Source organism: Gavia stellata, chromosome 30 (assembly GCF_030936135.1).
Source record: "Gavia stellata isolate bGavSte3 chromosome 30, bGavSte3.hap2, whole genome shotgun sequence".
NCBI classification, from domain to species: domain Eukaryota; kingdom Metazoa; phylum Chordata; class Aves; order Gaviiformes; family Gaviidae; genus Gavia; species Gavia stellata.
Window position 1 is genome coordinate 159,726 of NC_082623.1, and position 57,465 is coordinate 217,190.

The 57,465-nt window shown below is 55.1% G+C and overlaps 1 protein-coding gene across 2 annotated transcripts; it reads left to right on the forward strand.

The window, feature by feature from the left end:
• Nucleotides 1-3,978: 3,978 nt before the first annotated feature.
• Nucleotides 3,979-53,663, forward strand: CACNA1S (calcium voltage-gated channel subunit alpha1 S). Of its 2 annotated transcripts, none has more exons than XM_059831352.1 (44): nucleotides 3,979-4,139; nucleotides 10,065-10,170; nucleotides 19,310-19,449; nucleotides 20,027-20,160; nucleotides 20,757-20,909; nucleotides 21,198-21,403; nucleotides 22,008-22,111; nucleotides 23,867-24,015; nucleotides 25,039-25,120; nucleotides 25,654-25,814; nucleotides 26,536-26,761; nucleotides 27,331-27,538; nucleotides 27,845-27,965; nucleotides 28,456-28,570; nucleotides 28,696-28,789; nucleotides 29,570-29,639; nucleotides 29,884-30,016; nucleotides 30,303-30,432; nucleotides 31,202-31,261; nucleotides 31,869-31,975; nucleotides 32,390-32,477; nucleotides 32,742-32,849; nucleotides 33,703-33,755; nucleotides 34,027-34,173; nucleotides 34,454-34,655; nucleotides 36,093-36,251; nucleotides 36,579-36,689; nucleotides 37,186-37,269; nucleotides 40,930-40,986; nucleotides 42,990-43,118; nucleotides 43,775-43,840; nucleotides 44,364-44,455; nucleotides 44,961-45,120; nucleotides 45,668-45,795; nucleotides 46,224-46,320; nucleotides 47,356-47,458; nucleotides 48,570-48,671; nucleotides 48,797-48,921; nucleotides 49,976-50,104; nucleotides 50,847-51,046; nucleotides 51,824-51,888; nucleotides 52,342-52,451; nucleotides 53,029-53,145; nucleotides 53,394-53,663. In XM_059831352.1, exons 1-44 carry the CDS (start codon nucleotides 3,979-3,981, stop codon nucleotides 53,640-53,642), a joined length of 5,541 nt encoding a protein of 1,846 aa, XP_059687335.1. In that variant the 3' UTR covers nucleotides 53,643-53,663. The 2 variants fall into 2 exon arrangements, with proteins under 2 accessions (XP_059687335.1, XP_059687336.1); XM_059831353.1 differs by having other exon boundaries at nucleotides 53,041-53,145.
• Nucleotides 53,664-57,465: the final 3,802 nt, after the last annotated feature.

The following is a 57,465-nucleotide window of genomic DNA, read 5'->3' on the forward strand; positions in this document are numbered from 1 at the left end:
AAAAAAACCCCTGCGATAGTGGCGTATTGGACCTGTGAGTGAAGTTCAAATAAACTGTTCATTTGAACCTGACAGTGAAGTCTTTCTCTCCGTCACAAAAAGCTGAAACCTTGGTTTAGGGAAGGATTTTATGATTATTTTACACACAAGTCTGTATTTGTGCAGACCACTAACAACTCACTTCTCTCTGGCAGAGGAATAATACAGGTTTGAATGTGTGATTCCAAGAGACGCTCTTCCTCCATGGGAAACTGCCATGAAGTGCAAAGGCACCCAGAACAGCTTGTAAAACTTAAATGAGAACCTACTGAGAGCATGAGTGGTACAGTTGGATATGAGGGAACCTGCACAGGTGTGACAGGAAGCCGCTGTGGATGAACAGGGAAATCCTGAGAATGGTCAAACACACAAAAAAAAAAAAAAAAGAAAAGAAAAAAGGATGCAAAGGGTGTAGGCAGGGATGAGCTATGCAGGAGGAATACAGAGACACTGCCCAAATGGAGCTGGCATTTGGAAAGCCAGAGCTAAGTTGGAAGTGGAACTACTGAGGGATATGAAAGGCAACAAAAAGGGTTTCTAGCAGTATGTTGGCAGAAAAAGGAAGGCTAATGGGCATGTGGGTCCATTGCTGAATGAGGCAGGGGACCTAGTGACAAACGACTTGGAAAAAACTGACTTCTACTCACTGACTTCTTGGCTTCAGGCTTTACTGATGCGATCTGCCCTGAGGTCCTTGAGCCTCATGACAGAGTCTGTAGAAGAGAAATATTACCCACAGTAAGGAAGATATGGTTAGGGACTGTCCAAACCTCCACTTCTTTCTGTATTACACAACTCTGGCACAGGCTGGACCAGGTCCATAGTGGGAGAAAATGTGTATGATGGTCCCACAAAGGCCAGAGCTCCCATGATATGCTGGATATGCCACCCATTGTTTATCACTGTGGTCAGCTTCACTGATGCAGTGCATCACTGGGGTGTGTGTCAGGACAGTTCAGCCTCCATCAGCTCGTACTGTGGGAAGTATGAAAGATGATCTATGAAAAAAGCTCATTTGTGAAGATCTCGAGAAGCATTCACTGAGTTGCTAGAGTACAACTCACAGTTTTGGGGTGACATTTCTGTGTCCGCCCGGCACCGCAGCAGCTCTCCGGCTGGGCCGTGGGGCCGGCAGCGGGGCGGGAGAGGGGCGGGAGCGGGGCCGAGTTCTGGACGGCCGCCCCTTCCCGCTGCCGCCCGGCTGCCAGCAGCACCGCTCGCCTCGCCTCGCCGGGCTGGGCTGGGCTCGGCCGGGCTGGGCTTGCTGGGCTGGGCAGGGCTCGGCTCGGCTCCGCGGTGCCGCGGAGGGGAGACCCCAGGCCAGGGGCAGCTCCGGTCCGGCCGCCCGGGGCAGGTGCCTGCTCCGACCCCTGCCCATGCCCGCGGGCCCCGGTCTGCGGCCGCAGGCTGCCTCGCCCTGCCCCGGGGACCGACGGTACGGGAGGGACTCCAGCTCCGGCTGAAGGTTCCCGTGGGCAGTCGTGGCCTTTGGCTGGCACATGCGGGAGGGAGAGATCGTGGTGGGCCCGGAGTGAAACAAGCTGCCTGCTGCCGTCTGTCTGTCCAGCTCAGGCAGCCCCGAGGGACAGGCAGGGCCAGGTCCTGCGGGAGCCAGGCTGCGAAGCAGGGAGGTGCCTGGGCTGGGCAAGGGGAATGCTTTTGGGAGGTGCACGAACACATGTTTGTGCATGCCAGGAGGTGTGAGGTGTTCATCGGTGTGGTCACTGCTGGAGAACGGGCAGTGCTGGCAGCATTTGCATCCCTGCTCTTCACAGCAGCAGGGAAGCCCACCTGGTGTAGCAGGCCTCCACCGTGGGCTCGCTGCTCTTGGGGCCCTTCCTAAGGCCGTGTCTTTGTGCGGTGATGGAGCAGGAGATGAACATGAAAGCCCACGAAGTGTGTGAGGAAGACCATGAATGTGAAGAGGTTTCATGAGGAAGGAGTCTCTCCCTGCTGGGCATGTAGGAACATCTCCGTCGAGCAGAGTGCTGCAGCATGTTTTGTTCAAGCCGTGTCAGGTTGCTGGTTGCCAGCACAGCCCTGTGCAAAATACAGAGCACAGCAAGGTGGCGAGCGGTTGCCAGCACGTGCACACAGGGTGTGTGAGCGAAGGGGTGTAGAGGAGATCAGAGAGGCCTTGAGTGTCCTCCCCACAGGTCCCGCACCAGGCTGCGCAGCCCTAGTTCGCACACCCTGCCCTCTTCCCCTGAGACTTTTCCATGGTGAATCAAAGGGCAGATGTTTCTTCTCAGGCTCACCACTAGATGGGCCCCGCACCCTTGCTGTCCCTGGGACAGGTTCTCCTGCACAGGCAGCAGCAGAAATACGGTTCCTGGCTTTCACCAGGGTTTAGGGGGAAGAATGAGGACTGAATGAAAAATAGGAACATGCTTGGGCCTGCCTCACATGGAGACAGGGCTGGAGCCCTCAGCAGGAATGATTTGACTCTGATTTGCACAAAATGCGGCAGAGTGGTGTAGGAGGGGGCAGGTTACTATTCTAACCCCTTTACAATCAAGGGCCTCCTCCTCCAAAGTGCATCAAAACTGGCTGGAGCAGCTGCAGGAGTTGCTCTCCCATGCTACCTCCCTGCTGTGGGCAGGGAGTGATCTCTTCCCTCGGCACTGTGGCCCCCCTGGCCCTTGACACAGCCTGCTGCACAGCTGCAAAGTCATTTCCTTCCACATGGAATGACGCTGCAAAGCAAAGGAGAGGAAGCTTTGAGCAAGGCAGTGTGGTGCAGTGGGTAAAGCAGCTCCCTGGGATGCATGAGGTTGACTGGGGCACAGCAGGTCAGTCACATTAGACTGTAAGATCCCTGTAGAACAGGGATACCATTTGCCGTGGGACATAACCGTAAGTAGTAAGATTGCTGCATTTTTGCTGACCCAGTCCAGGAAACCCCCAAGAGCAACCCTTCCTGGTACCTCAGTTTCCCCTGCTGTGAAGAGGTGCTGATAACCTGCCTCTTCCTGCCTGCCTTCCAGCTCAGGAGTTACCATAACTGTTCATACCATTCATCCAGTTGGGCTTTCCCAAGTGCAGCTGGACTTGCCAGGACACAATCCAGCCTAGGCTTGTTGGGTTCCTGCATCCCCAGGCATCCTCCATACCCCACGAACAGGACTGAGGAGGTGAGGCTGAGCAAGGGGTTGTTTGAGTGACTGGTGCCAGCCATGCGTTTCCTCTGCCCCTCCAGAAAAGCAAGCCTGAGCACTTTTTGGACTCACCATGATTCCCTGGAGCTCTGAGGTTGGGGTCAAAGTCTCTATTGTGAGATGGACCCAGCCCCAGAAGCCCTACAGCCCCAGGACCACAGGGTCCAGGGCTCAGCTGAGCAGTTTGCACCAAATGAAGGTGAAATCCTGCAGAGAGAGGGGACTGATCAGTTTGTGGGGTAACCTTCTTTGGGAACCAGCCAGAGTTTCGTTCTCCATCTCACCCTGAATAATGCGATTTAGCAAATGGGCTGCACGCATTGCCCCAGGCAGCCCAGCTTCCTTGTTTGGGCAAGGGAGGCCGGGGGGAGCTGGGGAAAGAGCTGACCTGGGACAAAGGCACTTTTCTTCTGGAGACGGTGTGCCCAGCGCCAGGCAGCCTGTTCCCACCCCCAGCCAGGGTCAGTGGCATGCAAAGCACTCAGCCTGCCTCCCGATACGCTGGGTAAAGAAGCAACAGCTGCAGGGGCCCTTTTGCTGCCTCAGGAGCTGTGACAGCACCCAGGAGCCAGGCTGGGATCTAAATTTAAACTTGTGCTTTGTGTGTTTGTACATGCGAGTGCAGGCTCCAGCCCCCACTCGCCCACTGCCTCCCCCGGTGTGTGGAGGAGACAGGCTCCGCAAGAAGGGAGATCCAGAGGAGCTCCAGCTGGCTGGGACCTGAGGAAGGGGGGCTTGGTTGTGGGGCAGGACGGGGAGGAACAGCTAAGGGAGAAACACCATGGAGCCTGCTTCTCCCCAGGATGATGTGAAGAAGAGGCAACAGAAGGAGAAGTCCAAGAAGCCAGTGCCACCAGCAGCCCCCCGGCCAGCCAGGGCTCTGTTCTGCTTAACCCTGCAAAACCCACTGCGGAAGGCATGCATCAGCATCGTGGAGTGGAAGTATCCTTTGGGCTGTGTGGGCTTGGGAGCACCCTTGTGTGTGCCTGTGAGCAGGGCTGCTGGGGAGGGGTGCTGGGGAGCAGGACCCCGTGGGCTGCAGACACAAGAGCTGTCAGCCCGCTTCAAGCCTGTGCTGGCTGTCTCATTGGGTCTGTAAAAGGCAACGAGGCACTCAGGGAGCCCCAGTAGGATGCATTGGCAAAGGCAACAGCTGTGCAAACTGGGGGCATGAATAGGCTTGTGGGGGAAGCTGGGACTGAGAATCGGGTCAGGCCACGGGGACCTTTGGTAGGGTGGCGCAGGGACAGCCTGGGTGGCAGGACTTGTGGGGATGAACACATTTTGTGCTGGCAGGAGTTGTGCTGGGGAGAAACAGGGGACAGCCTGCTGGGAGGGAGAGGGTTTGGCATGTGAGGAGGGGGCACAGTGCCCATCCCGCCGTGGGGATGATGCCAGCCAGAGGAGGAGGGCCAGGCTGGGCAAGCAGGATCTGAGAACGGAGCTGGGGACAACAGGCTGCCCCAGGGGAGAGGTTTGGGGGTGGTTAGCGAGACCATGGTGAGCTGCTTGGGATGGCTCTTTGTGTGTGTCACCGCTTGCCTGATCCCGCAGCTGCCCTCTGCCCTGGTGGTGGGGGCTGGCCAGCATCCCCTGAATCCTTGCCGACACCGTTGTCCTCTAAGCCCCCCTTTCCCATCACTCCTCAGCCCTGCTGTCACAGGTGAAGGCTTTTGTCAGTGATACTGTTCAGAGGGACAGTATCTTTCTGTGCCTCTGGCTTAATTTAGGGATGGGGTTTGGGTGGTTGCTCTTTGATGCACCATCTTTTCACTGGAGCGTTATAGCTCGGAAATACCAAAATGTCATGTTTCTGCTATCCATCCAGGAACTATTTTAGGCCATTAGATATCGCCTTGTCCTTGTTCACCTGTATTTTATGGAAGGGAAAAGGATGGGAGATGAAACATTTCACTTTGGCTTCAGCAAAACATTTGGGCTCAAGCAAATGCGATGGAATCGGGGGATGTTTCCAGCAAATCCAGTTCTTCCACGCCAACTTTTCTCATTTCAGTTGCTGAACCTATCTGCGTGTTCCTGGCCTTGGCAGCATCATCCCAGCCCTGGCCAGGCTTTTGCCCTTAGGAAAGGCTGGCTGTGTTGCTGTGCACGCAGTGCCGTGGGGACACCAATACCATGTCCCTGCACTGCCAGAGGTGCCATCTTGTTCAAAGCCCACGGTGCCCATTTGCAGGCACTCAGGGCATGCTCACACCTCTGGTGGTGCTGTGCTGGCCATGGATTTTGAGCCCTTGTTCCTTCACTGCTCTCTGTCCTTTGAGGAGGGGGAGCAGAGCCAAAATTGGGGAAGTCTCTGTTTCTGCTTCTCTGGCACGAGGACCGGGTTGTTCTACAAGCAAATGGAAGGGAACTGTGTCGTGTCTTAAATAGGCACTTGGTATGGAAGAAACTTGTGCGTACACCCTAGTGTGGCAGGGGAAGAGCTGGAAATAGGACTTACGTCTTCAGACATGCTCAAATACATTCCTCCTCCTGGGCCAACGCATGCCAGAGAGAGTGCATAGCACAGTGGGGGTCTTTCCCACATTGGTGCCCTGGAAGGGGAGTGTGGAGGGGAGAGGTGGGTGTCTCACCAGGAAGGTTGCAGGTGCAGGTGGTTCTGCGCTGTGCAGGACAAATGATCCAGGGCATATGGTTTCTCCAGCGCCTCTCTTGTGCCTTGCTGTATTTATACCCAAATGCACCTGGCTGCCCTCATTCAGGGATCAGGGTTTGCAAGGCATGACAGGGTCGTTTCAGTTCCTGCAGGTTGTTACGGGCTTCAGGGCCAGGCAAGCTGCCCAGGGGAGATTAGCTGTGACCATTTTCTGTGGGGATACCTGGCATCTGGGTTCAGTAGACATTCCTGTTGCTTGGGCCCATCTCTGCTGTATAGCTTCTGCTGTCAGAGCACAAAGCTGAGCCACAGGAGTGGGACAGGGTCTTTTCCAGGCAGTTGGAGAGTGGGGACTATCACTGTATTCAGCCTAGGATGGGTGAAAGTCAGGCTGTCTTGAGGCAAAGGGGGTTTTATGCTGACATTTGCTCACATCTCAAAAAACATGTTTGTTAGCACAAGGACATCTGGGTACTCTGCAAATTGAGGGTATTATGTGCTCAACAGCTGGCCCAGCAAGTTGATGGTTGTTGGGACATGTCTAGCTTTGTGGTGTCACCCTGGTATTCCAGGTCGTTTTGCAGCTAGGAGGACTTCAATGCAGGTGGGTGAGGAGTCTGGGGACCCTGAAGGACCACAGAGCTGCAAGGCACTAAGGGCCTAATTTCTGCTGCAAGGCAGATGTTGGGACCCTTGGATGCTGTGTGGCAGGAGGCTGCTGGAGAGAAAGAAGTGAGACTGCAGGACAAGGAGATGAGGAGGATGTTGAGGCTCTGTCTCAGTGTCAAGAGGCAGAGACACTGTGCCCAGTGACACTACATGCCTCTTTTTTGGTTCAGTCTGTCCCACTGCTTTTCTACCTGATCACAGTGCCAGACTCACAGACTCACGAGCAGCAAGCTGATTCCAGCTCCAGTTACAAGATAGGTCACCCTTCAAGGAGGACTGCTCATCTCACCCAGTTGAAGCAGCAGGGGCTGGGCTCTGCCCTATTACCTGGAACACAGAGAGGAACAGCTTTTCCAGCTGACTTTAGTTTTTAAAGTGTCATCAAGTTGATGGATAGAAAGATCTAAAAAAGGCAAAATAACCTGTGATGAGCATAGGACACAACCGACAGCACTCAGCCAGCTCAACAGGCCAATATGGAGAGGTGCCCTTTGCCTCGTGATGCTGGATTGGACAGTGGTGTGGCCACCACAGCCCAAGGCAGGCCTCAGCATAATTACCTGGAAAGCTAACCTAATGAGTTGATTAACCATGGCATAGGGAAGCTTTGGTATGGCTGCAGAGCCTCTCTGCTGGGGTACTGAGTTTCGAGGGCTGCGCTGGGCTCTGTAACAGCATGTAACTGCATGGCTGAGCTGTAGGTGTTCCCACAGAGCGTGTTCCCGGGAGCTGTTCTCCTTTGGAAGGTCTACCCAAAGTGAGATGGGGATGCTGGGAAATCCTGTCTTGTACTGGAACCTCTGTACCCGCTGGATGAGATTTACCAGTTTGCTCGTGATGGCAGGCTGGTAGTTGCAGGTGGGGATGGGGATGAGGCATCTCAAAACAGTTTATGATGCTGGCTGTGGTTATAAGTGTGGATGTTGGACGGTGGAGAAAGAGAAGGGGCTGGAGGAGAGTGTGCTGATTTAGTCACTATTTGTTGCTTTACACTATAGGTGGGTCTGGCCCAGTGGGCAGCTGGACCAACATTTTCATTTCCTCCATCTGTTTTTAGTTTCAGTGGCTTCCAGGGGTACAGGCAAGGCAAGTGGATCAGGGGCAACTGAGATGTACTCATCAAGAAGCATTACTGGCCTGGAAACTTTGAGATTAGCATTGTGACCAAAAATGTTTCTTGGAGGTTTTTGCATCATGCTGTAGCCAGCTGTCTTCTGGCAGCATGAGGCCACTAGATGAGTGGAATAGATCCCTTTGCTTTTAGGTATGTGCATAGCAGCATGGTGTGGTGGCTAGGCTCAAGCACTTCAGAGCTGCAGCAGGGCCTGGATATGACCAGCATAGGGACAGCAAAAGTTGATGGCTTGCCAAGCTGGTGAAGAGGGCTTTAAACTAAAGTTGCCGGGGGAGGGGAATCTCAATCCATCCCACTCCTAGCAGTTTGATGCCAGTGCCAGCAGTAGATGCCCAGAGCCTGGAGAAGGATCCCAGGTCAGCAGGAAAGCACCTGAAGAGCAGCACAAAGGAATTCCAGCCACTCCAGACAGTAAGTCAGCTTCATCAAGCACCCAACTTAAATGACTCTATGCAAATGCATGTAGCATGGGGAATAAACAAGAGGAGTTAGAGATGTGCACACGCCTGCAGGGCTATGATCTTAAGTGGCATCATGGAGACGTGGTGGGATGGCTTCTATGACTGGAGTGTTGGAATGGAAGGATACAGGCTCTTTAGGAAGGACAGGCAGGGGAGATGAGGGGAGGGTGTTGCCCTCTATGTCAACGACTAGCTGGAGTGCATGGAGCTCTGCCTGGAGATGGATGAGGAGCCCACCGAGAGCTTATGGGTCAGGATTAAAGGGAGGGCAGCGACAGGTGACATTACAGTGGGGGTCTGCTACAGGCCACCCGACCAGCAAGGCCAGGCGGTTGAGCCCCTCTACAGACAGATAGGAGCAGCCTCACGTTCACAAGCCCTGGTCCTCATGGGGGACTTCAACCACCCCAATATCTGTTGGAGGGGCAACGCAGCAGGGCAGAAGCCGTCCAGGAGGTTCCTGGAATGCATTGATGATAACTTCCTTCTCTAAGTGATAGAGAAGCCAACGAGGAGAGGTGCTATGCTGGACCTTGTTCTCACCATTATGGAGGGACTGGTGAGGAGTGTGAAGCTCAAGGGCAGCCTTGGCTGCAGTGACCATGAAATGGTGGAGTTCAAGATCCTTAGGGCACCGAGGAGGGTGTACAGCAAGCTCACTACCCTGGGCTTCAGGAGAGCAGACTTTGGCCTCTTCAGGCATCTGCTTGGTAGAGTACCATGGGATAAAGCCCTGGAGGTAAGAGGGGCCCAAGAAAGCTGGAACAGGTTGCGCAGAGAAGTTCTGGATGCCCCATCCCTGGAAGTGTTCAAGGCCAGGTTGGATGGGCCTTTGAGCAACCTGGTCTACTGAAAGATGTCCCTGCCTATGGGAGGGGGGTTGGAACTAGATGATCCTTAAGGTCCCTTCCAACCCAAACCATTCTATGATTCTATGATTCTATGATTCTTCTTTTGACCAGATGTCTACTGCACTCCCAGGATACCACAGAGTGGCAGGTTTGGACCATGCTGGGAGGAACAGAGAGTGCGGTCCCTGGGGTGAGAGCCTATCTGTGGATGAGGTCCTGGAGCCAGAGTTTGAGCTCTTTGGGGGCTTCAGGAACATGTCCCAGCAGAGCAGTGACAGCAGTAGGAGCATGGGAGTGACCAAGTGCCTGTCCTAGGGCCTTCAGGGGGAAGTAGCAAGTCACTCCATTTGTTCAGAGATTGTCATAGCACCCAAACAGCACAATTCCACCTTCTAGAGAGTAGGACAGAGCTCAGGCTGAGCACTCTGGTTACTCCCAGCCTGTGGCACTCCTGGGGACAGTCACAGGAGCACTGCCTGCACTGGTGCACTGAGGCTGTAGGACACCCAGGGATGTTAGCACTGGATGTTCTGCTAGAGGAGACCCTGGCTGAGCTGTCTTTCCCCTAGATACCTTCTAGTCAGGGAGACACAGCCCACCTGACATCTGCTGCTCAGCAGCATCTCCCTCACAGATGCTGAGCACAGGGAGAGCCAGGGCCAGCACACTCCAGAATGATGCTTTGGTTAAGTGCCTACATTATGCAAGAGGGTCCTGACCCTTCAGGATGATTCAATGAAGAATGAGGAGGGGGAAACTACCAGCTCTCCCATCCCCTCACTATTCCTGCACTGCAGCCTTTTAATTTGTGCCCCCTCCCCATACGACCTGTGCCAAAGCTGCCCCTCTCCAGCAGCCATGTGCTGAGAGACCCTGCGAGCCATGTGCTGCCCCTCTCCAGCAGCCATGTGCTGAGAGACCCTGCGTCTCATCCTGGCCCATTCCCTCCCTCCCCGGGGACCCAAGAAATGGGCAGCAGCTGAGGATGGGCTCTCTCTGGTACTCTGCCCCAGTGGGAGGTTGTTTCCCCATAGCCAGTGGGGTTTCCCCACACATACCCAGACAGGACAGGGCAGGGACAGGGCTATACCTGCTTTTTCGTTCCTATCTCCATTCCTTAACACTTCCTCTTAGACCCTTCGAGATCATCATCCTCCTGACCATTTTTGCCAACTGTGTTGCACTGGCCATCTACCTGCCGATGCCTGAGGATGACACCAACGTTGCCAACTCCAGCCTGGTAAGGCACAGCCCTTCCCGCTGTCTGGCTGGACAGCCAGGTGCTTGGCTTCGAGGGCTCTGTGGAGCTAGTCCCTCAGTGTGGCATGGGTGCAAGACAGTAATACCTGTAGTGGGGGCATCTGCCGCTGCCCTGTGGGGTGCAGTCAGGCGTCGTTGGTCCAGCGAGAGATGCTGCGAAGTCACAGGGAGGCAGAGTGGTGGAGAAACCACTGCAAAATGGGTTTTCAGAGAGGCTGAAACCACCCCTAGGTTGAGATCAAAGTCAGCAGACTGCTGTGTGAAGTACACAGGAAGGAAGAACTGATGCCAAAAAAAGAACAAATTCCCTCAATTTTTTATCATGACCCTTCCAAAAGGAAACATCCTGTTCCAGAGAGGCTGAAATGTTTTGTTTCAGCATTTTTGGAATAAAATTTTCTGACCTTTCATTTCAAAACTGTATTTCAATGTTGGTACTTTTTATTTAAGAGGGGAAAAAACCCATCTCTGTTAAGCAGAGAGATTGCTCCTTTCTAATCAGTTAATCCTTTTTTTTTATTCTCAGTCACTCCATTTTGCCTGGAATAAGATGTTTTGATGTGATCCAAATCAATAGTTTGCACTATTTTTAGTTTGCCACCCTTTTCCCCATTTCAGATCCCTATTGTGGTTCAATCCACATTGATTTCCATTGAGAGTCTGAGTTTGGTGACTGAATCAAAGCATTTAAATATGCCCTTTTTTAATGAAATGTTCTCTTCTGCTAGTTTCATGACTCTTCAATGTTGGGATGGGGTGTGTTGCGTGTCGGTATTGCTGGCAACTTGTGACTTAAAAAAGTACCTCTCTGGTTTTTCTCTGTTCCTTAGAGACTCTGCAGGGAAAAATATTAAAGCAGTCAAAGAACCTGAGATACAAAACACAAAGTAAGGTTTTACTTGTGCAATTTTTAGTTCCTTGAACTGCTTTTGTCTCCTTCCCTCTCAATAGGCTCTTAGTGGCAGTGAAGATAGTGTTTACTGTTTGGAAAAAGAAGAAAAGGGGTCACTATTGGCAATGTGTTATTATGCCTTTTAAAAATAAAACCAAGATAGGTCCGCAGAGGAGGGGAATTAAAAATACCCATGGAGAGTTAATTCCCGGGGTGTTCATTCAGCTTCCCTGTGTGCTGTCTGACCAGCTTCTCTAACACCTGTGACCTCCGGGCAGAGTTAAGCTCAAGACACCAGTTTTGGTTTCTTCCCTGGTCAAGGGGGCATGACAGGATTTGAAAGAGGCCGTTATCTCAGCTGAGAGATTAAAGAGGCAAAGCAAAACTGGGGCAGCAGGTTGAGCATGGAAAGCAGGAGGTGGGGACAGCAGGGATGGGGGCTTCCTGCTGGGAGGAGCTTTGGGATTTGGCTGAGACCAGGATGCCTGCGAGCCCAGCAGCATGTGGCAGTGTGGCATGATGCCGGGGGATGGGGATGGGGATGGGGATGAGGACAATCTGGCAGCAACCCGCCTCGCAGTGCTCCCGCACGCGGACTGGTGCTGCCCAAGAAGGACCAACAGCCTTTCCCATTAATGGGAGGCAGGCAGGCATGTAGTGAGTAGCGTCATCTATATCTATAAAAGAAATTTAGTCTATTTATATTTATTGTATGTTAGATTGCTCTCTACAATTACCTGACGGGGTTGCAGAGACGTGGGTGTTGGCCTCTTCTCCCAAGTGACGAGTGACAGGACAAGAGGAAATGGCCTCAAGTTGCGCCAGGGGAGGTTGAGGCTGGATATTAGGAAAAATTTCTTTACTGAGAGAGTGGTGAGACACTGGAATAAGCTGCCCAGGGAGGTGGTGGAGTCACCATCCCTGGAGGTGTTCAAGGAACGTGTGGACCAGGCATTGTGGGACATGGTTTAATGGGCATGGTGGTGTTTGCTGGTTGATGGTTGGACTCCATGATCTTACAGGTCTTTTCCAACCTTAGTGATTCTGTGATTCTGTGATTTTTCTGTGATTACTTATGGTATATCCTATTGAGAGATTTTTCAGCCTGTTGCCATGCCAACAGCCCTCTGTATCAGGAGCCTGTCAGCCCCAGGCCTCTGTTCTTTCATCCCTGCTCTGCATGTCCCTTTGTCATCGTGTTCTGGTGGCTTTGTAGGAGCTATCCCAGCTAAGAGCTGAGGCAGACCCCCATCACCTCAGGTATCGGGCTGTGCTCTGCACAGGGCCTGCAGGTAGTCCAACAAAGGCTTGTTGGAGGCATTTCTTCCTGCAGCAGAGAGATGCTGCAATACATTTAGTCTCTCTGTCACTTTTTTAATTGCCTCTCTTCATTGCCCAGTCCTCTCTGGAGAGGACTGAGTTTATCTGAAGACCTTGAAATTGTTGAGGAGGCAAAATGTATGAGGGGAAACTTTCTTCCTGCAAGGTTGGAAAACCTGGAAAGGAGCCATGCTTGTGACTCTGTCTTTCCAGGACCACCCAGGGAAGATTTGCACACAGAGTTGACACGAGATTTAGAATTAGTCTTATGAAAGTGTTGTTAACTAAAACGCATTTTAGGGGATGAAAGAAGTATATTTAATAACCCATAAATCTTCTATGAACCCATTTTGCTTTATCCTGGAAGAAACACAGTTGTTTAATTTCAACATATTTCATTATTATTCTTTTTAGATTAGAGTTGTTCTAATCCAGAAGATTTTTTTGAAATGCTGTTTTTGTCTAATTTTGTGTAATTCTAATGAAATCAAAATATTTTCTTCAACTCTAATGAAATGATTTTGACTTTTCAACTCAATCAAAAGTTCACAGCATTTATTTTCACTTTGACTTGAGTTTCCAAAATTGTCAGTGAGCTCCAAATCACATTGTTTGTCTTTCACTAGAAGCCTTGCTCCAGGAACAAGCAAGTTCAGAAATATGTTTAACAAGGCAGGTTACTCAAGGGGATTCACCCAAGAAAATACAGATGTCTGCATGTGAACTGGCTGCCTGGACTCCGTTTATGGTCAACAGAGAAATAAAGGCAAGATTAGAGTAGGGTTTGTCTCCTAGGGCAGTTGGTCTCCTGCGGATCTGATGGGTGGTGTTTGACATGCTGCACACACTAAAGTACCTATTTTTCCCCACTAATGGCATCCAAGGGTGACTGCTCAGAGGGAGACATCCTTTCAGAGCATCCAAAAGCAGCTGGGCTGAGACCCATGTGCTTGGTAATCATATTGGGCAGAGCATGGGGCCTGGTGAGTGGGGAAGCTCAAGCTGTATGGAAGACACTCTTAATAACACAGCCTGAACACAGCCCCAGGCACAACTCCGTCACAGGAATATGGGTATCTGATGCTGTTGCAGGTGTCCCAGACCTCCATATGCTGCTCTGGAGGGGTGTGACTTGCTTGTGGGTCCTGTGTAACATCTGCCACCCCAGGACTGTCTCATGTAGCCCAGGGCATCTCCAGTAGCACTGAAAACAGCTATGTTTGGGCAGCTGACTTGCATCTAGCAGTCCTTGAGCGGAGATTGCTGGTCCAGTGCTGGTTTTGAAGAGTGAGTACCCGCTGTCAGGTGTCTGTCCCTTGAGGCTGGCATGGGTCACTCACTGCAGGAAAGTCCTGATTACATGTGGCTTTCCTAGAGCCTGGGGTCACCCTTGATCTCCTGGGGTCCTCTAATAGCTGCGAGAAAAGACCACATGCCCGCACATCTCCATGCACAGACTCGGTGCATGGGACTTCAGAAACTACTGTTGCTCTTTTACCCAGCGTCTTGAGGGATGCACATAAAGATGCAGCTGTATGAGCTTCCCCTGCCTCGATCCTCCCCTTCACTCTGGGCTGGGGCTGCTGTCAAGGGCCAGCACCCTGCCCAGCTTGTGGCTTGGCAAACCTGGCAGCCTCCGTGGCTCAACCTGGGGTTCTGGGTAGGCAGCTGAGCCAGGCCCCTCTGATCTACCTGTTGCTGTCCCTTCCTGGCCCTACTCATGGGCGCTTGGCCACCCCAGGAGCCTTTTCCTATACAGACCTACCCCTGCATGGTTGCTTTCTTTCAAGCTTCTTCCCCCATGGACAGAGCTGGCGAGAGGATTTCACCTCCCCTTTGCACAGATCCCAGCTGTGACTTTTGCTGCCCGTTGCTGGTGCACAGCTCTCACTCTCCAGTTTGGCCAGCAGAGCTGACCACTTGTCCTGAATTCCAGTAAAAACACAGCAGCTTCCAAAGCCTGCTCTATCAAACAGGATGCCCCATGGTCCCCAGCTCCACAGCAAGGCTTCCACTGAAAGGACCTTGCTGACCGTCTGCTCCCAGCCCTGGAGAAGGGCGGATTACCTGCAGCTCCCCTGGATTTCTCTTCCTCTAGTTGGGCTCTGCACACGCTGGGTCTGACAGGTGTCAGCTGAGCCCTTGTCCGTACTGTGTCCAAATCATTCTCCTGTCCATGGTTTTCCTGGCTGAGGTTTTAGCACCCAGCAAAGCCTTTTCCAACCAAGCAGACCTAGGGCATCTAGTCCAGGGACAACCCTCAGGAATGCCACCAAGGTGTCCCACAGACACCTGACCAGACGTGGAGCAGCTGCTGTGACAGGGAAGGGACATGGAGCAATGAGGAGCTCTGGACAGCGAGTGAGGGAGACACAATGGGGAACAACTCCTTGCAGGGCTTGGCCAGTCTGTGCTTGCATAGCTGCTGGAGAGGTTTATCATTTTTTTGGTTCCTGTCTCTGCAGCCCTGGGGTTTGTCAAGCCCAGGTGTGTCACTTGTTTATGGGAAAGGAGGAGCTGTGACTGAGGCATACGGCAGGAAAGTCACATCATCACAGAGCAGCTGAGGGTGGAGGGACCTCTGGAGATCATCTAGTCCAACACCCTGCTCTAAAAAATTTGTGCGAATGATTCAAAAGCTCTCCCAAATTCTTTCCTGCACATCTCCCCAGTGCTCCCGGTGCTCTGACAGAGGCCACTGTGAGAAGCAGAAATGTTTCTCTCAGTATGTCTTCCCAGACATGGTTTGCCTGCCTGCCCTCCACTGTGCCCTTTTCGTGCCGGGTACCAGGGTTTCCCACCATGTACTCAAAGGAGCCATCCTCTGCTCCAGCCCTCATTATTATTTCCAAAGGAAGGGGAGTCTATGAAATTGCTGTAACTGTGTTCCCATACATTCATAAGCTGTCCTGTTCCCTTCTCCCTCTCACATCTGCAGGGCTTGTCTCATCTACATTCAGGGAAAGGGAAGAAAGACACAGCTACTCCATTTTGCAAAGCATGGTTGCTCCAAGCCCCTGGAGAACACCCTTATGGGTGTTTTATGTTTAAAAAGCCCTTATGAAAGACTACAGCAGCACAGCTACCTGCCCTGAGCATCCTGGCACAGGCAGTCCATGCATTCGTCCTGGTCAACCCCTTGGTGCACATACAAAAAATATTTTAATTGGGGAGGGTGGTCAGCCACTGGCACAGGTTGCCCAGGGGGTTTGTGGAGTCTTTGGAGGCATTCAAAACCCACGTGGACAAATTTCTGAGCAACCCACTATAAGCTGGCCCTACTTTGAGCAGTAAGAGCTTGGACTAGGTGATCTCCAGAGATCTCTGCCAACCTCAAACCTGTGATCTGTGACAACTGCCTCAGCCATGGCAAGGGCCATCCCTCAGGCTAGCAGTGAAGGGTGGTGTGAGACAGCAGAGGTGATGGGGGCTGGAGCTGCAGGGGCAGGGGGGAGCAGGGCCTGACTGGGACCAAGAGGCTCTAGGGGAAGTGCAGGGGCTGGTGGTGCAGCAAGAACAGAGGGCACAGAATCACAGAATCACTAAGGTTGGAAAAGACCTGTAAGATTATCAAGTCCAACCAAAAAAAAAAAACAAAAAAACCCCAAACTTCATCCGGTTGGCCTCAGCCCATCGATCCAGCCTGTCCAGATCCCTCTGCAGAGCACAGAAGAGGGCAGGAGGCTGGGGACGGTTTGGAGGGGTCAGGGAGGAGTGTGAGTGCTGTGAGTCCCGCTGCACTTGTATGTCTTCTGCTGGTAAGCAGTGGTAGCTATCTGGCTGTGTTATGGTCACACTGTCCCCTCACTGTCTATCCCCAACCTTGGTCAACCAGAAGCCTTTATCCAAGCCCTGCTCCCCCTGTTTCCTGGGAGAAGACCTCAGGGACATGGAGCTGGGTCTTGTTTTGGAGAGCCCTGCATGGCCATAGGGGCTGGAAGCTGAGATTGCCGAGCAGGCTGGAGCTGCGTCATGTTGCATTGCATCGGCATGGTGCACGCTGTTATTCCTGCTGCTCTGTGGCTCATTCGTCAGCCACAGGTCAGGTTACTTGGTGTCCCCTAACATGGTTGAAGCATGTGTGTGTAGCAGCCCAGTGTGTTATAAAGACCTGTGTCTTTATATAGCAGCTTTTTGAAGGCTGGGCTCTTCATGCACCCAATCCCAGCTCTGCCAGGCAGCCCTGCTGCCCTTCCCTAAACAGCCTCCTACTGTGGGTAGCCAGTTCTGAATTCTGGGGGTGATGAGGGGACGGTGGGTGGCGGTGGCACAGAGCGGGTCCTCAGCTCCTGGAAACTGGCCAGGGCTTCAGTGAAGTCAGTGGAGTTGTGCCTGTACGCATGTGTGCCTGGCTTGCAGGCTCTGCCTTGTCTCCCTCGTGGCACAGGCACAGGGTGGCCACTTGGGTCGTGAGTGCAGTCTCCGTGCAGACCTGCAGCATGGGCAGCACCAGAGCTGGGGGAAAGTGCGTGACTGATTTCTTCTCAAATCAACCTGGGCACATGAAGTGGGGTCTGCAGCAGGTGCAGGACGTGGGGTGCATGACCTGGTATAAAGTCTGTCACGACAAAATGTCCCTTAGCTTCTTTCTGCTGGTATTGAGAGGCAGCAGTAAGTTTGCCCAGGCTCAGGACATGGCTTTGTGGCCACATAAATTTCATCGCCAGTATGTATCTCGCAGCTACACCTACCACTTGGAGAATCCAGAGAGTTTGCCATGACCTGCCACACTGAAAGGCTACACCACCTCAACCCACTGACAAAGATGCTTGTGAGATGTCTTCATTGTCTTGTTCTGCTAACATCAGCACTTGCTCATGGTTTACAGCCAGATAAGACGGGGGAACTTGACCCACAGCTGTAGGACAGGTGATGGGCGATCCCTCCAGCCAGCACTGATGGATCACTGCATAGAACCTTCATACTGGCCAGGCCAAGACCTTTCCTTTTACTGGAGGGGTTACACCAGCAGGACAGATGAGGATGATCCAGCTCTGTGTGTGTGGCTGGGTCTGAAAAGCACAACAGTGAGCTAGTACTGTAAGGAAATTTGCAATTACTGCCTCTCTCAGGATGGAGGGAATGTAGCCAGGTCACAGGGGGCTGCCTGCTTGCTGTTCCTTGACCCAGGGTTGAAACTTGCTGCTCACTGACTGTACATGGTGGGCAAATACCGTTGGAGCTGGCCAAAGCACCGTTCATCTGATTTGGGCTTCTCAAAGGGACCTCCAAGGAACAGCAAGTCACTTTTTGTGGTTTTTAGAGGGGGATCCCTGCTAGTCAGAGACCCTGGAGCCTGACTCTGTTCTGCTGGATGAAGCAGAGCCAGGAATTAGCTTTTGCAATGCTGGGGCTCTAGGTTGGATGCTGACACTCACCAGTGTGGGCCTTGGCAGCTGCGGCTTGCAGTGGGTTCCCCCATTTCTCGTCCATTTGCAGCAGGGGAGATACCCCACCACACCACTGGCTGCTGGGGCAGCTCTGCAGTCCCTCCGTATCTGAAATGATCTTCACAATAGTTGTGTTTGCATGTCTGGGATTGCAAGGACAGGCTTTTGGGGACAGACTAGGGGGCATCTGTCACTGATAAGGGGGGGGAGGCGAGCAGCATTGCATTGCCTTAGCTAAAACCTTGAAGACAGAGCCCTGATAACACCAATAATCACAATGCTTAGGTCTCTGCTCTTACCATTGCTGTCCTCAGATCTTGTATGGGTGAGAGTCATACAGGGACACTTGGCATGGCCACTGCTTTTGGACACGGTGACTGAGCAAGCAATGCTTCTGTCTGAGCCCTGGCCCTCGTTTCTTAAATGGACAGCATTTTCTATTTGGCAAGCCAGAGGGACCCTGGGAAGAAGGTGTGCTCACAGCATTGCAGCCTTCCCCAGTGGACACCTGCTCCCAGTTTGGTCTGAGAGACACATTTCTGCCTTTCTGGGTGCAATTCCCTGCAGAGCCCAAGCAGGGATGCTCCTTGCCCTTCATGGAGTACCGATGGAGGAGAGGGGCCATGGAAAACCAGAAATGTAAATACCCCCATCCACCTGGCCGCTTCAGAGGGCTTTTAACCCCAGTCTGGAGAGGGCCATCAGCAGCAAGGGCAGTGATCGCAGTGACAGGCAGAACCAGGTGGGCACAGGCAGCTCTTGGCCGCGCTCCGGGGAAAGACGAGCTATTCTGGGCCCTGTGGCTGCAGGGCTGTGCCGAGCCCCTGCAGTGGGGTGCCAGGTCCTGCCTGGGAGTGGGCGCAATGCCTCTGCCCAGCAGAGCCCCAGGCCAGTTTCTAGCAGCTCACTCTGCCAGGCAGACGTCTGGCATTAGGCAGGAGGTCTCGAGCCCAAGGCCTCACTTCCCTGGGAGCCCAGGGCACAAGGGAAGCCACAATGCAGCTGGCATTGTGACTTCCCACCATGGTGACTGTGTGGTTTCTCCAGGACTGACCCAGCAAGCCCTCAGCTAGAGAGGATGAGGAGAAGGCACCAGTGCTGCCTGCGGGAGGAAGGCTATGGGAGAATAGGAGGGTGAGGCAGCAGGGAGGAGAACCAGAGATGTGCAGTGCCCTGGACCAGGCACCTTTGGGTGCTGGTTTGGGAAGTGGTGGCTCTGCTGGCATGGTTTGTAAGAACAGGTAGCCCAGGGACATGGGCCTGGCATCGTGCCATTGAAGGGATGCAGGGAATCATGCTGCAGGCCAGAGAGTGGCATGTGGTGGCTCAGCATGCCACCCCTTCCTGCCCAGGGTAGCCACAGTGCTGCCTGGTGTTCGTGGGAGATCACAGATGGGTTGGCAGCAGGGGCTGATCCAGAGACATGTGGCGGGCAGCTGTGCATGGTGGTGATGCCAAGGGAGGTGACAGTCTACTCTAACGGAGCATCCTCTCCTGCTTGCCTTTCCAATCCCCAGGAGAAGATCGAATACGCCTTCCTGATCTTCTTTGCCATTGAGGCGATGCTCAAGATAATTGCCTACGGGTTTCTTTTCCATACGGATGCCTATCTCCGAAACGGCTGGAACGTGCTCGACTTCTCCATCGTGTCCCTAGGGTAATGCAAGGAGGGGAAGCTGCTGGTGCTTAGCTTGTGCCAGGCCTGGTCCATAGCCCATCAGCTACATCGATTTTTCTAGTGACTGCAGTGGGTTTGGGGGCAACTCGTAGACTCAGTTCATGGCCTTCTCCCGTGGGCCCCTTTTTCATGCCCTGACATCCCCTGGGATCCTCTCTAACTCCTGTTTCTTCCTGTCTGACTCCTTAATGCCTCTCAGGTCTCCTTGCCCTGGAGAATGGAAGTGGCATGGGGTCCTCCAGGGTTTGGCACACAGGGAGAGGGTCCACTGGGCACCAGGGGGTCAGAGGGGCCTCAGCTGCTCAGCAGTGAAGGTGGCACCCAGCAGAGTGGTGCCCAGCCATGAGCGTGCCCAGGAGTTGGACTTAGCCAAGAGCTGTTCCCTGGGTGAGGCTGAGCGTGGCTGGCAGAGTCCTGTCCCTCCCTTTCCTGCCTGCAGAGCATTGACTCCTTAGCACAGATTTCTTGCTCTCCATCCTCATGCCCTTCTCTTTCTCCCTGTCCTTCCTTCTGCTTCTCCCTCTTTCTTCCCTGCTCTGTGCCCCGGCTCTTTCAGGCTTATCACCATGACCCTGGAGCAGGTCAATGCGAAGCAGGGAGGGACTTCAGGGGGAAAAGGCGGCTTCGACGTGAAGGCCCTGCGAGCATTTCGTGTGCTGAGACCCCTGCGCCTGGTGTCCGGAGTGCCGAGTGGGTGCTGGGCACCGTGCCAGCGTGAAGGGCTGGCGGGTGGATTGAACCCCTGTGCCTGGCCAGGGTGGGGGACCATGGGGCAGGTTTCTTGTTGCTGCTGGGTCAAGCCCAGCCACAAGGTGGGTGTGGAGGAGCCACAGGTTCATGCTCGTCCCTACAGCTTGCAGTTGCCAGCACTGGGGATCTGCAGGTCAGCACACATGTAGCTCCCTCCATGGCTCAGTGTCAGCACCTTTGGGCGGCTAGTGTGAAAGGGGCCAGGACCTCAATCTAGTTTCTCAGGGCAGGGATCTCCTTCTCTCATAACTCATGTGAATACAGCCAGGATGAGAGCAACAGAACAAATGGAGGGGTATACAGCATCCTCCAGCACTGCCTGATGCCTGGCTTCGCTGGGGTCTTCCGCATGCTCTCATGGTCGGTAGAGAAAGGATTTCTTGCTTCAGAGATTTCAGTCCCAACCCACCTGTGCCCCTCTTCCCTTGGCATGGGGCATTTCAGAGGCTGCTTGTCAGAGGGGCTGGCAGGAATGCAAGGTGCACCCAAAGCTGTTTAGGAAGTGGTTGACCTCCTCTCCCTTCTCTCTGGTGCAGGCCTTCAGGTTGTCCTGAACTCCATCATCAAGGCCATGGTGCCCCTGCTCCACATCGCCCTGCTGGTCCTCTTCATGATCATCATCTATGCCATTGTTGGGCAAGAGCTCTTCAAGGGCAAGATGCACAAGACCTGCTACTACCTTGGGACAGGTGGGGCTGTGGCAGGGGGGGCGATATGGCAGAGATGTCTCTATGTGGCTGCTGTGGGGACCACAGAGTTTCTGTGGGTAGCAGAAAGTCTGGTCTTGCCAGTGTTGAGCCTGGGAGTGTGGCAGGACCAAAAGATGTTTGGTACAGCACACAGCTTGGTGATGGTACGTGGTGTGAGGACGTGGTGAAAGGGGCCCCGTTTGAAAAGCTTCTGCAGGAGGCTGGGAGGTGCTGGGACCTGCTCTACTTGGCCTGACCTGCTGTTCACACCATGGCTTTCCCCCTCAGATGTGATTGCCACAGTGGCATCAGAGAAGCCAGCCCCATGCACCAGCTCTGGCCACGGGCGACACTGTACCATCAATGGCACTGAGTGCCGAAGCGGCTGGCCAGGGCCCAACGACGGCATCACTCACTTCGATAACTTTGGCTTTGCCATGCTGACTGTCTATCAGTGCATCACCATGGAGGGTTGGACCGAAGTCCTCTACTGGGTAGGCTCCAGCAGCTTGGGTTTGGTGCCCAGCTCGGCAGAGGCCACTGCTGGTCCTGCCTCAGAGCAGGGAATTCCCTCCAGGACACAGGACCCCATAGCAGGGCTAGGTCTCTCTGCCAGTGAAAGACATCCTGCCCCCACCAAGCTTCATGCTGTGATGCACATCCCGTAGTGCACCAGGCATGTCTTCTGCATCTCTGCAGGCACTGCCCAAGCTGTCCTTGCTTTCCAGATAGACAGGAGGGTGCTCCAGCTCCCACCTTTGTGAAGGGGTACAGCTCAGACACAGGAATGGTTGGCTGGTGGATGCTTCTCCAGCAAAGCCCCATGATTTGCAGTCCTTGGGAGAGTGTCTTGCTGAGGCTTAGGCATGGGGCTGATGTTTAAATCTGCTCCCAAAATGCTTGGGTCTGGCTTTACCTCCGTTAAAACCAGATGCAGAGTCCTAAGGAGGCAGGGCTCAGAGTCAGGTTTATCTGCTACCATCCCAAGCACTCACTTGAGGGGGGGAAAAGCTCCCAGAGGCTGTTGAGGGGGCCCTAAGGGGACACAGATAGCAGACAATATATTTAGGATGTTTCATCTGCCTCTCTCCATGCCAGGTAAATGATGCCATTGGGAATGAATGGCCCTGGATCTACTTCGTCAGCCTTATCTTGCTTGGCTCCTTCTTCGTTCTCAACCTGGTGCTGGGGGTGCTCAGTGGGTAAGCGCCACCCTGTCCTTCCTCTTTGCCAGCAGATCAGTGAGCATGATCAGAGTGTGGACACTGGCTGGTTTAGTTAAAACAAGAAGAAAGCCTGGAAAAGTTTCTTTTCCTTTTCCTCTCCTACTCCTATCCCCCTTTTTTGCATGCTTTTTGTGTTAGTGTCCATGACTGTCTGAGGTTTTAGCTCAACACCTAATACAGAAATCTTTTCCCTGTAGCACAAGCAGCTATCAGCAAACACAGCCATGGAGCACATTATTAGGTGTTTGTAGTGTGGTCTGCCAGCACTCACAGCAAAAGAAGCTGCGCAAGGAGCGCAAAGCAGCAGTCCTTACCCCGTGGCTGTGGGTCACGACACTCATTCTCACTGGTACCCACAGTGCTGCCGTCCTGTTGTCAGCACACACAATTTCCTTATGGCCAACCTAAGGAAAACACCTTTGATATGAATGCAAGGGATCCAAGAGAATTATTGTTAGTCTAATTAATGCTTCGACAGTCTCATCCAAACACAACAACGAGCTATCATCAGTCTGGTTGCAATGATTATAACACTTGTATGCCAAATGACTCAATTAGTGCTAATTCGCATAGTAGCACAGTTAGAGCTGCTACACCCAAAATATCTCTAGTGCAGCACTCAACCTACTGTGCACTGCTGTGATGAGGTGCCAGCATACTGATTTTGTTGCTGGGAAATGTATGTTGTCCTGGGGAGCAAGGAGGGCTTTTCTCCTCAGTTCTGTGTAGGCTCAGGGTCTTTTTTATATGTTCCAATCCTGTGTGTGCAAGTGGATTGCACTCATCATCTCTATTAGTTCACAGGGTTAGTTATACCCTAATTACTTGGATTTGTTAGTACTATTCTATGGCAAGAATGATGCAACTGCACAAGGTTAAAACTAATTGGGTATTAATATAACTAAAACAAGCTCAAAACCACAAGACAGACCACAGGCACCTGACCCTTGCGTGACACTGGCTGTAACAGCAGGACAAGCTGGACAATAGTCATCTGATCCTAGAGTAAGTTGCAGGCAAAAATTTTTGTATTTTTGCAAATACAGCTAAAATATGCTTGAGATCAGGAAAATGCAGACAAGGCCTGACAAGTCCTGAGGCTTAGTATGTCTAATTATTGTTATAATGTCTGAGACCTATTACTAACACATGACAACACCAGATTGGCTGGGCAGCAGATCTACAGTCCTGCCAGATACCAGGAGAGAAAAGAAATTAATTTAAAGAGAATGAGAAGAGTGGGACCCACTGCAGTGGCAGACCTGTCTTTTCCCTGTTACCATGAAAAGAGTGTCCTGTTTACTTGCCATGTGATGAGCTCACCTTCCCCACATGGAGAGCTTGGGACAGCTTTCTGGCCCACAGATGGGTGAGACCCCACTTGCTCTGATCCTTAGCAGGGCTAGAGAACTTCCACGGCCTCTAGCTTTTAGTGTTAGTTGGCCTGGCCAACCACAGCATCCTGCAGCAAGGAGCTCCCAAAGAGCAGCCAGTGGTGGGGAAGAAACCCTGCCTGCCATCAGGCATCAGGTAATGATTCCCCATGATCTTGTACCATGGAACAGGGCCAAGAAAGAGGAAAGTCACTAGAGCAATCTAGTGGTAGCACTAGATGGTAGGGTATTTCAGGCTTTTGTCTTTCTACAAGGACTGGCCTGGCATAGGGCTGTGGTACCTGACTTGCACACCGTACCCCTCCTGAGTTTCACTCTGCTGCTTGCCTTGTTCCAGCGAGTTCACCAAAGAGCGTGAGAAGGCCAAGTCACGGGGCACGTTTCAGAAGCTGCGGGAGAAGCAGCAGCTGGAGGAGGACCTGAAGGGCTACATGGACTGGATCACCCACGCAGAGGTCATGGACAGTGACCGGGCCAGGGGAGAAGGTACCAGCTCTGCTTGGTCAAAGACCCTTAGCGTGAGGGTTGGGTTCCTAACACTGAGCATCACAGAGAGGCAGGGTAGAGACCTTTGGAGAAGTCACAAAGACTCTTTTTGCTTGAAAACCTATGAAACAAAATGCTTTGCCTTCTACAGAACCGTTTCCTTCCTCTTTTTTTCTTTTTCTTTCCTGAATCATTTTATTGAATCTGACCCAAACTAGCAATAACTTGGCCCTCATGCTACATCTCCACCTCAACCACTGTATTTAATATTTGCATCCTACTAGCAAGACTTAGGTCTTCTTTGGCAAAATGCACTTGAAATGGCCATGAGAAGCCTCGAGAAGCCATGAGAAACGAGTGCACTTTTGTGTGCAAGGGCAGACTGCAGGGTTACTACCTCACATACTAACAGATGCATGAATTTCTTGCCATTGCTTGACAACTTTGAGGGATTAGAAGTGGCTCACTGAAGGAGGTGAATATACAGGCATCTAGCCAAAGGCTCAGCAAGGCCTGGGGAGCTCTGCCACTGAGCCACTCTATCTCCTATGCCACCCTGGCTAGTGAAATAACTTTTGATGCCTCAAGCTGAGCCGATACATGTATGCAAAGAGCCTTAGGAAACAGTGGGAAAGACAAAATGACTCTTCCACACCTGTGGCCAGTGCTTTTACAAACCTCCTGTTGTTCAGCATTTGCTCAGATTACAACTGACCCCAGTTTTCTCCGTGCTGGGAGTGTCTCGCACTGAGGGAGCCTACGTACACACTGCTGTCTGTTCAGGCTGCCTCTCTGGGTTGCCGCTGCTCTTGCTGCAGGGTGGGTGTTCCTGGTGCCTCCTACGTGGTATGCACCTGACACTCAAAACCTTCTTCCCAAAGTCTCGCTGCTGTCTTCCTGGGACAGCATTTCTTGATTTCACTTCTGATGGGGAAGCTCTTCCTTATGACCAGGGAGAGGTTCCCTACCACATGTTCTTCCCAAGGGCTCCAAGGAAAGCCTGGGATGTTGTTCCCTCCATAGGTATGATGCCATCGGATGAAGGAGGGTCAGAGACAGAGAGCTTGTATGAAATTGAGGGCATGAACAAGTGGATTCTCTACTTGTAAGTATTCATTGGTTGAACCATCTGCTGCTCTGCATGTGGGCTTGCACAGTCTCTCGCTTGCTGTCCTGGCTCGGCCAGGCTTCCTTGTCAGCCACTGCTTTCTGGAAGAGATCCAGGGGCTGTGTGCTCAGGAGGAGATGCAAACATTATGGACAGCAAACAGGAAATTTTGCTCTGGTACTGGCAAAAATCCAGTTTCAAGGTGAACAACCTCTTCAGTTTGGGACGAGGCTCCAAGCATCCTCTCATGGCCCATGCAGCATGTCTTGTGATTTAGGAGCTGGGCCTGTAGCAGCCAACCAGAGGTGACTGTAGTCCAAAAAGGAGTCAGGAGGTGTTTGTGTGAATGAACTGCAATGCCCGAGTGAATGCATCAAGTGCCAGGGGCAGAGTTATGTTCCTCAGCCCTTTTCATGGAATGCCGCTGGAGAGGGGAGTAGGGGTGGCGCTGCTCTGCAGTCTGCAGGCACAGCCCTGGGCTGGGCAGGACCTGCTGGCTGGTCCTGCTGACGCTTTGGCTGTCTCTCCAGCCGTCAGTGGAGGCGTTGGAACCGAATGTTTCGTAGGAAGTGCAGGGATGTGGTGAAGTCCAAGTTCTTCTACTGGCTTGTCATCCTGCTGGTGGCACTGAACACCCTCTCCATCGCCTCTGAGCACCATTTCCAACCAGAATGGCTGACACAGGTGCAAGGTGAGCAAAGAGCCTGAGGGAGAGGGAGGACCCGGGATACCCTGCTGCCCTGGAGGCATGCATGAACTCTTACTGTGCATGCACAGACATACTGGCATGCTACAAGGACTGTTAGACACATGCAGACTTGCTCATGAACATGAACAGAGCCTGCACACAAGTGTGCGTACACCACCCCCACTGCACTGTCACACAGCTACACATTGAACATGCATGGTGCATACAGTTATACATGCACAGTGTGTATATTCTTAGGGATATGGGTTTGCATGGTGAACACACCTAGAGTGTATACATTTACACCTGTACACGCATAGTACATGCACACACTGCATGCACTCACACAGTACAGCCACACATGCATGCAGACACACTACCTGCACCTCCACACACACAAACACGCACAGGAACATGGAGTACAGCTATGCACACGTGTACACAGCTCAGCCACATGCACAGCCCAGTACACATGCATGCACTGCATGGACTCACATGCACAGTACAGCCACACTCTCACACATACAAGCACACAGTTGCACATCACCTTGCACATTTTCCTCTCCTGTGTGCTCCCTGAAAAACAGCATTTGCTGCAGCTGCAGCTCAGGGCTCAGTGGTGGGCAGAGAAGGGAGGTGAGCAGCACTGCCCTCCTTCCCTTCTTGCTGTGCCATGCTGAGATGAAGAGATCCATGATCTGATCGGCTGGATCTCCCGCCCCAGACAATGCCAACCGGGTGCTGCTAGCACTCTTTGTGGCTGAGATGCTGCTGAAGATGTACGCGCTGGGCCTGCGCCAGTACTTCATGTCGCTCTTCAACCGCTTCGACTGCTTCGTGGTGTGTGCAGGGATCTTGGAGACCATCCTGGTGGAGCTTGGCACCTTGTCACCCCTGGGCATCTCTGTGCTGCGTTGCATCCGACTCCTACGCATCTTCAAGATCACCAGGTTGGGGAGGGAGCTCTGTGGGTGCTGAGGGCTCGCGGTCCCCAGGCATCACTGGCCTTCTCCCTGGGGAGGGCTGCAGCATGAGCAGAGCTGGTAGCTCCCGGATGGAGGAACAAGGCCAAGCTGGGGATTTCTGTCTCCAGGACATGGTCTGGGAGTGGTGAGGAGGACAGACCAGGGCTTGCTGGAAGTCTCCTGGGATTTCTCTCTTGCTCTGGGTTCTGAGGTGTTGTAATGGGGGTGCTGTGCGACTCCTGGCTTCTCTTTTTGGCACCAACCCGTTGTGTGTTCATCCCCTTCCCATCCTGCCTGCTGGTGCCCTGTGCAGGCAGCAGGGTGTCTTGCCTGTCACACCACGCCTGGAGCTTCATTTCCGCCTCCTGGGGCCTGGCTGGAACAGTCCCAGTACCCAGCCTGTGAGTGGTGCTGGTTCAGAGCCCCCCTTGCTGAGTTGCTGGCACATCCCCCTGGGCCAGGCAGTCTGTTCCCTTAGCCCACCTACCTTATCCTGCCCACAGCCTTCCCCACTCCTTCACCTCCCGCACACTCCTTGTCTCTTCTCTCCCCAGGTACTGGACATCCCTGAGCAACCTGGTGGCCTCCCTGCTCAACTCGGTCCGCTCCATTGCCTCTCTGCTCCTCCTCCTCTTCCTCTTCATTATTGTCTTTGCACTGCTGGGCATGCAGCTTTTTGGGGGCAAGTTTGACTTCGAGGACATGGCAGTGCGGCGCAGTACATTCGACAACTTCCCCCAGGCCCTCATCAGTGTCTTCCAGGTATGGGGCTGTGGGGATTGCAGCAGGAGTCTGGAGGACAGGGTGCTGGGAGTCTCACCGGGGCCATGGGTCTCCTGGCAAGAGCAGGGGCTCAGAGAGAGGTGGGTTTGTGGGAGGTGATATGGCTTTGAGGCAGGAGCAGGGAAATGCGACTAGGGTCACGAGCAGTAGTGCAGGTTCAGGTGGGGTTTGGCCGTGGGGCTGTGAGGGTTCAGGGCTGGATCCAGGAGGGCAGGATCAATCTGTGGGGTTCTGCCGTGCTCTGCTGCAGGGGCTCTTGAGTGTCTATGTCTGCTCTGCTCCCAGATCCTGACTGGAGAGGACTGGAATTCAATCATGTACGATGGGATCATGGCCTATGGGGGCCCATCCTTTCCCGGCATGCTGGTCTGCATCTATTTCATCATCCTCTTTGTTTGTGGGAACTGTATCCTCTGCCTGCGAAGCCAGGCCCAGGCTCCCTGTACCCAGCCCCATAGCATCAGCTACACAGGACTGTGAAGGGCAAGGAGGGGGAGCTTAAGCTTTTCAGTGCTTGGCTTAAGCTTTTCAGTTCTGAACAGCAGGGGAACAAACCACAGGCTTCAGGGTTTGCACTGGTGGTGGCTGGGGTCTGGAGTCTGGAGGAACGCACACCACGGGGCAGTTTTGGATGAGCAACAGGCATAGATTCAGCTATCAGCCAACGCAGTAACAAGACTGAGCTGGACAGCCTGAGCTAAGGCAGAGAGAGGGCAGCGAGCCCAGAGCTCGTTACTCACAAGGAGGGGTGCAGGATTAGGGATCACCAGCCAGGTTTATCTCAAGGGCTCAACTCCAGGAAGGTTTCTCAGGGCACCCTGGAGACCATGGGCAGCTCTGGAGGCCACATCCTCCAAATGGAAACCAAGTTCATATCCTTAGCGCTGTCCCTCCAGATATCCTTCTCAATGTCTTCCTGGCCATCGCGGTTGATAACCTGGCTGAGGCCGAGAGCCTGACCTTAGCACAGAAGGCCAAAGCAGAGGAACGCAAGCGGCGGAAGATGTCCAGGTGAGTGCTTCAGTCCCTGGCAGTGGGAGCTCCCATACCAGGTGCTTTGGTGTGAAGGGACAGAACAGCATCGCCCATGCCCCTGACCAGAGTTCAGTTCCTGCTCTCCCTTCCTCTCCGCTCAGAGGTTACCCAGAGAAGTCTGAAGATGAGAAGCAGATGCTGGCAAAGAAGCTTGAGCAGAAAGCGAAGGGAGAAGGGATTCCCACAACAGCCAAGGTCAGTGCTGGTGGGGCTGGGCCTTGGGGAGCTCCTGGAGAGGGACCAGGCTCCTCCTCCCACCAGCCAGGACTGACAAAGGCTTGGAGCCAGCCTGGGTCTGGACTCTTCTGGGCCAGAATCGCTCCTCACCTTAGCAGCCTCTGGTGATGGGGGCTCTCTGGGCCCAGGCAGGACATGTAGCCTGGTGAAACAGGTCCATTGCTGGGGATCCTTTTCCTCTGATTCATTTCCTTGGCCACAGCCAGTTGTCAGTGGTTGAGATGGGCCGGTGCACAGCAGTGTGGAGGGGAGCAGAGCAGGTCAGCAGCATCCCGGACCTCCTTTATGTCCACGCCAGCACCCCCTGTATGCAAAACCCTCTATTGAGCTGTGCTGACAGTGTGCCAAGCTGTCTCTTATAAGCATCTGGCCAGCTGCTACTTCCCTATCCACTTTCCAGAGACGCCCCATGCGAACTCACCCAGTAGTCACCCCGTGTCTTATTCCACCCATGGTATAGGTGCATGGCCCCAGGCTCTTGCCCAGCACACATTCCTCTGTCCCATGCTCTTGGTATTGCTCTTTGCTCAGACTGAAGCATCCCTGAGGTGTTTCCCCTCACCCTGCTCCATCCTGGGCCAGGACTCCATGTGCTTGGTGCTGTACGGGCCAAATGCAGAGACACTGCTTGCCCCACATGGCTTCCAAGATGATAGGGTCTGGCCAACATGCCACATTTGGCAGCAATACTGGCACATGCAGCTACATGTCCTCCTCTCTGTCTCTCCCTTGTTTCAGTTAAAAGTGGACGAATTTGAATCCAATGTCAATGAGATCAAAGACCCCTACCCGTCTGCAGACTTTCCAGGTAAGACTTGTGCCTGCCAGGGCAGCAGGAAAGCTGGGGAGGCACTGCAGAGGGATGGTGCCAGAACCCTGGCTGTGTGAGGAGCGAAGGATGTGGTGACCCTCTGCCAGCCTCACGGTACTGAGGTCCTCCTGGCACAGATGCCAAATCAGGATCACAGGATCAGAGGATTGTCCGTAAGGTCACATTCCCTCCCTCTCTCTGGGTGATTCTTTCCTTTTCCCGCCTCGTGGCCACCCTGCAGGTGACGATGAGGAAGATGAGCCTGAAATCCCCCTGAGTCCTCGGCCACGTCCCCTTGCAGAGCTACAGCTGAAAGAGAAGGCCGTGCCCATGCCTGAAGCCAGCTCCTTCTTCATCTTCAGCCCAACCAACAAGTAGGCACTGACCCTTCTCCCTGCCTTGCGGAGCCAGGCCTGGCCCAGGTACCTCCGGCACCAACCCTTCCCAGTAGAGTCCCACTTATGCAGAACAGCCAGCTCTGAAGGGAGCCAGCTCACTGGGAAAAGTCTTCTCTGTGGAAGGGCTGGCACAGACATGCCTTCATGCCTAGGGCCTTCCTGTCCTCAAGGTGTAGCCATAACCCTCTTCGAGGCTACCATGGCCCTATGTGATGTCCCTTCAGCCCCTCGCGGCATCTCATGCCATTTCTGCCCCTGGCAGGTTTCGGATGCTGTGCCACAGAATTGTCAACGCCACCTGGTTCACCAACTTCATCCTGCTCTTCATTCTGCTCAGCAGCATCTCACTGGCAGCTGAGGATCCCATCCGTGCCGAGTCTTTCCGTAACCAGGTGCCTGTGTAGTTGTGGAGGGTTGGGATGGGTGGGGGAGGCCTCATGGAGAACCCCAGCTCCCCAGTAAGCAGAGACCTGCTTGCCAGATGTCATGCCTGGGCAGGTAGCTGTGATTTCATCCCTGCCTCTGGGAGGGCAATACACTCTGGGAGGAGAGGCTGGTTGTGTTTTCCATTCAGGGCACAGCTGGGACAAGTTTTTACTGCTCCATGTCTCAGTTTACTTCTGGGTGAAGAGATCCACCTGACAGGGTGTGCGAGATTACCTTGGTTCAAGGCTGTGGTGGCTTACTGGGGATAGGGACATCCCATGAGGCGGCAAACTGGACCACCGCTGTGTGCAGCACCCTGAAATGCTGCCGGCATGGAGCAGTGGTAGCCACAGGTCTAGCCACACGAGGCGCAAATGGGTTTGCACCCATGCAGTGTCTGGCAGAGACTGGGGCATCTCACATGAGACAGCTTCCCAGAGCACTCACTGCTTTTGGGGATCAGATGCTTTCAGGTGAATCAGGTCGAGCCTCACTCACTTGGAAATTGAGAGCTTGGTCCCAAGCTGCAGGTTGGATCATGCACTGGGGAAAATCAGCAAAGCTGAAGGAAGTTCAGGAGTCTTCTTGGCATTGGGTTTACAGGCTCTGTTGAGCGAGGTGGACTCTCCAGTCCACAGAGTGGAGGATAAAACCACAATGCCAGGATGTTTGAACACACTGGAGCATTTCCCATGTCAACCAAATCTCATCCGGTTCTGGTGCTTCTGTCCCCAGATTCTTGGATACTTTGACATTGGTTTCACCTCTGTCTTCACAGTCGAAATTGTCTTGAAGGTGAGTCCCTCTGCTCTGTGGTCCTGGCCATGCACATGACCCAGCATATGGGTCTAGACTGTTCTGGCTATGGGCACTCATGCTTTTTGGGCACAAGCTCGCGGTCCCAGCGAGGAGATGCTGGCTGATCGTCACATCCCCAGTGTTCGTACAGTCTAGGTGGGTGCATGACTTGTCCCAGGGGCCACATGTCCCCTCCAGTGAGGTCAGGCAGCAGAGTCAGCTGCACTGTGGCGCAGGGACAGATGGGCCGTTTTGACATGCCCTTAAGAAAAAATTTGAGAAAGAGAAAGCAATGGAAGTCTGTGGAGTAAAACAGTAATTCAAGCAGCTGCTGCATGTTGCTCCTACTCCAAGTCTCTTTAGTCTTCTCCTCTTTAATTTGCTGAATGGCCAGGAAGTGTTTTGTCTCCAGCCAGTACCGTACAGAGGATTTCCAGCTGAAGTCAGCTTCCTGCCTGGCTGCAGAGGTAGAGGTCTGAGCAAGATAGGGTCCAAGGCCATGGAGCTGTGAGAAGCACCCTGTGCCTTGTCCACCCCCAGGCTGTGGAGGGACCATGCCCTCGAGCCCTGCCTGGCATCTGTCCTAACTCCTTCTGCTCCCCAGATGACAGCCTATGGTGCTTTCCTGCACAAAGGCTCCTTCTGCAGGAACTCTTTCAATATCCTCGACTTGCTGGTGGTCGCTGTCTCCCTCATCTCCATGGGAATTGAGTAAGCATCTCCACACTTCACGGGGTCTGTTTAGCCTGACAGGGCATCAGGGGTGCTGCAGCTGTCTGTGCTGTCTGAGCAGCCAGCCCAAGGGCTGGGCATTAGCCCATTGTGTTAGTGTCCATAAAGTCATGCTTAGGGGGACAGGACATGGACAACTGGGAGGCAGGGAGGCAAGCTCTTTGAGTGTCAAAGGTGAAGATCTGGGTAGGAATTCAATTTGGAGCTGCTTTCTCCAGCTGCCAGTGTCCCTTGGCCTTATGTGGGGTGACGGCTTAGTGACATCCACATGTCTCTGCCATCCCTTGCCCCTCACCCTGGTCCCAGCCTGGGCTCCAAGGCTGCTTGATGGGGCTGTGCCAGGCTGGCCTGGGCAGGGGAATCGCCCCATCTCAGCTCTGTCTTCCTCCTTAGGTCCAGTGCCATCTCAGTGGTGAAGATCCTCCGGGTGCTGAGGGTGCTGAGGCCTCTGCGAGCCATTAACAGGGCAAAGGGGCTGAAGGTAAGAGGGAGGCTGGGGCCGGGGGTCCTCGGCCCATGGGAGTCCTCATGGGAGGTTGTGTGGCAGGTGTCATGCCCTGTGGGGTTTGCGGGGCCAGGAACACAATTCCCCCTCCCCATCTGTGGAAAGGGTCTGCCCCATCCCACTGCTCTCAGCAGGCTCCCGCTCCTCCTGGGGCCTATCCCGGCAATGAGTGGGTGTGGGACACGGAGCAGGGGCTTGCCCCAGGCATATTCATATGCGCACTGTCCTCGACCTCCACAGCACGTGGTCCAGTGTGTGTTCGTGGCAATCAAGACTATCGGCAACATTGTGGTCGTCACAACATTGCTGCAGTTCATGTTTGCCTGCATTGGGGTCCAGCTCTTCAAGGTGAGAGGTGTCTCAGATGGGCAGGAGCGACGTTCTGCTCAGGCACATCCTGGACAGGCTCTTCTAATCGTAGCTGTTGGGGATGATGTCTCCCAGTGTTGAGGTCAGCACAGGCCATAGTCTCTGTGCTCTGCAAGAAGACCCGCCTGCACCAGACCTCCCCGCAGAAGAGCCTGCGGTGGGAGGAGGGCAGGAAACACACAGGATACTGTCAAGTCCAGATAGCACATGTAAAGGGACCAGCTGCCTCGCCCCACTTAGTTTCCCCCTTTCTAAGGCGGCAAGTGCTTCTGAATTCCTCTGCGCTTTGGGTGCAAAGTGTTTCCTTTTTCACAGCACCACTCTTGCTCTCTGGGCCTCAGCTGCTCCAAGACAGAGCTGGCCCTGGCTGAGCTCAGCTTTCTTCTAATAATTGAGCTTAAATTTCCAGCCAACATGGGGAGAGCTTTCAGGACACTCTGCAGACTGAGCAGACCTGTCAGCATACCTTAACTTCTAGTTAATTCTATGGTTACTGCTTTCTTCCCTATTTTCCAGATAGTTGGCTCACAGGTAGGATGAGCTAGATAGGTCTCATCTCAGGGCCGTGGAAGATTTGTTCCCATCACTAGGCAACGTTTACTTGTCTCAGCCTGGGACTGACCCCAGGGTCTGCCATGGCTGCTGAAACACCCTGTGAACTGGGTTGCATTGGCATGCAGAGTGGGGAAGCCAGCAGTGGTGTGAGGCAGGGGCCAGATGCAGCATGGAGGCAGGGTGGGGACTGACTGTGGGCTGTGAAAAAGTCAAAACTCCCCAGGGCTTCTGAAGTCACAGCAAATTCATAGCCTCTTCTGATCTCTGTTAAATGCAGGGCAAGTTCTATAGATGCACAGATCCATCCAAGATGACAGAGAAGGAGTGCAGGTAAGAGCTCTCTGCAGCTCAGCCCCAGCAGGGCAGTGGCCAGGGAGGGAAGGGATGTGTGTGGCAGGGCCCACTTGTGTTCCTGCATGGGGATGTTGCATCCAAAAAGTGGGGCTGGGGTCTCATGCTGTTCTCCCTCACCCTGACGTAAATCAGAAACAAGCAGAAGGCCATCCTCCCCTCTCAGGGACCAAAGAGCCGCGGGCCAGTGCCACAGCGGGTGGGCTGAAGGGGGACCTGCCCGGTGAGCACCGCATCCCTTCTGCTGCAGGGGTTATTTCATCAACTACGTGGACGGGGACCCCACGCAGATTGAGCTACAGGAGCGTGTCTGGTTGCACAGCAACTTCCACTTCGACAACGTCTTCTCAGCCATGATGTCACTTTTCACTGTCTCCACCTTCGAGGGCTGGCCAGAGTGAGTCTGGCTGTGTGTGGGGCCTGCCAAGGGACGGGTCTGTGCTGGGAGCAGGTCACTGCCACAGGCTTTTACCATGGTAAAGAAAGAAGAGCTGCCGAGGCTGAGGAGCAGGGCTAGCCATCCTGACAGTGGCTCTGGAGCTGCAAGGTTATCCCAGCAGCCCTGTCCCACCACTGTTGGATTTGGGGTGTCCCCAGAGCTCTCTGTAACCTTCAAGAGGAGAGATGCTCTTTCCCACCTAATTAGGATCTCTGTTGCCTCGCTTTCCCTCCTGTAGGCTGCTATACATGGCCATTGACACTAATGCTGAGGATGCAGGCCCTATCTACAACTACCGGGTGGAGATTGCAATGTTCTTCATCATCTACATCATCCTCATTGCCTTCTTCATGATGAATATCTTTGTGGGCTTTGTCATTGTCACCTTCCAGGAGCAGGGGGAGAGCGAGTACAAGAACTGTGAGCTGGACAAGAACCAGGTAATGGGACTGCTGGGACAGGGCAAGGTGGATCAGCCCTGGATCTGGCACTGCTGGGGCTGGCTGATTTGGATCAGCCCTTAGTGGTGGCACTGCTGGCGCAGATAACTTGAACCTGCTCCAGGTCCATTTGCTGCCGGGGCAGGGTCAGCTGGACCCATGCCTGGCACAACGCAAGCCTTCCAAGGGAAGGGCAGAGCAGACCAGAACCAGGGAGTGGGCCTTCTGGTGCAGGTAGGCTGCACAGACTGAGCTGGAGCAGAGGGTTGTGCCCAGTTCTAGGCTCCCCAGTACAAAAGCAACACGGACATACTGGAGTGAGTCCAGCAAAGGGCCACTGAGATGCTTGAGGGTCTGGAGCATCTGTCATATAAGGAGAGGCTGAGAGCTGAGTCTGTCTGCTGTTGAGAAGAGAAGACTTATACGGATCTTACCTGTCTGTATAAATACCTAATGGGAGGCTGTAAGGAAGATGGAGCCAGGCTCTTTTCAGTTGTGCCCAGTGACAGGACAAAAGGCAACAGGCACAAACTGAAGAAAACAAGAAATTCCATTTAAACACAAAAAAACCCCTTTTCTATGGTGAGGGTGGTCAAGCACTGGAACAGGTTGCCCAGAGAAGTTGTGAAGTCTCCACCTTTGGAGGTATTCAAAACACAACTGGACACGGTCCTGCGCAATGTGCTCTAGCTGGCCCTGCTTTGGGCAGGGAACTTTGGCTAGACCATCTCCAGAGGCACCTTCCACTGTCAGCCTTTCTGTGATGCTGTCATGCTGTGATTCTGGCTGGGGACATGAAGGTTGAAAGCAGCAGAGAGACCGGCATCAGCAGAGGACATGGCACGCGCTGGGGAGGACAGCTAGACAGGGATACCTGCTGGCCCAGAGAAGGTGCTGGCATGTTCATGTGCTGAGCAAGCCTGCAGATGCAGCATGGGCACCTTGAGCTGAAGGTGCTGGGGGTGATGTGAGCTACACATGAACCCAGCAGAGATGGCCCTGGCCTGCTGGGGAGGGAAGGGCCTGCTCAGCACCTCTCAGGTGCAGAGAGAAAACTCAGTGCCCCCTTCACCCCTGGTTCCTGTGATGTCTTCAGGCTTGGCCAGTCCTGAGAGACCCTGGGGAAGTGCCGTGATAACCAGGCAGGCTCAGGACTGGAGGGGTCAGTACAAGGGCAGCATGGCAATCTTTGGAGGCAAGCGGTGGCTTTGGAAACTTGGTCCCATGTGGGTGCTCTGGGGGTGTATTTGCAGAGAGCGCAGCAGATACTTGAACCATCGATGTCCCTGGCCCATGTCACTGGGCTGAGAGAGAAGGGGGGATCCAACTCATGTCTGTGAGGACAGGCAGTGTTGCCAGTGGTGCTGACTCTGTGCCTGTGCCCCTGGCACTGCCCTGTGCCCCACTTTGGGATCACACTTGTCCTCCTCTCCCCAGCGCCAGTGTGTGCAGTATGCACTGAAGGCTCGCCCGCTGCGGCGCTACATCCCCAAAAACCCCTACCAGTACCAGATCTGGTATGTGGTCACCTCCTCCTACTTTGAGTACCTCATGTTCTTCCTGATCCTGCTGAACACCATCTGCCTGGGCATGCAGGTAAGGGGCGCAGTGCCCACCACGGGTGGTGGAGGGGTGTCCACAGCAGTGGACGGGCTAGCTCAGCTCTGCCACCTCCAAGAGAGCTTCTGGGGAGGTCTTTCCTACACAGCAAAGCTCATGGTGTGTGCTCAGTACCGCTGGGTATAGGGTCAAAGTGGGACTGGTTGGATGTGTGGAGCCCAGACAAGGGGCTGCAGGAGGGAAATTTTCTTTTTGCTGACCATTGCAGAGCCATGGGTCTGCGGGAGGGGGGTCTGCCTCTGAGCTCACAACAGAGACTGGACCTGCTGTGGGCTAACATGGCTCCTTCTGCCTTCTTCTTAGCATTACAACCAATCTGCAGAAATGAACCACATCTCAGACATCCTCAACGTGGCCTTCACCATCCTCTTCACCCTGGAGATGATCCTCAAGCTCATGGCCTTTAAAGCCAAGGTGAGAGGAGGGCATGGTCCAGAGAGCAGGAGAGGGCCCCATGCCAGGCTAGGGGGGTCCATTTACCCTGCATTTGGCATCTCTCCAGTACAAGCACCCTCAGGCCTGAAACTCCAGAGAGCTTCTCTTTGTGAGACCCTTGGGGACCCCCATGTGCAGGACCTGTGAGTTTCTGGAAGGACTACTGTTTGTCAGGGCTACCCTTGCTAGCCAAATCCAACCCAATCCAGCCAGCCATTGTTCCCATCTTCAGGGTCATCTGTCACTCGGTCATAGCTCTAGCCACCTTGATACACCTTCCTCATTTCACACCACTGCAAGACAGGATGAAACAATTGGTCAGAGGGTACAAAGTCTGACCACCATCTGTTCTTCTGTCTCTCCCAGAGGTCACTGGTGATCCTTCTGGCACTCCTTCCTCTGGGCTCCAGCATCTGTCTCCTCCTTGACTTAATCCTTGGATGTTCACTCCTCTTCTCTGGCTTTTCCCTGGCAGGGCTACTTCGGGGACCCCTGGAATGTCTTCGACTTCCTCATAGTGATTGGCAGCATCATTGACGTCATCCTCAGTGAGATTGACGTAAGTGTCAGGCTGCTCAGTCAAGACAGTGTCTCTGCAGAGCACCACTGCTGGCACCCACCTAAGATTGTGCAGCAGTGCATGCCCTGGGGTGAGATAGGGGTGCCCACGTGGTGTCCAGCTCTGCAGTGTTGGTGTCCTCTCCTCTCTCCCTGCTCTGCTTGGTTCTGAGGAGGGACAAGCCAGGATCAGCCCATGGCATGAGTGTGTGGAGACCACAGCCGTGTCCCTGTGGACCTTAAAGCACTGTTTAAACATAGGGGACCATCCCCAGCCCACCAACATGTCACACTGCCCCCTCTTCTCCCTTCCCCTGAATTTGTAGGCACTGGGATCCTATGGAAAACAGTCTACTCACTCAGGACTGGACCATGAGCAGCAGGACACATGCCAGCCCCTGCCCCTCTCACCCTGCCTGTCTTCCCCATGCGTGCACCTGGACACACAGTCACCCACGCATCCAGCCTCAGATCAGTGCAGGTGGGAAGAAAAAGGGTTCCCACAGCTCCCTGTACTCACAGGACACTGCTGTCCCATGCCAGGGGAGGATCAGACACATCACATTTCAAGGCATTTGCTTTGTGTGTGTCCCTTTATGCAGCAATCCATACATATACACATACTGACTGTATATGTGTGCATGTGTATACTCTATACACTATTTCAGAAGCTCTACCCCATATAAACTGTGTGGTTGGGTGGCTGCAGGCAGTGGCTATATGAGAAGCGCTCTGCTGGAAGCATTTTCAGAGTGGTACTAAGAAGCCAGCGTGCACTCCATAGCACTGGGACATCCACACCCTGTGCCTAGCACTGAAAATGCCCCTCTTCACCGGGAAGTCATGTGCTGCATTTAGCAGGTCTGATGGTAACTCTAGAAGCAGCTGTAGGATCAGGTAGATTATGGATTAACCCTCTCTAGTGACTTTGCATGCCGTCTCCTCTCAGGAGTAGGGCTTGGCAGCTCCGGTGCGCTGCAGGGCCGTGTCTGGCAGAGTTACTGCCACTGCTACCACTGCGCAGGGTGACTTTCAGCTGTCCTCTGTGCCAGCGAGGAGAGAGTGTTCAGGGGCCCTTGGTGGTGGTCATCTTCTCTGGAGGGTCATCCAGGCCTCACAGAGCTGGGATGAGCAAAACCATCCACCTTCCTCCCCTGTGACAGCAACATGCTCCTCCCTGCACAGCCCTGCATGTCAGTACTGCTCTCCTCTAGCCTCTGGGCTTCTCAGCCTTGACAATCTCCCAGATTTCATACCAGTGCCAGCAGTCTTCATCTGTCACCAGGTCCTCCAGGACGCCATCCTTGGCCCCCCAGCTCTCTGCACCTCTGACCTGGTTTCCCTTTGCCTATAGGGTATCATTTCCTAGTGCGCTACCTCCTTCCCCATCCTGTTGTCACTCAGAAATGAAGTTCAAAGGATGCTCAAGGCCCTGCAACTGGGCAGAGATTTTCAGTCCCTGTGGAGTGAGAGACCAGGTCAGTTAGCACAGATGCCAAGGTACTGCTGTGCTCAGCCATGGGTCTGTGGGGATGCCCAGGGACACAGGTCACAGGCACCCAGAGGAATCCAGTGCCCTGGCTGGGCGGGCAGGGACTGTCCCAGGTGCTGTGCTCTGTGTGCCACAACACCGTTGGGCAGTGGCAGGGCTGTGCAAAAGGCCAGGCAGGATTTCAAGAATGGTCCTATATGGCCTGAGCTTCCCTGGTCCTCTCCCCCAAGTCTGGGTACTGGGGCACTAAGAGCACTGATCTCCCCTCCCAGTCCCCCAAGGTCTTCAGGGACCTCTGTCACAGGCAGTCCTGCTCTGGCACGCCTCATGCCCCAGTGACCATCTATGTCCCCTCCTGAGAGCAGAGCCCCTCACAGATGTCCCACCCTTCCTCCATGTGCTTTCTTCTCCATCCAGACCACATCTCTCCCAGCATTGCCAAGCTTTTCCCAGCCATCTGGTCATGTGCAGGGGGATTAGGATTAGGAGGTGGGGGTGCAACCTCACCTCCCCTTCCAGTAAGTCTCCTCCCTGCTGAGAGGTCACTGCAAGGTGGGTCTGTTACCTCTGGTCTCCAGGAACTGTTTGCAACCACTGCACCCATCATAGATCACCTTGCCGGCACAGGCAGACCTTGGGGGCTACAGTGTTTTCAGGATAGTGGCCTTCATGAAACAAGCCTGTACTGCGGTGCAGGGGTGGCGAGTGACACCTCGCAGCAGCCAAGCCATTCCTGGTGGCACCCAGGCACACGACTCTGGTTTGCAAAGTCTGTCCTCTCCTCCTCCCTCTTTCCATTCTGCCTCTTTTCTCCTCCCTCATGTATCTGTGTGTGGCTGTCAGGGTGAGGTGGTGGGGAGAGTTGTGCTGTCAGGAGCCCTCTGCTAGCCACCAGAGCCAGATCCTCACGGCTGTTCAATCATTGAGTTCCCCCAGATCCCAGGGGATATTGAGGTGTCTGGGGCAAGAGGGGAGTAGGGATGGGGCCCCCTCTGGCAGTGCTACCCCAAGCTCTGAAGTGTAGGGGGCTGGCAGTGTCCATGGTGCTGTGCCAGTCCTGCCACTGCCTGCCCTGGAAGCTCAGCCCCTTCGCAAGGGCTGACTTTCCCAGCCTACCCAAAGCCTCCTGCAATCACTGGCTGGGCCCCCAGGAACGAGCCTGGTCTGGGGGGGGGGGGGGGCACTGGGGCTGGGCCACCCCACCGAGGGTCAGGTGTTGGTGTCTGCACTGGGAAGGAATCCCCCTACCCAGAGTATCCCAGGCTCTCTGCAGAGAGGAGTGCATCTCCAGGTAGCTTTGAGGAGCCTCAAGGGTTTGTGTGCATATGTGTGTGTGTGTGTGAGTGAGCACTCCTCTGCGTGTGAATGCATGTGCCCTGTGTGTGCCCATGTGCATGCAGACCAGCAGTTCCTGCCCCTCAGTTAGCGGGTGAGCAGTGCCAGGCAGTGGTTTGCCTTCTACCAACACATGGGACTACCAGTCTCACAGAATCACAGAATCACAGAATCACAGAATCACTAAGGTTGGAAAAGACCTGAAAGATCATCAAGTCCAACCATTAAAAAAAAAAACAAACAAAAAAAACCCACACCACCCCACACAAACAAAAAAAAAAAACCCACACCACACACTCGGTGCTTGCTCCCAGCAAACCTGCACCAGTTTCATCTTGGTGACCAAGCAGTTGTGCTGAGAGCACCTCAGCTTGCTGGGGAGGAGCCGTGGGTTGGCTTGAGCTGGTCAGCTTGACTCCAGATCCCACCTGCTACACACAGCCCTGGGCCTGACCTGGGGATGTCCAAGGGAGGCAGCAAAATTACACAGTCCTGAACTTTGGCCCAGATTTCCTGGCCCTACACCCCTGCCCCAGATATATATGTCACAGCAGGTGAGATGCAACGGGACATAGAAGTGGGTAAGTCCCTAATATCAGTGTGTTTCCCTGGCCATCCCCTGGCTTCTGCCCCTCAGAAGTCACGTCGCCTTGTCCGTGAGCCTGAGTGGCGGCAGATCTCTGCCTGCCCTTCCCCTATGCTCCTCCTCTTGTCCCCAGTTTCCATCTTACTCTTTCTTCTGTGTCTGTGTCTTCTTCTTCTGCAACGACCCATCCCTCCCTCCCTCTCATTCCTGCCTCACTTTTCCTGCTGATTCTCTTATTCTCTTGACAGACTGTTCTTGCATCCAGTGGCGGATTGTACTGCCTCGGCGGAGGCTGTGATAGCATTGTAAATATCAGCTGCATGTGTTTGCGGTGCGCCCCTCTCCCCTTCACTGCCCATAGCTGTGCCAGATTGCCTGTGGCCGGTGATTGCATGTGTCCTGCATGTCATTAAGACACACCAGACCCAGCTGCTCTCTCAGGGGTGTAGCTCTCCCCTTGCTGAGAGGGACTTGGGGCAAGACACCCCACACACAGACACCCCTTCCCACCCCGAGATGTGCTGGGCTATTCCCCAGCCCTCCTGGGTCGATCTGCCAGCCCAGCCCTGGCCTCCACCATCCCACCCCCAGCACTGCGATATCTGACCTGAACGGAACATCTAAGAAAGGTGGCCCTGGCTGTCGAGGGCAGGACAGTTGGCCTTGGTTCCTCTGACCATCACCCTGTCTGTGTAAGGCCTGAAGGAATTTGCCTGCGCGAATGCTGCCTCTGACACTGTTAGCCGGAGAAATGGTTAGAGGGGCACCTCTTGCGCCATGCCTTCCCCCAGGGAGCTGGCTGTGTTCCGTGGCTGCTGGCCTGATGTGCTGGGGTGCTGAGTGGGCCAAGCCCTGCGCTGGTGGCTGAGACACCATGGGGGTGCAGTGGGGTGGGGGTGCCCTGGGTTGGCCCATAGGAGCTCCTGTAGGAGCTCTGAAAATGGGGAGGGGCTGGCTGCAGGGTCCGATGCGCTGGAGCCTCTTCCCAGGGGTCCCAGGGCCCTGGTGCTGGGAACTGCAGAGGGCAAGCTGGCCTTCGCTGGGCACTGCCCAGGTCCCAGCAGTGGTGACATGATGCGCTGGAGCTGATGAGATGTTCCTGATCACCGTGCTTGCTGGGCAGGTGCTAGGCACTAGGAGGACAAAAGGCAAAAGAAAGAGGGGTGGGGAGAGGAGATGGTGTTTTCCAGTGCGGCCCTGGGAACTCAGAAATGACAGACTGGGGAAGCTGGGGCTGCCAGGAGGGGTGTTTACAGCTGGGTTTTGTTGCCCTGAAATAGCTGGGAGCAGGTGGGCTGGATGATGGGAGTGAGGGGGATCCAGTGGCAGCAGTAAAGCTCTGGGAGACTGAGGGGTCAGTAGGAAAGGCATCCCAAGCAGTAATGGAGTCGGGATGGACAGTGCCTGGCAGAGGCCAGGAGGGTTTGTTCATGGTTCCTGGTGGCAGAGGCTGGGGCTGAGGCTGTGCCATGCTGGAGCAACCAAGGGAGCAGGGGACCAAGCCCCCAGCATCTCCAACTGCCAATGTCCCAGGTGCTCCCAGAGAAAACCTGGCCCTTTGAGCCCAGGAGCTGTGCCTGCTGGCTCACATTCTGCCTGCCCGTTCTGCCCTGAACCCAGGCGTCCCCAGCCCTGGGACATGACTCTTCTCTCCTCCAAGGGGGACCCGCAGCCACCCCAAGAGAGTAGGCATCACTGCAGGTAGGTGTGACACTGGGCAGCATCCCCCCAGAGCCACCCTGCTTTCAGTCCCTCCTTTGGTCCATGAAAGCCCTGCTGGGACATTCTCAAACCAACCTTTCTGTGCTTAAACAGCCATCATTAACCCTTTGTGTGCCTGGTGCCTGGCCTACAGCTCTCCTTACAAACAGGCCCGAAGGTGGGAGTGTCCCATGTGGTACATGCTGGGTGAGAGACTGGAGGGCCCTGAGCGTGTCCTTGGGTGGCCCTGTCTGGCGTGTGGTGAACAGCACAGCTCTCCCAGCCTGCATTACAGCATGCCTTTCTCCCTAGAGTGTCCCATCCCCCTAGCTAATGGGATTGCTCTCATACCCAACCAGGCAGCCCAGGGGGCAGAGATGTGAGACAATGGGGCTGGGGAGATAAGCTCATTGGGAAGGCTGGAGGGAAAGTGCCAGCACATCCCCTTTGCAGTCTGGTCCTCCGTGCAGGCAAGGGCTGTGGGGACCATGACTGGTGCTGGAGCAGGGAATCTTGTTACCCTTCCCCGCCCAGGACCTGGAGCCCCCCTTGTCTGCCTGGAGGCATCAGCACCCACTGCCGTCTAAGTTTTGTGCTTTGCCTGCAGGACTCCGATGACAACTCCCGCGTCTCCATCACTTTCTTCCGACTGTTCCGGGTGATGCGGCTGGTGAAGCTGCTGAGCCGGGGGGAGGGTGTCAGGACCCTCCTGTGGACTTTCATCAAGTCCTTCCAGGTATGTGAGGAACAGTGCTCCCCTCCCAGACAAGCATATGCCCTGAGCTGGCAGCAAGCTCTGACCAGGCTAGCTGGGTGAGCAGTCTGTCCTCACCAGGCAGAGGAGGAAGGCTCAGTCCTGGCAGGCTGCTGGCCTCAGACTGGACCAGAGGCTTGTGCTGTGCAGGAGAACATTGCCTGTATGGGTGGGAAGACATGGTGGGTCTCCCACGGCTCCACTGTGTCAGAGCCTGAGACACCACTGGGCTCAGCAAGCAGGCAGGGACTGCCGGGGCACATCAGCCCCAGTCCCAGCAAGGCTGGACTTCGCACCAAGTGGGTAGCTCAAGGGCATGCTGCAGCATCTCAGCAGAGAACCCCTGACCCTGAGCAGCTCCCTCAGCCTTGGCCATCCCTGGCTTGTGCTCAGCCTTCATCCCAGCTGCAGAGACTTGGTGCTCCCTTGGGGGTTGGCATAAGCCTCCCATACATGAGAACTGGAGAGTGGGGCTAGTGGGAGGGTGGTTAGAGAAACAGGCAGAAAGTAAGCTGTTCCCTCTCCATGTGGAGGCCTGGATGCTGGTCCCACGCAGTAGCTCCAGATCCAACCCCCTGTCCCTGAGTTGCCTTGATGCTGGCTGGTGTCTCACGCGAGCCATGATCCTTTTGTCACAGGCTCTGCCCTACGTTGCCCTGCTGATTGTGATGCTTTTTTTCATCTATGCTGTGATCGGGATGCAGGTGAGAGACACAGGGGTGGGTGGGATTTGGTCTTGAACAGATGCCCTGAGCCTGATAGCATATGGGGAGATGGGACGAAGAGGGACTAGGTCCTCTGCCAGACACTCCCTGGGACTTTGCACATGATGGGACCATTTTACCCTGGTCTTCAAGGATGCTTACAGCCCCAGCAGCCTCCTCCCATCCCCAGGCTGCAGCTAGGGCAACTGAGGCATGCAGCAAATAGTACTTTTGGAGTCAAGGGCACAACCTAGACACACAGTCACCAGTGTTTTTGCCTGGTTCATAAGACCCTGTCTCCTTGGCCCAGATGAAGTGCAGCATAGGCAGGGGCATTTTCAGCATAGGCAGGAATATCCAAGGAGCTCATGAGCCCCACAGCACCCACACGCTAGTCTGAGTCTCTTCTGGGGATGCCCAAAGCCAAGTAAACAAAAGGAAGAGGAGCTCAGGGACAGGGGTGCTCTGGAGGTTGGTTGGTGCCTGAGAAAGGGTGCTGGGGACCTGACAATGTGATTTACAGATGTTTGGGAAGATCGCCATGGTGGATGGGACCCAGATCAACCGAAACAACAACTTCCAAACCTTTCCACAAGCTGTGCTGCTGCTTTTCAGGTCAGTCTTGTTTTGGTGACCGAGCAGCTCCAGAAGGGAGCTGTGCTTAGAGTCAGCATGGGAGCCCACCAGCTTGGAGTGAAGGAGACAAGCGTTTCTGTAGTTGATTTATTTTTTGCCCTACAGAAAAATCTCTTGCAGCACTGGAAACATTTCAGGAGTGGCTGTCAATTTGCCTGGTGTGGCTGAGCTACAGGAGAGAGGATACTTTGGAGTTTCCATTCTGAATGTTTCCTTCCCAGACTGGATTTTAATTTGTGAATTGTGAGGAAACTCAAGGGGAAGCAATTGCTCAGCCCAATGTTTTCCTTGACTCCAAACACTTCATTTACTTTGGAGCTTTCAATAGTAGACTCCCCAGAGCAGCACAGCAAGCCCAGGATCCTGACCGTTCCTTTCCCAGTAGCTCCCCGTTCCGCTGTGCACTGGGCTGGCCACAGCCCTCCCTGCGTGCCCAGCTCATGTCCAGGACAGGCAAGGATGAGCAGGCATCCTCTCTCCCCAGGTGTGCAACCGGTGAGGCCTGGCAAGAGATCCTGCTGGACTGCAGCTATGGAAAGCTGTGCGACCCTGAGTCAGACTTTGCTGAGGGCGAGGAGTACACCTGCGGCACGGGCTTTGCCTACTTCTATTTCATCAGCTTCTACATGCTCTGCGCCTTCCTGGTATGCCGGCTCCCATGGGGCTCCCTTTGGCACCCCTATCCTGGCCCTGGGCAGCCCCTGATGTTGAGTTAGCCTTGCACCTCATGGGGCTGAGCCCACAGCATCCTCTTCCTAGGGGCATCATCCCCCAGTCTACTCAGCAATGCTGTAAACCTGGCACCACACTCCCATTGGGCCCAGAATCCCCCATTAATTCCTTCCCACAGGCCCCACGTGCTGCCATCCAGATGTGTCTGTGGTGGCTCTTACAAGGGTGAAGAGGGAAGAGATGCCCTGTGCCTGCTGCAGTCTTTCACATGCTCTCTTTGGGTGGGAGGCCCATCCCTGCCTGGGGTGACCCACAGCATCCCCTGGCTCCAGGGGAACCCAAGCCCTTCTGAACACGTCTCCCTCATTTTCCCATGGTGCTGGCCAGGGCCTGCGGGCAGCGCTGCCCTGCTCTGTGCTGCCAGCTGCGAGGGCTGTTGCTGTCCCTCCGCCTGGGGACCTGCTGAGTGTTTGGCCCTGCCCTAGCTGGCATCCTTCACACCCGCTCCTCTGCCCTCAGATCATTAACCTCTTTGTGGCTGTCATCATGGACAACTTTGACTACCTCACACGTGACTGGTCCATCCTTGGGCCCCATCACCTGGACGAGTTCAAACGGATCTGGGCTGAGTACGACCCCGAGGCCAAGTGAGTGACGGGGGTGAGTGGCACAGAGGGGATGGTTCGTGGGGAGCCTGGGGTGGGCTGCCTTGAGTCACGCACGACAGTACTAGCTGTGGCACTGTCTAAGAGTTAGATCCCAGTGTCTCAGAGGTGGATGTGGACTTGCAAGCATGTTCCAGGGCAGGTACAAGCCATCAGGATGTTTGGGGACATGAGACTTCCAGTCCTCTCTTCATCTAGCCCTGGTGATGTTGCCAACTCTTCCCATGCCACTGCTGTCTGGTGCCACAGGGAACAGCTGCTTTCCCCAAGAGAAGCGTAGGGAAGTGTGAGGATTTGCCCACCGCAGGAGCACGGGGCAGGCCACAAGGATGAACCCACCCAGTCCCTGCCCGAACCGCTGTCCCCTGTGTCTGCCATGACACTGCTGATGCAGTTTGTTGCCTCCACAGGGGCAGGATCAAACACTTGGATGTAGTGACTCTGTTGAGACGTATCCAGCCTCCCCTGGGCTTCGGGAAGTTCTGCCCACACCGTGTAGCTTGTAAGGTAAGAGCGGAGGGGATGGCAGCATGTGTGGGCACAGGAGCACCTTCCCCAAGCTGTCTCTGCATCCTCCCCAGGAAGGCTGAGGGTGACAATCCAGCCAGCTTCCCAGTGGCATGGTTTATACACATGCTCTGACCTCTGGTGTTTAATGGAGGGGAATATTCTGGAGGCAAGGAGAGATGCTGTTAACCTGCATGGAGCTGATGTGTTTCAGGGTCCTGAAGATAAGGACTTGCCAGTGCTTACCCCACACCAAGGGGGATGGCACCACTGGGCTGGTCTCTGCCCGACCTGCAGCCCTCAGTGCAGAGGGACTCCCAAGCCACACTGGGGTGCCCCACATCTGCATCTGGTGCAGGAAGGCAATGCTGGGCCTGAGTACCTGGCCACATCAACTGGGCTGTAGAAGCTTGTTTCCAAGGGCTGATAGCACTGAGGGAGCTGGAGACACTGGTTCTGTAGGCATGAGTACACTTCTCCTGGCTTAGCTCATTCTGCACAAATCCAGGGCCTGTGTGAGGCTCATGTGTCAACCACATGGAAAGGGCTCAGGCCCTGGTGTAAACCCTCATGGGTCTTGGGCATACTCATTAGGAGTTTGATCCCCAGATCCCTGATGACAGCTTGGGGCATTTTTTTGGAGGGTGGAGTGCAATGCAGAATGACTCCCATCTCCCTGAAAGCAATGCTGTGTCTCTTGACGGCTTCTCCCATGGCACCAGTGCCCCATAGGTTGGGTTATTTCCGCAGATCTGACCTGGCTCTCCCCACAGCTTGGTCTGGTTTAGCTGGCTGGTTAGGATGAGTGATGTTGCTGGGCCTGGCCCGTGCACTGCCAAGTGGTGGTGCAGAGCCCTGTGAGCCTGCGCAGAATGGGCAGAGCTGGGTAGGCTCCTTGACCAGCAGCTCAGTGCCCCGAGCAGAGCCTCTTCCCAGCCAGCGTGGCTGCCCTCCAGCCAGGACAGGCTGTGTCTTTGCGGGGAGCTGCCAGCCTGCTCTGCTGCCTGGGGTCACGGATGTTGGTTTGCTGTGCAGCGTCTAGTGTGCATGAACATGCCCCTGAACAGCGATGGCACTGTCACCTTCAATGCAACCCTCTTTGCGCTGGTGAGGACAGCCCTCAAGATCAAGACAGAAGGTAAGTGATGCTCCTGTCTGCCTCTACGGCCTGATGGGGGGACCCTCTCCTTGTGCTGCAGGGTGCTGGTTACACACCATTCCCCTACTCTGTCCAGGGACCTCAGGGCACTTGCCTATGGGGATGAACCCTCTGGTGCAACCCTTGGCTTCATGCCATTAATTATCTCATTGGACCAGAGACCATGGGCACATGCATGGGGCTGCTCTGGCCAAGCCTGGAGGGCATTATTAGTTGCACGCACATGTGTTGCAGCCCTGAAGAGTGAACCAGTGCCACCCAGCTGCATAACTTCAGAACAGCTCAGGAGCAGTTCTGACCCAGTTCCCATCCCTGCCACGATGCACAGCCACCAACCTCCCTTACCACACTGTTGAGCGTAGTCTGATCTTCCCCTGCCCCCAGCATAGCACCACCTGCTCCACTTTTGCATTTCCCCAAGTATTTATAATCTCAGACTGGAATGGAAGGGGATGGATCCTTTTTGAATTTAGCTGTGCTGGGGAAGAGTTGCTTTCACTCCCTTCCTTGCCAGCAGCATGCTTTGGGAAGATGCCATGCCAGCTTGTTTCCATGCCTGTGGGTTAGGCAGTATCACACGAGCAGCTCTGTGGCTGGGCTGGGGCAGTCAGCTCTGGCAGGAGGTGAGACTGGGCAGTGGTGGGCCGCTGGGGCTGGTGTCTTCCAGCAGCATGGCACGGGTGCCTTCCCTCCAGCTGGGGTGGGGAACATGGCCTCCAGCACAGTGCAGGCAGCCCTGGGAGGAGCACAGGTGATCTTGGAGCACGCATGGGGACAGACTGGGATTGCAGGCGAGCAGGAATGGTGAAGCCTATGAGAGCACCAAAGGGGAGGTCGAAATCTGTTGTTGATCACAGATGGTGGCACTAATGCTCCACCCATTTGCTAGGTCCGACTCACTCTATAGTTAAAGTTTTTTTTCGAAAATCAAAGCCTCATTCTTACAAAGCTCATTTTTGCTGGGTGGGGAGGCTGGAGAGGAGCTGTCACACCCTGGAGGAGTCTGGCCAGGTTTTCACATGCTTTGTCTTCACTCATGTTCATGTTCCCCTGGGAATGAACCACTCTGTCCTGCTTGCTTTTCTCACAGGTAACTTTGAGCAGGCCAATGAGGAGCTCAGAGCTATTATAAAAAAAATCTGGAAGCGAACGAGTATGAAGCTTTTGGACCAGGTCATCCCACCTATTGGAGGTATGTCACCTAGTGGTACTTCTCAGAGGGGCAGAGCAACACCTGGTTGGCGTGTCAGCTGCTCCCACAACTTGGGGGGGGCCTTGTGATAGGCAGTATCGTCAGGTTGGTTTCCTCCCCTCCAGATGATGAGGTGACAGTGGGCAAATTCTATGCTACTTTCCTAATCCAAGAGCATTTCAGGAAGTTCATGAAGCGCCAGGAGGAGTATTACGGGTACCGGCCCAAGAAGAATCCTGTGGAGATCCAGGTTGGTAGCATGTGGGTGGTGTTGGAGGGGTGACCCTTCCTGGGGGAAGTCGGGGTGTGGTGGGGAGCTCTGCAGATCAGGGAAGAAGCTTCCCCCAGCTCAGGAAAGTCCAGGGTGACTTAGAGAGACAGAGCTGCAATGACATATAGGGACCTCTGTGCCTCAGGCTCTGGAAATGAGGTGGTCCCAGGTGAACTGGCCATGAGCACTCCACCGCTGAGGGTGACCTTAGTCTCCAGGGTGCAGTGACTCCTGAAGCAAAGGAGATTTTTGACTTTGTCCCACTGACTTCAGCCACAGAGAGGGCTCAGCAAGTTCTGATGCCTCACCAAGCAGTTTTAAGACCTGGAAACCCCCACCGCAGACCAATGTCTGGGCTGAATGCTGCTCATCCAGGCCCTTATCCACCTACTCTTCTCCATTCCCAGGGCCTTCTCCCTTTCCTCACCTTAGCAGTGTTGTGGATAGTTCTGCATGCCTGGTGCTCTCTGTATCATCTCTCATTGCTTAGTGCAACGCCAGGTGGAGAGGAGTTGATGTGGCTGATCTTGAGCAGAACCACTGCAGTCAGAGAAGCCTGCACAGCAGCCCTGAACGATGCTGGTAGGGTGGGATGGGAGAGGATTTATGTGCCTGGCCAGAGCAGCTGGGATGTCCTCAGCCTCTCCTGACCTTATAGGGAGGAAATCACTTGTAGACATAAAAGACCAGGCCCCAAAGCTGCAAGGCAAGGAAAGGAGTCCGGCCCCAGGTCAGATACCTCCAGATCAGGGATGAAAGCACAGCTACCCCTTGGGCATCACCAGCCCAACCCTTCGTCAGGCTGCCCTTAGCTTACCCCTTTGTGGGATGACATTAGCCCAGAAGCTGTTTCACCAAGCGCAGAGCCAGCCAGCTGCAGGGCAACCCATGGCCTGTCCCTGGTAGGAGACCTGGCAGGGCCGTGTGGCTTACCAGGTGAGCATGCTTCATCATGTTTCCCTCTCCAAAGCCCAATGTGAGATGGGTGGTGGGGCCAGGCCACATCCAGCTGTGCCTTCTTGTCCCCCACCAGGCTGGGCTGAGGAGCATTGAAGAAGAAGCTGCTCCTGAAATCCATCGGGCCATCTCCGGGGACCTGACTGCTGAGGAGGAGCTGGAAAGAGCAATGGTGGAGGCTGCCGTGGAGGAAGGGATTTACAGGGTGAGTGCAGCCCTCAGGGCACCCCAGGTGGTGGTGATCCCACCCAGCCCCCATTTCGATGTGTTGGTAGTGGGTGAGCATGGCTACCAGCAGCTGGAGGACAGTCCACAGAGGTGAGCTTGACCGTGAAAGACAGTGTGGACCACAAGGGTGGATCAGCACTTCTGTCCTCTCCCTGAGCATCAGGACATCCTGATTGAGTCATCCTAAGCAACCTGCTCTCTGCCTCAGTTTCCCCTCTGTAAAAGGACCCTGCTCATATGCCTGGCAGGGATGTGCTGAATGTTTACCCACAGGTTTGGAAGACCCCATTCACAACTTCTGCCAGGCTAAGGCAGGACAGCTCAGGTGTCATCATCACCAGCGCAGGAACAGATTCACTTCCCACTCCCTGGAAGTCTTTGAGACAGCCGGGGTAGCTGTGGTGTTGCAGGGTTGCACCTCCTGCTGTGTCCAGAGCTGCCACCGGCTCAGGCTGTCCCACAGAGGTGGCAGGATTTGTCATGCACACGTCTGGCTCTCATCCCAGTGCTGCTGTGTGACCATCACCCCTCAGTGCCTCAGTTTCCCCACCTGGGCAGTGAGGCTTTCCACACTGTGTGGTCTGCGAGGCCCAAGCAGAGAGACGAGCAGAGAGACTGCTGTTCCCACGGGCATCCCCACATGTCTCCCTCCCATGGGAATGGCCCCAGAGCAGCTCAGAGCTCCAGGCCTCCTCTGATACACTCCCTGTCTGTTGCAGAGGACTGGTGGCTTGTTTGGCCAGGTTGATAGCTTCCTGGAGCCCAGCAGCCCCCTGCAGCCCCACGTGGCCAGCCAGAGGCCCCTGCAGTTCATGGAGGTGGGAAGCGAGGACCTTGATTCCCCTGTCTTCCTCGATGACTTCCCCCAGGAAGGCAACACCAATGTCAACAACGCCAACAGCAATGACTGGCTGGAGGGGTAAGGGCTGGTGAGCCTCGCGCGGGCAGAGAGGAGGGGCAGAGCTGGGCTGTGCCTCGTGGCTCCCAGTGGGGCTGTGCTGGTGGCTGGCTGCACGTCGGTCTTGCCGAGGGGTTCTTCATGGACTGGTAAGGTCTGGAGAAGTGGCTGAGTTGGAGCAGCGAGGTCCCTGCAGACTGGGGGAGGAATCGAGGGCTGGCTGTGGAAGTGGCTTCGTGGACACAGGAGCTTTGTACAGAAATTCAGCCCTTGGTGTGTCAGGCAGGGCCCAGGCAAGGGGACAGGGAGGGCAGACACCCCTTGCTGGTCCCCAGACCCCAGCCTGGCACTGCCAGACATGTCCCCAGAACATGCAGGGTAGCTCCAGGCCTAGTGTGTGGCTCCGCACATCAGCATGTGTGACTTCCTATGCACCCTTCTTGTCCTTCCCATCACTCCATCTTGGTGCCGTGAGGATCGAGGTGGACAGCAGGGCTCCAGGGATCACAGGAACGACCCTTCCCCGCCAATCTCTGAGTGCCAAGGCCCAGGTAGGGGCCACCCACACCTGCCTGGGCACAGGTACAAGGGACAAGGGTTACCAACGTAAGAGGATGTACTTAATCCTACTTCTTGGGGTCCCACCCCTATTCATCTGTCCCAGGTGTGCCTCCTGGTGTGCCCCCCCCCAGCTGCATTCCCCAGGGTGGAGAAGGTGGGAAGAGCTGCACCCCTGGGTGGAGCTGGTCTCAGCATGTGGTCTCTGCTCAGGCTGACCCACCTTCCTGTCCTTGCCAGGATGGAGTACGAGGATGAGGTGCTGAGGAAGACGGTACCAGCAGCACCCAGGCATCCAACACGGGGTGAGTATCAGCATCGTTCCTCTTCTGGGGGATCTGGACCAGCCCAAGGGCCAGGGTAGGGGGAAGGGGCTGATGTTGGCAGGCAGGAGAAGGAGACACAGACCCCAACAACTTGGAGGTTAGCTGAGAGCCCTGAGCACAGCAGGACTTGTCTGGGGACCCTCCTCCCACCCTCTGGGGTGATGGAGCCAGTGCCTTGGGCTGGGGGAGGACTGGCCACGCCCAGGCAGCAGGGCCACAAGACCGCGTTCATTTCCGTGAACAGAGACTTCTCCTTCCCAACCATGAGTGAGGAGCCAGCATGGGGCAGTGGGCAGGTGCTGGGACTTTTGTTGGTCCTGAACTCCCGAACCTTTTGGTTCCCCCAGTCTAGTTAACCCCTTCCCAGCTCTGGGTGGCAGTGGTGTCCTTGCTCTTGTGCCCATCTGATGTCCCCACCTTTCCCTCTCCCAGAGCGCAACCACCCCTTACCCATGGAGAGGCTGCACTGGAGGCCGAGCAGGAGGCGAGGGGCCACCTCTGAGTGTCACCCATCATCAGGGCTGCACCTTCTCCCCCAGGAGGTAAAGGGCGTAATGTTATGTCCAGAGGCAGCAATGCGGGGAACACAGGTGAACCTCCTTCCCCTCCTGGGAAAGGCTGTCAGAGCCATGCTGGGGAGGAGCCGGTCTCTAGGGCTTCCCGCCATGAAGCCAGCTTTGCTAGAGCTTTCCTTTCTGATCAGCTTGGGGAAGGAGCCGGGTCCCCACCCCGCTGCTGCAGCAGGCATGGGGTGCTCATCCAAGCTGGGACAGCTCAAAGCAGTATCTCTCTGGCTCCCCAGCTGCCTCCAGAGCAGGGGCAGAAGCAAGGGGTGCGTCAGGTTTGCCCCCACACTCCTCTGGCTGCCCTTGGCTGGCCACAGTGCCTCATTGCCTGGCAAGTGCCAGGGCAGGAGATAAGTGCTGGTTCCCAGCTCTCTCTGCCCACATGGCCCTGCTGGTCCCATTGCGGATAGTGCCCTGGACCCAGGAGTTCCAGCAGGATGGGAGTGCGTGTCCAGGCTGGGGACAGTACCTGCAGCCCCCACATTAACATGGGACAGATCTTCTGTGGGCATTGCCCAAGCCCAGGCTGCAGCTCTTTGCTCATCTTGCCCAGCTGCCTGGAGAGGATGGCGCTGTGACGGGAACGGTGTCCAGCTCAGCGTACCAGCGGGGTGAAAGCGGTGACCCAAGCACATCCTCCACCCCGGCCATCACCTTTCTCATTCAGGAGGTAAGACAGGGGCACAGCCTGGCAGAGGTAAAGGCAGGGCTGCCAGGGAGTGAAAGGGGCTGGTAGGTGTGCCATGCTCATGCCAAGTAGGAAGGTTGGAGGGCAAAGCTTAGCTATGAGGGTGACCAGCAGGTATGTGCCAGCGCAGAGGGCAGCAGGGAAAATGAGGCGAGGGTGGGCTGCCTGTGGCCAGGGACACTTCTACAGACTGAGCACACATTGGGCTGTGACGCCATCCTCTGCTGCAGGCTTTGATCTCCGGGGGCCTTGCAGCTCTGGCCCGTGACCCATCCTTTGTAGCAGTGACCAGGCACGAGATGGCGGCCAGCAGCCAGCTGGAGATGGATGAAGTGGAGAAAGCAGCTGTGGAGCTGCTAAAGGGAAGAGAAACACTGCAGGGCGCAAAAACTGGCTCTGCCCCTCAGGACACCTTGACTGCATCACCAGGGCTCAGAGCAGCCCCCTCCCAAAAGACCATCGCTGCCACTCGCCTGTGAGCCGCCTGCCGATGCAGCCCAGCAGGCATGGTTCCTTCAGGAGCTTGCAGGGGGTTACTGGAGCAATGCCGCACTGCTCCCCCTCTCTGCCTGGGGTCCTGGTGGGCTCTGTCCAGCTGCAGGAGGATTTTTGGGCCAGGTCTCCAGGATGCTGGTGCAGGACAGGACAATGCTGTGCCAGCAGGGTCTTTCAAGAGCTGGTCAGGTCATTAAAGTGTTCCTGCTGCGTGACTCTGTGGATGCCCCTGTCCCCTCCTTCCTCTGCCACCCTGCCGGCACAACCTGTGCCGACGGCTGCTCGCTGCCTAGCCCAGCCTGGGGAGAGGGCTGCAAATGTGAGACAACATTTGACCAGAGCTGGCAGTGATTCATGTGGCAGCCTTCAGTCCCCATGCTGAGGGAGGTCTGTCCCTGTTCCCAAGTCCTCATGCCTCAACCAGCCATTTTGAGGTGCCAAGCTCTGGGGGTCTCTTGGTAACCCAGCAGCTGGACTCAGTGTCCTTATGTCTCTGCTGGAGCCTGTTCCTCCTGCTTGCAGCCAAGCCTGTCCTGTGGGGAGGACAAGTGGCTTGGGCAGACCTGCCTTGGGCTGGGGCAGCAGGCAGGCAGAGGCTTTGTGCCAGGGTGAGGCCTGGGGGGTTCTTGGATCACTCTCCCAGCTGGGTAAGAAACTGCGGATGGGGCAGAGGTGTGAGAGCATGTCCAGGTCAGTGCAGCAGCCCTGGGTCTAACCAAGAGGAGAGTTGGCCACTGCAGAGCCATTTCTGTCACTTCAGGTATCTCCAGACACCAGCCTCAGGCTCGGGCACCCACCACTCAGCCCAGTCCGCAGGAGGGTCTCATCCAGCTCACAGACATCCCCACTGCTCTGCGGGGGACAGGCCAGAGATGCCACAGCCAGGAGAGCACAGGGAGCACAGTGCCTACTGTATGCCCGTGCCAGCGCTGCCCAGAGCTGCCTGGTATCAAGTAGCAGCTGAGCTTATTCCTCTGCGGGAATGAGTCTGCCCAGGGGTTTCGCTTTACAGACCTCAGTGCCCCAGGCACTGGGTGCCAGGCACTGGGGCAGCCCCATCTCCCCAGGCCATGTCTTTGCTGGGATCTTGCTCCAGAGGGCCCCCGGCCTAGCGGAACTGGGCAGCGCAGGGTTCTTTCTTGCCTAATATATATTAAAATGCAGCAAACTGATGGGTCCCGGGGGAGGTGCTGAATCAATAGAGCTTGTCTGCTCTCCAGCAGGGCATTTATTTGTTAACTTAATAAAAGGGAAATGGCTGTTGCTGAACTCCATCTGCAGCCTGAGCGCGGGAGAGCCCATCTTGTATAGTGGCCATGGCAGCGCAGGCAGCTTTCCCCCAGGGGATCCAGGCAATCAGCAGGGATGGAATAGGGGCAGCCCCTGCATCCCTTTTGCTTCACTGCCCTGGGGCAGGACGTACACCCATGTAAGCACAGGCACGCACTCAGAAACCTGCTCCTGAGGAAGGGGCATGGGGTGGTTGCCAATGAGGGTCTGGCATGTGCTCTGCCAGGAGGATTGTCAAGGACGTGCTTCATTCGTCACAAGGTGGACGGTGACACTTTCCTGGTCCCTTTAGTGAGGTGTGGGACTGCATGTGCCACTTTCCAAGGCAAGTGAGTGCTCTCCAGGAACTCCAAACACTAAGGGTGATACTATGGTGGGGACATACTGTGGTGATGGGGCAGTGCCTCTGCACCCTCTCCTGGGCTCTGGGGCTGCCACAGGGGCTGGTTTGCCCCAAACTAGCATCTAGGGGCTCTTTCTTGAGTTGATTTCTAGCTGAATTGGGGGACAGGTCTGGCTTGTGGCATGGTCGGCACAAGGATGGGAGTAGGAAGATATGGCCAGCAACACCATGGCACCATCACTGCTCCTCTCTGCCTGGAGCTTCGGTGGGGAAGGGTCCAGCCTCAGAAAAAATGGCAGCTCGGGGTGGGAAGTCTCCCCCAACCCAGGTGTCCTTGCAAACATGGCCCCCAGGGACAAAGGAAGAGAAATACCAGCTCCTCACATCCTTGCGGGACAACAGATAGGCCATATCCTGCTCATCCCCGTGATGCTGTACGAGCATGAGGTGACCTGGAACTTTTACCCATCCCAGCAGAGGCCAAACCAGCTCCCCCAGGGTGCAGAGCCCCGTGCACACATGGCATGCGATCCTGGTAGCTTGGTAGCCTCAGGAGGAGCATGAGCAGATGGGGTGAAGAGACGGTGCTGTTGAGGTGAAGGCATCCAGACCCCAAAGCAGAGGGCAGGTGCTAGGCTCCATGCTGGGCACAGCTCTGACTTCATTAGCTGTCGGCCACCAGTGCTGACATGTCTTGGCTGTCCCAGAGCAGATGGGCAACCTCTCCCAGGACACAGCCTGGGCTCCTCAAAGTAAACCTCAGCGTGCCTCAGTTTCCCCTCCCACTCCATTGCGGTTCACCCTCGCATCAACACTGACCTGCAGAGCTGGGGTTCCCCTGTAGGTCCCACACCTGCTTCAGGCTGGGAGATGCTTTTTCCTGCAGAGCCAGAGGCTCCCTGTGTCCCTGGGCAGCGCAGTCTCTGCCTGAGCTGCCCGCACAGGGTGGCACGTCCATTTGTCATCAGCCCCAGCAATGTGAGGGCAGCTGACAGGGAAGCCAGGACAGGACTCCTTCAGCTCCTCGGCGCCTGCGTGTCCCCAGTCCTGCTCCCTGATGGGCCCTGGGCACGTCCCCCTCATTAGCCTCCCAAGAGCAGCTCATAGGATGCAGCCAATTGCCCTGGGCGCACCGTCCTTTGCTGCACGGGTGCCCAGCTTGCTGCTTGGCCCCCACAGCCACACGGTATGGCCTGGGCGTGTTAGAGAGCTGTGTCGGCACCTGGGCACTGCCTGGTCATGCTCATGCCATCAGCCTCACCCCCTGTCCTCTTGGGAGTGGCTTTCACCACAGCCTTGGGCAACCCACAGGGTAACCAGCCCCCCCAGTCCCCGTGACTCTCGCAGGAGCACCCAGCTCACCACTACGCTGCACTGGCTCCTGCTGCTCAGTCGTGTCATCCCCACACACAGCAGAGCTCTGGGATGGGACCAGGTGAAGCCATGGAGGTGTTTGAGTGATGCCAACCATGTGGGAAGAAAAGCCTTGGAGGTGGTCATGCACCTCCGTCATCCTCCAGGCACTGCTGCTCACAGGGGCAGGGACCTGCAGGGTCCCGGTCTCTGTCCCCTGTCCCAAACCAAGTCAGCACGCCGCAGAGCAGTCTGGAAACATCCTTTATCGGCACCGTGGGGCTGGAGGGTTCAGTCTGGGGACCACACAGGGCTGTCATTAACGCCTTTGCAGGGAGGTGTTTCCCTCCTCAGTGCCATGGCCTCATCAGTGGTGGGTGGCTGGGGACAGTGTGTGGGGTGATGGCTGTGCTCAGCACCCTCCCTGCACATGCAGCAGCACCTGCACCCTCATCTACACGAAGTGGTCTCTCACAGGCTGCCCAGCTCCAGCCACTGCTGACGAGCCGCCTTCACCGGCCCCTCGCCTCAATGCCCCTATGCTTGTCCACTAGCAGGGAGCTGGGAGCCACCCGGAGGGCTGCATGCCAGCAATGGGAGGGGTGGGCTGTCACAGGGACATCATGCCCCCTCCTTGTGTCCCACCCGCGGGCAGGAACGGGAAGAGTTCCAATGGACCCCAACAACAGCAACTGAGCCATTGGGGCTGGCTGCGAGCCTCTCGCATTTGCACCTGGGGACAGAGGAGCTGAGTGACGGGCAGAGGCTCAGGGACAGGACAGGGCAGGAGGGCAGGCAGGGGAGGGCAGGCAGGAGGCCAG

Coding starts and splice junctions, on each gene's coding strand:
- CACNA1S (XM_059831352.1), top strand. CDS start 3,979: ATGGAGCCTGCTTCTCCCCAGGATGATGTGAAGAAGAGGCAACAGAAG. Junction 45,796..46,223: donor GAGTACGACCCCGAGGCCAA/GTGAGTGACGGG, acceptor TTGCCTCCACAG/GGGCAGGATCAAACACTTGG. Junction 46,321..47,355: donor CACACCGTGTAGCTTGTAAG/GTAAGAGCGGAG, acceptor TTTGCTGTGCAG/CGTCTAGTGTGCATGAACAT.